This window comes from Heptranchias perlo, chromosome 22 (assembly GCF_035084215.1).
Source record: "Heptranchias perlo isolate sHepPer1 chromosome 22, sHepPer1.hap1, whole genome shotgun sequence".
NCBI classification, from domain to species: Eukaryota; Metazoa; Chordata; class Chondrichthyes; order Hexanchiformes; family Hexanchidae; genus Heptranchias; species Heptranchias perlo.
In genome coordinates, this window is record NC_090346.1 from 30,138,761 (window position 1) to 30,210,849 (window position 72,089).

Genomic DNA, 72,089 nt, shown 5'->3' on the forward strand with positions numbered 1-72,089 from the left:
GACCCTATCATAGTTTTAGGCGGGTAGGGAAGGGGTAAGGGCCGAAGTGCAGGAAATAGGACGGACACGGTCGAGGGCTCTGTCAACTACAGTGGAGGGAAATCCTCGGTTGAGGAAAAAGGAAGACATATCAGAAGTACTGGTGTAGAAGGTGGCATTGTCAGAACAGATGCGACAGAGACGGAGAAACTGGGAGAAGGGAATAGAGTCCTTACAGGAAGAGGGGTGGGAGGAAGTGTAATCAAGGTAGCTGCGGGAGTCGGTGGGCTTATAATCGATATTGTTTGACAGCCTATCCCCTGAAATGGAGATAGAGAAGTCGAGGAAGGGAAGGGAAGAGTTGGAGATGGACCACGTGAAGGCGAGGGAAGGGTGGAAATTGGAAGCAAAGTTGATGAAATTTTCCAGTTCGGGGGTGTTGTCGGAAATGGACGCTGTGAGGCAGAAACTATGTCAACATTCAAGATTAGATTGGATAGGTGGATGAAGGAATGTGGATAAACATGATCAGAACTATTTGCTTGTGCAGATGAAAAACATTGACATTGACTGCTTGGCGGAATGGTTGTGGAAAACTGTCAAAAAAATCAATGATTCATCTTAGAACAACCTAGTCTAAGGCTGGTAAAGTTGCAAACTATTGAGACACGTTTACCCTCAGGGTTCCAGGGCGCGGCAAACAAAGGCAGATCCTAATGAGCCTGGAAACTACCGAGAAGTCTCACTGATAGCGGTAGCCTTTAAGTTAGCTCTTTAGGTTGTCATGGCGCGCATATGAGGAAATCATTAGGCAGATTGTGGATTGATACAAGATCATGTTTTTTAAATGGTGAGAAACTATTAAATGTTGGTGTCCAGAGAGACCTGGGTATCCTGGTACACGAAACACAGAAAGTTAGCATTCAGGTACAGCAAGCAATTAGGAAGGCAAATGGCATGTTGGCCTTTATTGCAAGGGGGGTTGGAGTACAAGAGTAAGGAAGTCTTACTACAATTGTACAGGGCTTCGGTGAGACCTCACCTGGAGTACTGTGTACAGTTGTTGTCTCCTTACCTAAGGAAGGATACACCTGCCTTAGGGACAGTGGAACGAAGGTTCACTAGATTAATTCCTGGGATGAGAGGTTTGTCCTATGAGGAGAGGTTGAGTAGAATGGGCCTTTTAAGACTGAGATGAGGAGGCATTTCTTCACTCAGAGGGTCGTGAATCTTTGGAATTCTCTACCCCAGAGGGCTGTGGATGCTGAGTCGTTGAGTATATTCAAGGCTGAGATGGATACATTTTTGGACTCTAGGGGAATCAAGGGATATGGGGATCAGGCCGGAAAGTGGAGTTGAAGGTGAAGATCAGCCATGACCTGATTGAATGGCAAAGCAGGCTCGAGGGGCTGTATGGCCTACTCCTGCTCCTATTTCTTATGGAACATCATGAGGCAAGGGAACAAACCCCACTTACTTTGCTTTCATCAATTTTACTGTGGCTTTTGTTCTCATGCAGGTGTCTAATCCACAACCTAAGAAGCTGATGTCAAGAAAGAGCTTTGCCTCTGAAAATCCCGTACCCCGATATACCACTGTGACACGCTACAAAGTAAAAAAAAAACTGGCAGGAAATGCTGATAATCTTGGAGAAGCTTGAACAACTCGCTCCTCAAAGGAAAACACTGCTGCACCCTAAATTGAGCGAGAGCTGGGATGGCAAAGACTGGTGACAATATGACTAAGTGGAAGCTGAGAAATGACCCCAGATGTGAATGTGGAGGGGCTAGGTAAAAACTTGACACTGCCTGATTCAGTGCCTCCTGTCAACATCCTGTACTCCAGAGGAAATATTCAAAATAAATGACAATACTAGCTCATACTGCTGGCATGGAAGCTCATACGGTTGCCATCTTGGCTATGGAGGTCACTGTTGAAAGTGACTTCCAGAGTGTCACCTCACTCCTGCACTCTGTTCTCCAGCAGAGCCCCAGGAGTGGCCTTGGCTCCATGGGTGAGGCACTTGGTGTCATCTCTCAGGATGATGGCATGCCTGCTCCCCCACCCACTCCGTCAGTGCCCTTGCTGGTGCCATTCAGCCAGCCGGCCCAGACGGCTGCAGCCTATGCTGAGATGTTGCAGTCTGCAGCCGGCCCCGCGACGACGCCCAGAACTGCTCAAGGTCGTCCTTCAAGGCCATCTGAAGTGTCCTCAATGGAAGCTCAGCAGCCTTCCACATCCCAAGCTGTAGCTACTGGGGAAGCACCATGTAGGAACACCAGGGTAGAAAAATGAGCACACAAGACTGGCACTAAGGGCTTGTACAGGGGTGATTAGTCATTTTGTTGTCAAAGCTGACATGATTTCTCTGATAAATTTGTTTTTTGATCTAAAATTGGTATTGGTATTTATCTTTCTAGTGAATTGTAGGCAAGCCCAAAATGTTTTGGAGTGAAGGAAGGCAATTTGTATGGTGGTTGTAAGAACACCAGTAAGGACTGTGGGACTGTTGGTGAATGGGGATTGGGAGGGCTGACTTAGACAAGCTCATCGAGGAGCGCTTCAACTCTGAGAGCTCGGGCAGATAGGGGCTCTCTTGGTCCCTGTCTCTCTTCCTCCTTTTCCTCCTCCTGTACTTGTTGGTTCCCAGGTGGTGATAAAGGCTGGTCCCTCATGATGAAGATGTGCAGCACGCAGCAGACGATGACAAATCTGGATACCTGCTCAGGGGTACAGTGCAAAGCTCCTCCGGAATGGTCCAGGCAGCAGAAGCGTTGCATGAGCGCTCCGATTGTTTGCTCGATGATGTTCCTTGTGGAATCATACCCGTGTCATCTGTTGAAAATCCAGTGTAAGTTGTGATTTTTATTTTGACGCACTAAAACATCTTCCTTCCACTGCAGAAAAAAAAGTGAATGAGGGCTGAAGATTTGCCTCTAAAAAATGAATGTCAGTCGCAGCTCATATCAAGTCAATAATGTGTCTGACTAGTGAACTGTGAAATTATGCCTCGTGGGAATAAACATCAAAAGAAATAATCTACAAGTTTAGCATTTTACCTTCATATATGTATAAAAATAATTTACTTGGGAAACGCTCTACATTTTAGTCTATGCTTATTAATTTCCATTAGAGTGTGAAATGATCTCGGCTAAAAAATAGGATTCCCTGCTGCAGCCAGTCATGTCTGACCAACAGAAATGGAATCACTGTGGACTAAAATGAACAGTGTTATTCTGGAAAATAATTTTAAACAGGTATGGAGGTAGAGGTTGAAGTCTAATTTATTTTGTTTTCATATCAATTTTCCCTGGTTCTAATTTTGCCATTATCTGTGGCTTTGTGGGGTAAATTACTTTTATAATTAGTAGCTCAGTTTGAAGTTGGCATCCTGAGAAGTAAAGCTTCAGTTTATTCCACTGCCGAGTTATTCACATTTATCTGTGCAGTGCAAACCGCTACTTCTAATCAGCTTTTTTTATTTGATGATTTCTTTGTCCAAGTGGATGAAGTTATTCTATTAGCTGAGGTAACAGTTCTAAAATAAAATTAAGTGACTGATGTTAAGTAAATATAGATAAACCTTTTCTATTGAACCAGAGGTTGGTCATTCAGCTCATCGTGTCTGTACCTGCTCTTTGCTAGAGCAATCGAAAATAATGCTTCTGCTGTGCTCTCCGCCACCAGCAACCCCCCCATCCCATCCTTGTTTGCTCACTCCTGCCTTCCCACTCAACTAAGGGAAATATTATTAAGATGGTGTGAGGATGTGCAGTAGGCAGGAGTCGAGTGAGGAAGGCCTTGGCCAGCAAACAAGAGGTGGCAGGTCCCAGCCAGATGGTTGAACATCATGGGGCAGCAGGGGTGGGAGGGGGTTTGCTGGGAAGTAACTGGGGAAGGAGATGGGCAGTCCTGGGGGGGTGGAAATTTGACCCAAAATGGAAACAGGAGATCTGGAAGCAGCGAACAATCTAACTTTAAAGAAGAAAAATTATTTAAAAAGTTAATTTTTAAAAGTTCAAAACTTAACTTTGCAATTCTCCAGTCCTCCAGCACCATCCCGTATCCATGTTTGGAAGATTATGGCCAGTACCTCTGCAATTTCCACCCTTACTTCCCTCAGCAACCTAGGATGCATCCCATCCGGACCGGGTGACTTATCTACTTTAAGTACAGCTAGCCTTTCAAGTACCTCTATCAATTTTTGGCCCATTCAGTATCTCAACTATATCTTCCTTTACTGAGACTCTGGCAGCATCTTCTTCCTTGGTAAAGACAGATGCAAAGTACTCATTTAGTACCTCAGCCATCCTCTCAATCTCCATGCATAGATCTCCTTTATGGTCCCTAATCAGCCCCACCCCCTCCTCTTACTACCCGTTTACATACCTGTAGAAGACTTTTGGATTCCCTTTTATATTAGCCGCCAGTCTATTCTCATACTCTCTCTCTGCCCCTCTTATTTCCTTTTTCACTTCCCCTCTGAACTTTCTATATTCTGCCTGATTCTCACTTATGTTATTAATCTGACATCTGTCATATGCCCCCTTTTTCTGTTTCATCTTACTCACTATTTCTTTTGTCATCCAGGGAGCTCTGGCTTTAGTTGCCTTACCTTTCTGCCTCGTGGGAATGTGCCTAGACTGTACCCGAATCATCTCCTCCTTCAAGGCCACCCACTGTTCAATTACAGTTTTGCCTGCCAATCTTTGATTCCAATTTACCCGGTCCAGATCTGTTCTCATCCCATTGAAATTGGCCCTCCTCCAATTGAGTATTTTTACTTTAGAATGGTCTGTGTCCTTTTCCATAACTATTTTAAACTTTATGATACTATGATTGCTGCTCCCTAAATGCTCCCCCACTGACACTTGCTCCACTTGACCCACCTCATTCCCTAGAATGAAGTCCAGCAATGCCTCCTTCCTCATTAGGCTGGAAATGTACTGGTTAAGAAAGTTATCCTGAACACATTTCAAAAATTCCTCCCCCTCTATGCCCCTTATATTATTATCCCAGTCTATATTAGGATAGTTGAAGTCCCCAGTTATCACTACTCTATAGCTTTTGCAACTCTTTGTAATTTCCATACAAATTTTCTCCTCCATATCCTTCCCACTAGTTGGTGGCCTATAGAATACACCCACTGGTGTAATGGCACCTCTTACTTTTTAACTCTAACCAAAGAGTTTATGTCCTTGACCCCTCCAGGCCATCCTCTCTCCAGTACTGCAATATTCTCCTTAATCAATACTGCCACCACTCCCCTCCCCTCCCTTTCCTGAACGCCTTGTATCCAGGAATATTTAGTACCCAATCCTGCCCTTTTTTTTTAATGAAAAGTTAACATTTTTAACAAGTTCAAAACTTAACTGCAAGCAGGGAGATGGAGTTGGGAGAAAGAGTATAAAAATTCAGAGAGACACTTAGTGGCTAGAGCCTCCAATAACACCATGACAGCCAAAAGGTTACAGAGGAAAACTGCCATCATGTTTAGATACCATTTTAACATTGTAATTGGTGACATAAATGTGTTACCAAAAATTACAACAGGAAGTACGTGCATAGGCAAGATATACATTATCTATAAAGTGAATCTCCTGTTGCATTGGCAAGTCAGAGGGGAAAGTTAAGGTAAGTTAAAGGATATGGTATTTGGGAGGGATTCATGGTTTTGTGATGGTTTAGGAGGTGGCATTGGAGTAGTTTAGGAGATTGGAGAAATGAGGAGAACAATGTATAGTGATTGGTTGGGAAGGAAAGTATTGAAGATTTGGGGGGGGGAAAACAGTTAATTGAAAGAGTCCCAAGAGTAGGGAGTCCTGCACGTAATGAGTATTTGGGGGCATTCGGGGATGTGCATAATCAAAGTAAATGGTAAATAAATGAATTTGGAGCTGAATGGATGGGGCTGGGTCAACAAACCGGTACGCCAATTAATAAATTAAATATAAATTGTCCTGCGAATGTTAGGCTGGCAGGCACCACGGGATTAATTAATCATGTGAATTTGGAGCAGAGAAGGACAGCCAGAATTTAATTAAATGAAGTCACAGCTCAGTAGGCCAGGCATCATGATGAATGAAGTAAGTTTGCTGCAAATGAATTAATTACAGAAAAATAGGGCTCAAAAAGATATCAGTGAAATTCCAAGTTTAAAAAAAAATCAAAATTATAAGTAAGATGATTTTCTAAAAAAAATTACAAAATAGTTTACAGTAGGTAGCAAGACAGCTGGCTGTGGATGAAGTTTGGAGGTGTAGGCGTGTGACCTAGTGCTGAGTCATAAGTACAGAAAATAATTCTCAGATTAAAACAATGGCTAGGGTTTTGAAAGTATTGATCCGGGTGTGATAAAATCCTTACTTAGCAAGTGTGAAGACATGGAGGGCAAGCTGGATGCAGGATGTTTTAACATATTCTAGAAGGTTGCATTATTTTAACCAATGCCCACTGATTTCTGTTTTTAGATGTTATGTGCTTTTGAAGTTTATACAGACACGCTAACATAACTCCAGTGCTGCTGTAACAGTCTTGACAAAGATTGCCAAAAACCTTAATACCTTCGTTGAAAATGCCCGACAAATTTAAGTAGAGATTTAAAAAAAAACAGACAATGCAGAGATCCGTCACCATCTGAAAGCCAGTCTGAAGCTTTGTTAGGAGTTAACAATCTTCCCAATATTTATTTCACATGCAAGACTTCCCTTTTTATCTGTATAAATGTAAACTGTCGCACCTTGTCTGTCGATCCATCTTGGAACAGGTTATGTTTGCTTGCTGATTGATTGAACTCTCGGCGCCCGCTCACAGAGTCAACACTGGGGGCGCCTCCCCCCGCCCCTGCCCGCAGGTGTTCAAACAAATATCAGGTGCTTCTGCGCGGTGACGTCACGCCCCCCATCGCGTCACACGGCGCTTTTGCGCGGTGACGTCACGCCTCCGATTACGTCACACAGCGCTGCTGCGTCAGGGGAGAGCGGATCTTGGCAGAAGGAAGGGAAGAGAGAGAGAGAGAGAGAGACGGTCAGTCAGTGACCGAGAAATCGGATCGAGAGAACTGAAGAGGGGGCGATCTGGTGAAGCCCGGCCCGGCTCGGCTCGGCTTGGCCCGGCCCGGCCCAAGTGACAGTCCGACAGCAATGGTTCTCCTCCTGCCGCAGGGGCTGTGCTGGTTCCTGAATCTTTTGGTCCTTGTGGTGGAGTGTGGCCGGGCACGAGCCGCTGGTAAGGGACGGAGCAGCTCGCGCCGCTGCTGCGGCAGCCGCTGACCTTTTGTAAAACACGGCAGCTGCGTAACCCGCCGATTGTACTGGAGTTTTAGAGGGGGGGGCTTTGTCCACTCGGTGTTCTCCATTCATCGCTTGTTTTGTTTTCCTTCAAGCCGTTACAAACATTTCTGCTTCAGGTTATTAAAAGTGCCCAGCTGGCCCAAGAATCCCTGGGAGATCTTGAAACATTTGCCTGAGGAAGGAGAAAATCTCCGAAAGCTTGTGAATTTAAAATAAAATTGCTGGACTATAACTTGGTGTTGTAAAATTGTTTACAATTGTCAACCCCAGTCCATCACCGGCATCTCCACATCACATAAACCCTGTTTGACACCACACTGGGGGATTGTACTTCCTGCAATGTCAAGCACTGGCTTTGATGGTAAGATGACTCCCTCGTAGAGCGAGATCTGCCTCCACGGAGTTATACTATCACTTTTGAGGCACTGTGAAGTCGAAATCTGTGACCACCTAAATTTATAAATTAAAATAAGTGGTGGCTGATAAAACCCTCATCCATGCCTTTGTTACTCCTTAGACTAACGAAAATTGTCTCTTTAGGCTAACTGGTTTTCTACCGTTTTCAATTTTGCATTCTGATGGTGGAACACCATATTACAGTAAAGCATACTCAAACATCAGATGTAGCTTTATTGCTATAATAACCACAGTTTAAAAAAAATGCTGATTTACACTAAAATTTAAAGTTTATCTGTTTTTGCTGTATTTTTCTCTCGTTTTCAAAATTAATTTAACTTTAATTGTAATCATTTTCTAATAAATATACCATTTTTTGGGGGTAAATGTGCCAGTTTTTGACCCGCTTTCTAGAAACAGGTTACTGATTGGATGCTCTAGAAGAAGAGCACGTCTGCAGAAGTAAACTTGTTTGCACCTTTCTTTCCTCTCAAACCTTTCAAAAGGGATCTGGATATGTACTTGAAAGGAAAAAATTTACAGGGCTATGGTGATAGGGCAGGGGAATGGGACTAGCTGAATTGCTCTTGCATAGAGCTGGCACGGACTCGATCAAATGGCCTCCTTCCGTACTGTAACCTTTCTATGATTCTAAGTCCTTCAACGTGTTGTCGCCTCCCAAATCTGTGCGCATCTTTCCTGCAACTCCATGTTTGAACCTCTCCAATCTGGTTTCCATCCCTGCCACAGAACTGAAACGGCCCTAATCAAAGTCACAAATTAAATCATCTGTGACTGTGATCATGGTATACTATCTCCTCTCATCCTTCTTGCACAGCATACCATCCTCTGTTGTACACCTGTGTAATATCGCCCGTCTCCGCTCCTGCCTCAGCTCATCTGCTGCTGAAACTGTCATCCATGCTTTTGTTGCTTCCAGACTCGACTATTCCCATGCTATCCTGGCCAGACTCCCATCTTCCACCCTCCGTAAATTCATACAAAACTCTGCTGCCCTTATACTAACTTGCACAGGTCCAGTTGACCCATCACCCATGTGCTCGCTGATCAACGTTGGCTCCCGGTCCACCAATGCCTCTTTTTTAAAAAAAAAATTCTCATGTTCAATTCTTACCCTCCCTATCTCTGCAACCCTCTCCAGCCATACAACCCTCTGAGAACTCTCTACGTTCCTTCAACTCTGGCCTCGTGCATCCTCCACTTCCTTCGTCCCACCACTGGCCTTCAGCCATCTAGGATCTAAATTCTGGAATTCCGTCCCCAAACCTTTTCGGCTTTCCACCTCCTTTTCAAGGCTGTGCTTAAAACTCTTCTCTTCGACCAAGCGTTTGGTCAATTGTCCTAATGTCTCCTTTGGCTTGGTGTCAAACTTTTATCTGATTACGCTCCTGTGAAGCACCTTGGGATGTTTTACTACATTGAAGGTGCTGTATAAATGCAAGTTGTAGTGCATGGTGATGGTTTTTAAAAAGCAAAGCTCTATGCTTTCATAATGTGATACTGTATGCAAGTCACAAAGTCACAGATAAATGTATAATGTAAAAAAAAAGGATCCATAGAATCATGCAGTACAGAAAGAGGCTATTCAGTTCATCATGCCTGTACCGGTTCTTTGGAAGAGCTATCCAATTAGTCCCATAGCCCTGTAAATTTTTCCTTTTCAAGCATATATCCAATCCCCTTTTGAATCTGTTTCCACCACCCTTTCAGGCAGTGCATTCCAGATCATAATAAATGGCTACATAAAACAAAAAAGTTCTTCTCGTCATTCCCCCCCCCAGTTCTTTTGCCAGTTATCTTAAATCTATGCCCACTGGGTATCAACCCTTCTGCCTCTGAAAACAGTTTCTCCTTATTCACTCCATCAATACCCTTCATGAACACCTATTAAATCTCCCCGTAACCTTCTCTGCTGTAAGGAGAACGATCCCAGCTTCTCTAGTCTCTCCATGTAACTGAAGTCCCTCATCCCTGATACCATTCTAGTAAATCTCTTCTGCACCCTCTCCAAGGCCTTGACATCCTTCCTAAAGTGTGGTGCGTAGAATTGTACACCATACTTCAGCTGAGGCCTAACCAGTGATTTCTAAAGGTTTACCTTAACTTTGTTGCTTTTGTACTCTATGCCTCTAGTTATACAGCCAAAGATCCTATATGCTTTTTTAACTGCCTTCTCAACTTGTCCTGCCACCTTCAAAGATTTGTGTACGTGAACCCCATGCTCTCTCTGTTCCTACACCTGCTTTAAAATTGTACCGTTTAGTTTATATTGCCTCTCCTCATCCAAAATGCATCACTTTACACTTCTCTGCATTAAATTTCATTTGTTATATGTCTGTCCATTGGCGTTTATATTTTTTCATCTATTCAGCTGGTGAGGTATGAAGTTTAAAGATAAATTTGAGTGAGTAAATATACAAAGGATAAATGTTGGGGACAAGTAATTTCTGAAAATAATCTGTCTCAGCTGTGTTACGTACGAATATGCGAATTAAGAGCAGGAGTAGGCCATTCGGCCCCTCGAGTCTGCTCTGCCATTTGATAAGATCATGGCTGATCTGATTGTGACCGCAACCCTACTTTCCCGTCTACTTTTTATAACCTTTGACTCCCTTGTTAATCAGGAATCTATCTAACTCAGCCTTAAAAATATTCAATGACCCTGCCTCCACCGCTCTCTGGGGAAGGGGGTTCCACAGACTCACGACCCTCTGAGAGAAAAAAATTCTCCTCATCTGAGTTAAATGGGAGATCCCTTATTTTTAAACTGTGTCCCCTAGTTCTAGTCTCTCTCACAAGGGGAATTATGCAGCCGACACAAGTGTCGGCTGCATAATTCAATAAATGCCACAATGAGTTATATTTATTGCGATGGATGGCTTTTTTGGTAAGCCACCAAACCTTGCTATGCATATTTATAAAGCAATAGCACATCTCCTGTACCATTGCTCCTGGTAAGTTGGAGGATATGCAGTTTTATAATGACAGAAGTATTATACCATGTAATACACTATATATATGATTTATTTTGAGCATTTTCACTTTAATCCTTACCTAATTAGATGTAAAAGAATTGCCTTGAAGAAAGCTGTTTGCTTCTCAAGTGCAGCTGTTTAATTTGGTCTGTCTCTTTAAGGCCACAGTCTAAATGAACAGAGGACAAATCTTCTTTCTGCTCAGCTGTTCCCTGTGGAGTAGTTCTACACATAGGCACATGCTGAGGCTAATTGTTGCTCAGGAAATTTGGTCTATTAAGGTACTACATATTTAATAGGATTCCTACCAGTTCAGTTGCAGATTTATGAATATATTTGAGCCAAACCAGTGCAAATGTGAAGCACACTTTTTGTGATGCTTTAAGTGTGCCGGACATGTTGGACATTTTCTGTACAAAATACTATCTTGTGGGGTACTTACCATTGTGGCAGTGGAGTGATGTACATTGAGGTCAGATTTGGTTCTTTATATATTTTGAGTGTCTTGGGATGGAATTTGGAGGGTAAAGGTCAGTTCAGTGTTTTCTGATTTTTAAGGGAGTTATTTGAGGACTTAGTTTCCAAGTTCATGCCTTCTGAATATTTGGTGCAACTGACCTTCAAATTTTATTGAACAAGATTAACTTAATGTGCTTTAGGATATATGATGCCATTGTCAAAAAAGCTCATAGTGCTCGTGGGAAGCATCAACAACTTGCATTTATAAACAGCTGCCAACGGTGGTTGTTGTTTGCTTACGTAGAGATTCCCCTGCACAGGAAGATGTCTGAGTGCTTTGCATGACAGACAAAAGCAGTGGATGCCAAATAGGAGGGAAAAAAGGAAACATTGAAAATTCACAAGGAGGTGAAAAGGCATTGAAGAGAGAGGTTTTTAGGAGGCCTTTGAAAGAATGGAGGAAGATTGGAAAGCAGAGGGTCTTGAGGAAAGACACAGAGCTAGCAGAATTTGGAAGGATTGAGAGAGTAAGGGAATTTGTTTGAGCAAGGAGATTGCCAACAGCATGCTTATTGAATGGTAATTTGTGGAGGCCAGCTGGGGAGAGAATGAGAGAAGTCAAGTCTTGAGGTGATTAAGGATTCTTTACCACTGGAGAAGGGTAAGGATGGAGGTGGATGATGAAGTGGAGATGGTAGAAACAAAATGAATGTGGGGGCAGAAAAGCTCAGCTTAGGCTTGAGTAATTCTCTAGGTTCCGCATGTCAGGCGTTTGTCTTAGCTGCCATTTGGGGAGCTTCATGCAGTTGTGGCCAGAGGTGCATAGGTGCAGGCAGGAGCTGAAGAGAATGCTTCAGTTTTGCTGATGAGCTAGAGGAAATTTTACCTTATTTGGATCTTGACTTCAGACAGGCAGTTGGAAAGTGTAGGAACTGAATGAAGCATTTCACCGAAAGCCACATGCATAAAGAATATGGTCTAATAGTTCATTTCAAGGGTGTAACTCAACGCTGTTGTGGACACTGAAGCTTGAGTAATTTCTGAACCCCACGACAAAATTACAGCCTTGAACTGAGTTCTTCATTTTTAAATGTAATTGGTTGATCTCCTTGTATTGCTCACAGTGAGCTGGAGAATATGCTATTTTGGAATGTGGGTATTCCAGCTAGCAGTGGGGAAGTCTTAATCATGCTCAGTGGGGGAAAAACACTTGCCAGCAGAGATAGCTGATCTGCTGGTCAGTAATAGAGAGAAAGCTGTTGGCTGTCTTTGTAGCAGCACTCATCCTGTTTGCAGCAGTGCTACTGTGTATGTGAATTGGAGCTGCAGTCTACTGCTTTTAGTAATACAGCAGTGCTGGTAAGTGTAATGGCTACATTTTGTGTTTTTTTTAGTCTTTGCATGTTGCTACTAAGTGGCTAGCAATCAAAGCCAGTGGCAACTCCCGCTTATATTTTTATAGACACTAAAGATTTAATATAGGTAGATGTGTACTGTTAAACATCCTGTGTACTAATGCTGCGATCATGGGAAGGAATTACTCTCCCTCTAGTAAGGTCATTACTTAGCTTGCATTTTGATACAGCTCTTCCGTATCATAATTGTAAGGAGTTGCACAACACCAGGTTATAGTCCAACAGCTTTATTTGAAATCACAAGCTTTCGGAGCTTTGCTCCTTCGTCAAGTGAAGTGAGGAGGATTTGCATAAAGGCACAGCATATATAGTCAGAGAACAATGCCTGGTGATTACAGATAACCTTTCTAACTGCCCTTCATCACACCTCGGCAGACAGATAATCACAACAATCAAAGGAGTGTTCAAACAGGTTAGTCAGGGAAACCTTGCATCCAAGAATACTGAGGTGGAGTCACCAGGGGTCAAATGTAGCAGATGCTGGGGTTTTTTATTAAAAACAGATAACTTTTTTTGCTGGAAATCGCACCAGGTCCGGCCGCATCTGTGTATGGATAATCATAATTGCTTTGGGAACTTTTTTAATGTCTTTGTCAAAAATTTAATGCATCTTGAATAAGTTTCTAAATGTAAAAATACATTTTTAATTCCTTGCATTTCAGTTATTTGTTTAAATAGCCCATTAATGAGTTGCTGGTATGTCTCACTTACATAGATTGCAAATCTAATGATGGAGTGAGCCATTAAACTCATGAGGTCTGAAATTTGGATCCTTGAAATCTGAAGCTCAGATCATAATGGTGAGAAGTGAAATAGGTTCTCCATGTTTCCTAGGAGTTTAAATGTAGTTCTTATTTATGTCCCTTTTGGATAGGTGAAATAACTCTTTTACATAGTTGCTTCACAGTGCACACCAAACAACTTGGTTGGACTGCATACTCGCTTCCCTGAAGACTACCAGGGATCGGATAGGTGAAGCTATCATAAGCCGCCTGCCTGCTTCCTTATTTATTAGAGCACCAGGGATCAGATGGATACATTCACCATAAAGCCACTTTTTGTTTAACTTTCACTCTTCTCTCCCAAAAAGATAGACCTTTCTCTCTCCAAATATTATATGGTAATCATGTTAGACCCTTGTCTTTGCTGGCCTTGAAGAATTTTTGCTAAACAGGCACACACTCTACCATTTAACTGGCTGGATACTTGTGAATTTGGTTAAACTGAGTGATGTACTCCCTAATTAATCCAAAGAATTAAGGAATGGCAATATATATCCAAGTCGGGATGGGGGTGTGTTACTTGGAGGTGTCAGGTGTCATGGTTCATTGGTAGCACTTGTCTGAGTCATAGGGTTGTGGGTTCAAGTTCCACTCCAGAGACTTGAGCACAAAATCTCGGCCGATACTCCGGTACAGTACTAAGGGAATGCTGTACCATTGGAGATGACATCTTTCGGATCAGATGTTAAACCGAGGCCCAGTCTGCCCTCTCAGGTGGACGCAGAAGATCCTATGGCATTATTTTGAAGAAGAGCAGGGGCGTTCTCTCTGGTGTCCTGGCCAATACTTATCCCTCAACCAACGTCACATAAAAGCAGACTATCTGGTCATTATCACATTGCTGTTTGTAGGACCTTGCTATAAGCAAATTGGCTGCCACATTTCCCACATGACCACAGTGACTACACTGCAAAAATACTTCTTTGACTGTAAAACGCCTTGGGATGACCTGAGGTCGTGAAAGACGTTGTGTAAATGCAAGTCTTTTTTCTTCGATGGTGTACCCATGCATCTTCTGCCTTTTGTCCTTCTAGTTGGTGGAGGTTGCGGGTTTGGGAGTTGCTGCCGAAGAAGCAGTGGCAACTTTCTGCAGTGAAGTCCGTACTGTGCTGCAGCCACGTTTAAGGTTCCCTCTAATTTTTTTCAGCCATGTGTGGAATTAATTTGGGTTTGTACACCAAAAAAAAATCACAACTTTAAATAGAACATCTTTTTAGAAAACATTATTCATTAAATAACAACAAACAGAACAAATGTATAAAATAATGGATAATTGTAACAATTTAATGTTATATTAGCTGATAAATTTATGAAATGGATTTCTTAAGTTGCACTAGGATTGAGCAGACCTGTCTTACTATATTTTATTAAAAATTATCTGAAGAGAATGATTCCAATCAGCTTTTTATTGCATCAGCTGAATGACTCTGATTCAAACAGAAATAAATCATGTGCAATCAGAATAATTAAATTGAGTCAGAAATACAAAGTTTTTGTCAAGACAGTCAGTGTGAATTTGGGGATAGGGAACAATTTAATTAAAGCTCCCCCGCCTCCGGTGACTCCTTAGCAGGGTTTAACAAATTATTGCATTCTAATTGTACATCTTGCAGGTCTCATTAGTTTTGGCTGCCTCTATGTATGGGCCCCTCGTCTCTTGATTGATTGGGTGGAGGTGCCTGGTCTCTTGATTGATTGGGTGGAGGTGCCTGGTCTCTTGATTGGCCACTGACAAACGCATCGGTTTCGATTTTACTTCCTAGTCTGGTTTCTGAGCAGCCAATCAGCTTCTCGCTGACTGCATTTTCTAGCAACACGGTAAACAATACAGCGGCTGGGGCCGGAGCTGCGGGATTGGACCTTTGGACATTCCTCAGCACCAGAGGCCGAGCAGCCCGCCTGAGGCTCGAGCACTGGGGACCGGGGAGAAGGGCCTTGGGTCCAGACACTGGTCAATATGGGAGGGGGCTGAGAGCATTGGTTTGGTGCGCGGCCAGAAGTGCGTGGCCCATAACAGACTATTGCGCCATCACGTACGTGCGCAGCTTAGAGGGAGTAGTGGCCACGGTACACTGCTGATGGAGGGAGCAGATGTTTAAGCTGGTGGATGGGGTGCCAATCCAGCGGGCTGCTTTGTCCTGGATAATGTCGAGCTCCTTGAGTGTTGTTGCAGCTGCACCCATCCAGGCAAGTGGAGAGTATTCATCATACTCCTGACTTATACCTTGTAGGTGGTGCAGTGGCTTTGAGGAGTCAGGAGGTGAGCCACTTGCCACAGAATACCCAGCCTCTTGACCTGCTCTGTAGTCCTGCTCACAACTGGATGTGGCAGGACTACAGAGCTTTCACCTGATTGGGATCGCTTAGCTCTGTCTGTAAACTTGGTGTCCACAAGAACTGTGGAGTGATCACTCCTTCCAGTATTGTCATGGACAGATGCCTTTGCGACAGACAGATAGTTGAGGATGAGGTCAACTAGTTTATTTCCTCGTGTTGTCTCACTACCTGTTGCAAACCCAATCTGGCAGCTATGTCCTTCAGGACTCGGCCAGTGGTGGTACTACCATGCCATTCTTGGTGACTGGCAGTGAAGTCCCCCACCCAGCATATTCTATGCCCCTGCTACCCTTGGCATTTCCTCCAAGTGGTGTTTAACAGGGATAAGTACTGATTCATCAGCTGAGGGAATGCGGTAGGTGATAATCAGCAGGCGATTACCTTGCCCATGTTTGACCTGAAGCCATTAGACTTCATGGGGTCTACAGTCGATGTTCAGGACTCCCAGGGCCACCCCCACCTCTGGTGAGTCTGTTCTGCTGGTGGGACAGGACGTAACCAGGGGTGATGATTGAGGAATCTGGGACATTGGGTATGATTCTGTGAATGTGACTGTCAGGCTGTTGGTTTATTAGTCTGTGGGACGGCTCTCCCAGCTTTGGCACCAGTCCCAGATGTTAGTGAGGAGGACTTTGCAGGGTCGACTGGGCTGGGTATGCCTTCGTGTGTCCTAATTCGATGCCTAGATTGCAGCTGAGTGGTCCGTCTTTTTTCTTATTCTTTGCAGTGGTTTGATACAACTGAGTGGCTTGCTCGTCCACTTCAGAGGACAACTAAGAGTCAACCATGTTGTTTGGGGCTGGAATTTTTTGGGATCTGCAAGTGGTCAATCAACAAGGGATCTATGCAGTATGGTAGAGTATGTGTAATCATATGTAATTTACTTTTTGACCATTTGTTAGTGGTCTGCAGAATCTCCTAAGGGTGGAATCCGAACTAGATGGGAACTGCCTTGCACCTAGGAGCATTAATGGGCGTTATGAAGGGAGGGGAGTAGAAAGGTGGATCTGAGATCAATTCCAACCCAAAGATGATGTTATAATCCAAAATGCCAACAGTCTGCTTTTTGTAATATTATGTATACAAATGACCTTTTTTGATGGTATGAAGTTGCTGTTTTCTCTGCTTAGAAGTCTAGTTGGATCCTGCACATCTTGTGACTGATCTGCTTCCAAGTCACCATAAGGAGGTGTGAAATATTGGCTTCACAATGTATCTGTCTTTTTTTTTTAAGAATTGAGAAAATGTTCATAATAGTCCAACTCAGTGAATTGAATGAGAAGTTTAAGGCATCTGTTTCTTCTGACACTTGTCTTATTGCAGATGTCACTGCAGCTATTTTGTGGCAAGATCTTCTGGAATTCTGTGCATATTTAGGATAATATAGTCTGCAGTATATTACAAAGCAGGTGAAGATCTGAAACTGAGAGCAAAGCTTAAGGCTTTGAAAGTTAAAGAAAATGTGCTTTTTACTTTTAGAATGCTCCAGTGATTTTGCCTTCATGCCATCCAGATTATGGTGTAATTTCTGTAAATGTAAAGAAATCCCAAAAGGTTAAAGATGTTTATTTTTAAAAATGGGTTTGTGTTTTCTCGGTGGAAAACTCTGAAGCAATTTGTTCTAAATTATTAAGGAATAAAAGCTTTTTTTTATTTATCTTTCCCATCTCCTCACTGAAAAACCCTTTGTTATTTTATTAATGCTGCCTTGTATATCTGTATATTTAAAATTGTCTAAGTCACCCTAGTACTAGAAAAGTTTAAGTCTAATATGTATATAATCTGTTTGCTTTGTTTTATCAGTTCCAACCTATGTATCTGAATATCACTCTCAAGCTCCTCAAAAACTTTCCTTGTATAGTTGGTATGGAAATGTGCGTTTATTTGTCTTCCGAGTGCCGGAAAATGCTGTGCTGATGAGGTGGATTTTGCAAGCCTCGAAAGGAAAGGGACCAGAGTGCCACAATATTAATATTACTGTGTATGTGGGCTTTTACCAACTTGGATTTTAAAAAAGTTTTAAAATGACAGAATTAAGTATAACGGGCAGACTAAGAAAACAATTCACAATATACCTAATTAGCAATTATATAGGTGTCTAATTTGAGGCAACTGTTTAGAAATTTGTGAATCACTACATTGCCTGTACATCTTAATGTTTTAAAAAAAAATTAAGCTTCCTAATTAGTCAAAATATATTGTCAAATACAAATAGTCTCTAGCTATGACTTGCATAACTTTTTTGATCTAATTTACTATATATTTTTTTCAACAGCCATTTTCGGGCAGGCGCCCCTCCAGTAATTAATCCTTTACAAACCAAGTTTGGAATAAACACAGTTGCTCGTCCTTCGTTCAACCTCACTATGCCACTGATGTCCGCAGTACAGAGTAATACTTTTTTAAATATTTCCAACCCCGTTTCAGGTGACTGGTTTGTAGCTGCACACCTACCAAAAGATGATGGCAAAATTGAAGTAAAGGTATAGTATACAGTGCTAAATGATATAGAACTCTTGTCTGAAAACCATAGTATTAAAATTGGCTCTTGGAATGATGGTCCTTTCAGCATTACTTTAAAAATGCTTTATGCATCACTGCTTGCAGATTTCTCACTAACATTTCTACTAAAATTATTCCCTTCTGCAATGTGTTTTGGCATTAAAATTTGTGGTTTTTTTCTTTTCATCCTGTAGAGAAGTGCATGGTCTTTAGCACATGTCCATAGTGACTGCACCTACAATCCTCAAAACCAGAAGAGTGTGCAAAGACGTGGCCACCAATGTGTGGCGCTACACGTTGATTCATCAACACATTGTACTACTTCAACAATGGCATATTTTAATAACTTGTCATGCTACTATACCTTTTCACTCTGGCTTTTTGTCATTGTTTTGTAATGTTGCTATTTCCTGTTAGTAACAGAATGCTTGTCTAACTTTGAGCACCAAAATATATTTGCTGATCTGTGCAAGACCACTCTTTCTAGTTTTCCTGAAAAAATTGTCATGCTGACCCAAAGCATGTACATTGAATATGGAGAAAATTATTGGCGTATGCAATTTTTTTCATTCTTCGGATGTAGGCATCACTGGCAAGACTAGCATTTGTTGCCCAGAAAAGGTGGTGATGGGCCTACTTCTCTGTAGTTGTTTGATAAAACTGGCTTGCTCAGCCACTTCAGAGGACAATTAAGAGTCAACCACATTGTTGTGGGACTGGAATTGCGTATAGGCCAGACCAGCAGGTTTTCTTCCCTAAAGGACATTGGGTTTTAACGACAGTCTGACAGTTTCTTATTTTCAGATTTTTTTTCAAACTGATTCAAATTCTCAAACTACCACCTGTGAGATTTGAACCAATCTTCTCTGGATTACTAGTCTAGTAGCCTAACCACTACACTACCATACCTGTTAACATGCATGCAATTGAGAACATCAGATTTTCAGGTATATGCATTTGATTTTCCCCACAGGGTTTCTCTGCTAGGTGCTCCTACATATTTCAGCCTCAGATGTTTGTTCAGCGATTGATTAATATGCCTGTACTTGAACCAAACACTTCACTTAGGATGACTATTTCTCCCACTAATAAGGCCGCACACTTGAAGTAAGTCCTAGTTAGCATCCTTAGAAAGATTGTTTAAAACTTATTGAGTTGTACACGAATACAAAATCTGCTTTGGCTCTCCTCAGAATTTTTATTCCTGAACATACTGTGGAACTGGTCATTCAGCTTAAAAACTGCACTACCGACAACCAGGCAGTGGAGGCTTGCCCTGTCCATCTATTAATAGGATCAAATGCATTACCTAACTCTCACTTGAAGATTGTAAATTGCAGTGAAAGTGTAGTATGCAGAAAAATATTGGATTCTCCGCCATGGATGAAATGGTTGCAAGTCACTGTTGAAACTAGGAGCACTAACTGGATCACCTCCTTTGACATTGAAGCTTATTTAACAGGTGTGTTTTGTTTTTAATTCATTCTGTGTTCATCAGGTGCAAAATGCTAGTACTAGGGAGTTGAACACTTTCCAATCTGCACTTCCAGATAATATGTGCCACAATTAATCTTGAGTAAAGGCCCTTTTTACTCTTTCCCAACACCGTGCCTGAGCCCAACCTTGGAGTATCATCTACTTTGTATTGAGACTGCCTAAATTCAAATCACATAGGACTTTTACAGCCATCAGTCAGTTTCGGCTGGATTTGAAATCTAATTACAGATGTGAAAGACAAGTATCTAACCCACTGTATCAATTGGTCCCCAAGAACTGTATTTTGTATATATAACAATGTCCATTCATATAGCGCCTTTTAATGTAGGCATTTCACAGATGTTTAATTGAAGAAAAATTTATGCTTAGCCAAATGAAGAGATTTTAGACAGGGTGACCAAAAAATTGATCAAAGAGGTGGGTTTTAAGGAAGGCCTAAAAAGGAGAGGCAGCAGCGGTTAGGGAGTGTGAGGCCTTCAACCACCAATGGTGGGTTGAGGGGAGGGATGCACGAGGCCAGAATTGGAGAAGTTAAGAGCTCTAGGGGATTGTAGGGCTGGTGAAAGTTGGATATGGAAGGAGCGAAGCCACAAAGGGATCTAAACATAAAGATGAGACTTAAGCATTCGCAAGGGTGTGGAATTTGTGGTGGGGGATGAGAATGATGGCTTGGGTCTTCCTAATATTTAGCAGGAGGAAATTATGGTTCATCAAAGACAGGCAGCTTGTCTGACGTCCATACAGCATAGAAGTCGTGTAGAGATTGAGTGGTGGTGGAGAGGTAGAGCTGGCTATCGTGTGGAAGCTGGCCTCAGCTTTAGATAATGTTGCTAAAGGGCAGCAAAGAAGAAGAGGGGACCGAGGAGAGATCAGTGGCGGACTCCAGAGGTACTGGGAAAGGAAGAGAAGCAATTGCGGGAGATGCTCTGGCTTCAATATGATAGCTGAGTCGAACCAAGCAAGGGTACTGAGCTGAATAGCAGGAGATGGTTTTGTTATCTGGGAGTTCCAGAGTGGGGGTTATGTTTAGTGTTCTCTAATGGGGAGGATGAGCAAGCAACTTGGTCACTAGCTTCTGTCAGCAGTACTCTTGAATCGACTGAAGGAATTTGTGCATGCAGCTGGGTATCACCTTTTGTGAGGAGCTATTTGGTACATCCTGCAATATTACAATTGAGATGAGGAACTTTCGGGAACTGTGGGTGAGAATTGATATTCTACCACTTTGTGGTGCAATATTTTGGAGCAACATCATACCTCTTTACTAACCTTTATTAAAATAAAGTTTGAGCACCTACCAATAACCTACTTGCACTTGAGAGGAATTGATTGAAGGACTGTTTTATCCTTTAATAAACCAGTCGATCCTCACTGCTTTTGCATTATATTATTGTTTAACTAACTGCGGATGTTTTAGTTGTGGGCCATCCTCTTGTGGCTGGTATAAGGAACTCTTTTTGCTATTTTTTTCAAAACTAACTAGATGAAATTTGTTTATAGATTAAATGTTTGCATTATTCAAGAGAGTGAGGTAACATTGTCAATATTTTATCTTAAACAAAAGTCATCCAAATACAAGCTTTGAATGTTTTATCTCTTGCAGTATGTACTCCTGTCGATGCTGGATCCCTTCCTACTATGTTTAATAACTTCACCCTGTTGAGCAATGGTTCAGTTCTGGCGAATGTGGATATGTTGGGAGTAAACATAAAGCCAAATAAAACTGAAGCAGTTAACGATGGAAAATCATGTTTTCGTAATCAACCTGTCCTTCGAGAAGCTATGGATGTTGCTTCTGTGAGATTTTTTGTTTTGAATGGACCAAATGTATCTGTTACCTCTGAATACCCGATAATTTTTCTGCTGAACTTGAATACAGGAAGGGACAATGGTGGAACCATCATGTTAAATTTACAGTTGAATAAGGTAGAGTGTTATAACATCCCGGTTATAGAGAACATTTTTGTATTTGTTGTGCGGTGTCTTCTCCAGATGCCATTCTTGAACTGCTGTATCAGGCTGATTTTAATTTTGGACTCACTGATGGTATTCCATTATGTTCTTCAATTCTCTTGCATGATAGAACAGTTTGGAAACTCTTATCGGATCTGTTCCGCTACAACTTGGGTGACAAATGGTGCAGCTTGTTTCCTTGAAATTAGATGTTCCTAAGTGCAGGTGATGGAGGGGTGGGAGAGACAAATTTTATTAGTTCCATAAACGGTTGCTTTACAATTAAGTAGATTATGAAGAATCTAAATGTTTGTACAAAACCCCTCACCCTTTCTGTTCCCCATAAGCAACATTTGGCTAGTTTTTGTAGTCTGTTTGCTTGGTGTCACATGCACCACCTTCATACTTTGAACCAACTAAGGCTTAAAATTTTAATTATTTAGCATTTCTCTGGTGATGTCATGCACTTTCTTCAGCATGATACAAATCCTCACTGAGTTTTATATTTTTGAGATTGTAAGTTGATTAATTTAGTCATTGGTAACAATTGCTGGAAATCTGAAACAAAAGCAGAAAATGTTTGGAACACTCAGCAGGTCAGTTAGAATCTGTGGAGAGAACAGACAAGTTAATGTTTCTGATGTGGACCCTTCATTAGAACCAGCATTTTCTGTTTCTGTTTCAGATTTCCAGCATCGAGGTTTTTTGCTTTTTGCTGGAGAAAAAGCTAGTTATTGGAAATTCGGGTTTATCGGAACGTGAGTTTTAGCAACTGCTCAAATGAGTGTAGATCTGTCATTACTTGTCACTGTCACAAAAATACAATATGCTTTTAAAATTTTCTCATAGCATACAAATCTAAAATTGGATCTTTATATATTCAGGAAAAAATACCACTAAATTAACAGGATGTGAAATATTCAGTTGTCTATTATAAATTTTGGTGTGGTAGGAAAAAAAGTCACAGATGAGAACACCATTTGACCCATTGAAGCTCAGTCCTCAAATACACTAGCTCTCTGATGGCATTTAATCTCTATGCTTGACTTTATTACCTTGTCTGATAGATTATTCAAGGAGTGATCAAACATTTGGTATAAAGAAGTTTTCTATCCTGGATTTACTTTTCTACTAATCTCTATTTATGATCCCTGGTCCTATTTTCTTCGCAAACTTTGAAGTAATGATCTGAGTTTGCCTTGCCTACCTTTTTTGAATAATTTTATATATATCAGTGAGATCCTTTTATTAACTGCCTTCCTTCTAGATCATAACTCATACCCATTGCACTGGCGATCAGTCTTATTCTGTAGTTAGAATCTGGAAGAACTAGAACACATTCCCAAATGTGTTAGTATTTTGTTTGCTACAAAGGTTTGTTATTAGGGGATGAATAAGAAAATCATTTTTTATCTTTCAGACTTCACTATCCAATGAAAATGCAACTGTGTTTGCCTGCTTAAGTGCAGGGTCTCCTGTGATGTCTCTGGATGTCAATTCCATGAGCTGCAGAGAAGGTACAGTTCACAAATACAGTGAAACTCTAGCGATTATCTACTGCACTTTCATATTTCAGGTTTGAATTTGCAGTAATTTTTCAGAATTATGGTGCATTTGACTTTAATTGAAAATCTATCTTATAAATGGCTGTATGAAAATTCTATAAATATATTGTCAAATTTACATCTGCTTTCAGTTCTTCTATGTTGTATTCATCTGAGTTCTCCTCTAACCTTAGTGCTGCTTGTGCAGAATTTAGGTGTTAAAGACATTTATTTGTTTTTTGAATTTCTTTACAATAATGTTTTCATAATCTTTGGTGTCGCAAATTAAATTGGAATATCTTTTTGTGAATTTTGTTTTCAACAACGTATCACAATGTCCTGCTTCTTTTCAGAGGCAAATTGTGTAACGAACTTCTGCTTCTATGTTAGAAAAACTAGTAGTTTAGCAGTCTGAAGTATGAAACTAACTTTAGGTACATTTGCTGGTCTCTGCAACCTTCTTCTCTGTTGGGTACAGACCTTCAGCATCCTTCTTGTAACCAATATGCTCTACGTTTTTCTGTAGGAACTGACATTTTGAACAATTTACTCAGATACCCTTGCTTTTCTGGGGGCCGAGGGCAGAATCTCACCCTCTGTTTTCAAAGGTTTCTCCTCTTTCTACAATGCTTGTAATGTTATCATGAAATGAATGATCTAATCCAGTTACTGTGGAATCTGATCCATGACTTCCTGTAGGATGGTTTGGGCACAAGAAACACTGTAGGACAAATGGCAGTATTCATAGTACTTTACAGATATTTGCTGATGTGCATTGTTCTGGGTTAGTACTTGACTGCATTGCTCAGTAATCCTGGACAAAGCCAATTTTCTGGAAAAAAATGTTCTGCTAGTATTGCAAACATGGGATACATTTTTATCTTTTTGTTCTTTGCAAATTAATGGACAGAAAATCGTGGAAGTATGCTCCTGAATTCCTGATGTGCATTCCCAGTGCATGTGGCTCTGCACAGGAAGAAAATTTACCCTTCTCTTTGGCTGTAGAAAAACGTCCTCAAAAGATAGGTGGTTTTGTTGAAATTGGTGCCGTGACCCCTCAGATGGCCCAATCTCAATAGATACTGATATTGCCAACAGCCAGAGTTTATTATTGGTTGAAGCAATCATCTTGGGGCCAGTTTTATCTTAGTTTGTATGTTCTGTGTTTTATGTTGCAATTAAATTTAGGGGAATTTGCCCCGTAGGATCTCTGTTAGGTACTGGAAATGGGATTATGTTGCAGACTTTACATGTACCTCCTTTCAATGGGTATGGTGCCTGTTCATCTGAGAATCTAAGTTCTGGAATCTTTTCAGGCTAGCAGACGAGATATATTCCAACAGGCTAGGCAGAAAGTTTTAACTCACTCCTTCAATATGGAAGGCTATAAAATGTGCGTGAAGATTAAAGTTGGGCAGCTTTAGTAGCTTTTTGCCTCGATAGGCTTTGAAGAATCCCCATAACTATGAAACCTCTATCTGACTCCTTTTGACTATGCTCTTTGTATACTTTAACAAGGTTGTTCCCTATTTCTCTCTTCTTTCCGTGATGATCATATTTAAAAGAGGAGGAAAGTGAAGCTTAATCTGTTCATGCAGTGACTATCTGGAGCAGTTTGGATGTTTTCACAAAACATTATCAATTTGATAGCAGAGTGATGAGTGCTTTGGTATAGAAGTGCTCTGAGCCAGCCTACAAATGTAGATCTTCAGGGTCCCAGTTTCTGCATTGCTTTTGTATAATCCTGCTTGAACAAATATGGAAGAATGCTCTTTTTTTTTGGAAAAAATATAATTTTCAACTGCAAAATTCACTGGATGATTTTTGATTATTTAAACCTATATATTTCAGAGTACGTTTTAATGCATTTTATACATTATAATGTATGTTTTTCTTTGCAAAGCTTTATCTTGGGGATACCTGCTTAAAATGAATTCTTCAATATTATCAACATCCCTTCATGTTCCCTACCCAGAGACTGACCGTTGGTACCTCACCTTGCAAATCGTGTGCTCCCATGACACAGGGTGAGGCCATTGTTGATCATGAAATGTTCATTTAAAATCAAATAGTCTTTAATTGACATAAATAGACCAACGCACATAGTAAAATAACCAAATGGTGTGTGTGTTTATTAATGTGTCCAGACTGTTGAAAAATAAAGTGAGGGGAACAATTAATAAAAACAAATTAAATTGCCTGTACAACATTGTGCATAGCATCTGAAACAAAATGGGGGAACTGGAGGCAATGATTCATAGCAAGGAGCCAGATGTAGTAGGGATAACTGAAATGTGGTTACGTAACGAAGATGGGGTTATTTTTCCTCAGTATTTACCAGCGAGACTAACCAGGTAGGCATGACATTAGAAAAGATCAAAAAAAGATATGAAGACATTTAAGATAGAAAGGAGGGAGATAATTGATAAACTATTCAAACTAGAGAGGACAAAACTCCTGGTCCAGATGGATTGCATCTCGCATATTAAAAGAAGTTAGGGAAGAGCTAGCAGAGGCACTATTGCATATATATAAAAATTCACTAGAAAAGAGAATAGTGCCATAGGACTGGCAGTCAGTTAATGTTGTTCCTAAATTTAAAATGTCCAGGGAACTGTAGACCAGTTGGCTTAACGTCTGTTGTGGGAAAGATAATGGAATCGTTTCTCAAAGCTGTAATAGAAAAACATCTAGAAACCAAAAATATAATAGTCAGCACGGATTTCAAAAGGGAAGGTCATGCTTGACCAACCTTATTGAATTCTTTGAAGAAGAAGAAAGAGTGGACAAGGGTAATGTAGTTGATGCAATATATTAAGGTACTGCATAGCAGACACATGACATGTAGTCAGACCTTGTAGAGTCAGGAGAAAGGTAGCAGAATGGATAGCAAGCTGGCTAGAAAACGAGAGAAGGGGTTAAGAGTAGCTACTCAGACGGGCAAAAGATGGGAAGTGGTGTGTCAGAGATTGGTGCTGGGACCACTGTTCACAGTTTACTTTAATGATTTGGACTCTGGAATCAAAAGTATTTTTTTGGGGGGGCACTGTAGTTAATAAAGGAAGAATGTGACAAAATACAACAAGACATTAATAAACTTGCAGAATGGGTGTGTAATTGGCAAATGAATTTCAAATAGATAAGTGTGAGTTGGTGGATTTTGGTAAGAAGAATAAGGAGGCCACATATTCCTTGGAAAATAAGAGTCTAAGTGGAGTAGAGAAGCCAGGGGATCTAGAAGTACAGATACACAAATCCCATTAACTTGCGTCGCTACTTTTAAAGGCTGTTTTTTTTTTTAAAAAGCAAACCAAGCACTGGGGTTCATTTCTAGAGGCATAGAATTGAAAAGCAGAGATGTTAAACATGTGTAGAACCTTGGTTAGATCATACTTGGAGTATTGTGCACAGTTCTGGTCGTCTTATTATAAAAAGGATATAGAGGCATTGGAGAAGGTATAAAAAAAGATTCACAAGGATGATACCAGAACTGAGAGGAAATCCTTATCAGGGAAGGCTGAATAGGCTGGGGCTCTTTTAAGACTGAGGGGTGACCTGATAGAGGTCTTTAAGATTTTGATAGGGTAGACTAAGGGGATCAAGGGAAAGTGGAGTTAAGGTAGAAGATCAGCTATGATCTTATTGAATGGCGGAGCAGGCTTGAGGGGCCGTATGGTCTACTCCCTGCTCCTATTTCTTATGTTCTTATGTAGATGTAGAGAAGATATTTCCACTTGCGGGGGAGACCAGAATTAGGAGCCATAAATATAAGATAGTCACGATAATCCAATAGGGAATTCAGGAGAAACATCTTTACCCAGAGTGGTTAGAATGTGGAACTCGCTACCACAAGGAGTAGTTGAGGCAACTAGCGTAGATGCATTTAAGGGGAAGCCGGAGAAAGGAATAGAAGCATATGTTGATGGGGTTAGATGGAGAGGGTTGGAGGAGGCTTGTGTGGAGCATAAACACCGGCATGGACCTGTTGGGCCGAATGGCCTGTTTCTGTGCTGTACAGTCTATGTAAGTAAAATGCAACAAACGTGCAGGATGAAAGGGTTCCTGTTAGAAATTTTGGGACTACCTTAGATATTCTCTCGGGTTAGCTTCACGAGTCTCTGTTGTAAGCAGACCCACATCCGTCTCAATCACCAGTAAACTTTCACTATCCAGTATCTAGACATACAATTGTTATACCTCCAGGTTGTACTACAAGACCCTCTTATGATAGGAATTGGATATTGTAGTCCTTTGTGTGTACCTTTCCAGCCTTCCGAGAGGTGGACTTATTGACCTTATCTCACTAAAATGTTTATGGAAAACCAAGAAAACTGGTTTATTTGTGACTGAACAGAGTAGCAGATCCAGACTTCTTTAACTTCTGTAACGCTTCTTGTAATATACTAAACAACGAAGCACACTGCATTATTCTAGTTAGTAAGATAAATGCTCCCTTTTTTCCCTTTTATGGTCAGCCCCTAGCTGAGATCTAACCGTCACTATTTTTAATTTCCCTCTTAGTCCCTGGCCTGCTTTTCGCAGAAGCACTTGCCAGTTGACCTTGAACGTGTACTTTTTTTGGTCACCCAGTGAGCAGGAAGCTAAAGGCTTGACTTAAAATTCCTTCTCTGTCCAGTGATTGGCCAGTCAATTAATTCAACTGTCAATTAAACCATTGTTCTCCTGAAAGTGGGCTTCTTGAAACTTGACACCTGCAGAGCTCAAAAGGATAAGAAATTCCAATTCTTAATGTGTCCTTGTTTCCTAGGATTGTTTTATTGAACAACCCCCTCAATTGTCTGAGCCCAGTTGTACTGATGTTTCATCTGACTTCTGATCCACATCCCCAGCATGTGGCTGTGCAGTTAATCTGACCCCTTGAGAACCAAAATTTAACTTAAAGGCCCATTTTATATAACTTACACCAAGTCCCCTTCCATAGTTCAATAGTGAAGAAACACAACGTTAGCCTTTAGCAAGTCTGGAGAAAAAAGATAATTCAAATGTGATTATTCATCATTCACTGTAATTTTCTAAGTAGCATATAACTGATGAAATACTGGATTCAGGAGATCTCCAGGAGATTTGAGTAAGTTGAAAGTAGTTATTCTAACTTTGTGTAGATCACTGGTGAGTCCACATTTTGGAATATTGTTTGCAGTTTTGGGCACCCAGCTTTCAAAATTCATTTGAAGACCAACATGGATAATTTTTAGATTTCAGGCTCTAAATTATGAGGAAAGAGTTACAGGCCTGCACTATTACGTTGGAGGAATGCTCGAAGGGCACATGAACTCGGTATTTGAAACGTTGAGGGCTGTAGATGATCAACTGAATTTGGGAGGCCCATAAGTACAGAACAATAGGATGCAGGTTAATAGTTGAAGGGGTTGAGGAAAAACTGATAAGGATGATTCTGGGACTTTTTTTAAACCAGGACACTGTTGGTATTGTATTATGTTTAACATTTTTATGATCCTGTTCAGTACAGTAACAAGAACCCTACTATTTTTCATGGCTGCTATTTTTGAAATGTTATCACTAATTGCCACTTCTACTGAAAGGGGGAAAAATAATTTTTGTACTTACAGCAGTAAATGAAAATATTAATCAGGGCTTTCTGTCTTTTAGCAATCAGACCCGCAGGAAGGTTTCTGCTCATGTAACTGTATCGGCTGTACTGAGCCCCTGTATTGGGGATTGTGGTGTATACGGAGAATGCAGGCTTCTCCGAACTCATGGATATCTTTATGCTGCATGCGTTTGCAAAGCAGGTATGTACAGCTGTGCAGAAGGAGGGGGTGGGTCACTGGTCTTGCAGTTAAAAGCGGATGTTTTGAGTATCACCTTGGAGCAGTAGTTTCACAGCCATCTTCTGTCTGAAGGACCTCTGGCCCTTAGAACGGAGGTTGTATTGTCCATTACAAAATGCTTACTTTAAACTTTTTACACAATCCAATTTTTATTCCACTTTTGCCCTGTGCATTAGGATCTTAGCTTGTAATGATCTTCTGACTGGGTAGGTAAATAGGATCTGGATTTGTACCTTGTGTTAGAGAGACAATGAAGTTTCCTGTCCAAGATGCTGGTCAAAATGCCTCATTCCAGTAAAACATTAGTCTCTACTTGTAATTCCCTCATCCAGTTCTCTTTTCACTCTCGATTTTCTAAAGTGATACAGACTTTGTTGCTATCAACTACGAATGTAATTGGAGACGGTCAGTATTTTTACTTGTGCAAAATTGTTAATTAAATTTTACTTCTGATTCCCTTCAGAAAATTCAAAAGCACTTTTTGGTGTGTACTCATTATTGCTTTAATAATTATGCTTCAGTTCTTTTGAAAATTGAAACTTGGATTGGAGGTTGGGGAGGGGGGGGGGCTCAATTAAGTTCTGGTGGTGATATTGGATTCTTAACTAGCAGTTTGAATTCAAATTCTAGTGTTGTCTTTTGTTCAAATTCATTGCCCCTGCTTGGATTGTGAAGGTGATCAAAGTGCTTTCAAACTGCAATAGGAAGCTGCAGCAGTACACCGATATACCAGTATTGCTCACCAGAATGACATCCCTGAGTCATCTATAAATCACTCTGCAAGTCTGCCTATCTGTTGCTCTGTCTGTACTATGTATAGTGCATACTACACCAGCAATGTATGAATGTCTGACTATTGTAACTGACCAGCAAAGGCACTTGCGTGTGAGTAGCTATTGATGCTAGAATTAAATGACCTGTAGAGATGAATGGTAATGCAAAAAGATTAAACGGTTCTTGTATACACATTTATAATTGTGCAACTTCAACTGAAGTTATACTATTTTTTTATATTTCTATTAAAATATTATTGTTGACTATCTTCTGATGCAACCCAGACTTTTTTTGAACATGTATGTAAAATTCAACCGTTTGAAAGGTTATAGGTATTTTGTTAGTCGATTGTCCATGCTTTATGCATCCTTAGAGTGAAATAAGTCACTGCCTTTTCTCCTTTTTTAAATTCCTTAGGTTGGAATGGATGGAGCTGTACAGATGATACCAATGCCCAGTCATACAGGCAGCAACTGCTGGCAACACTCTTGTTAACCTTGAGTAATCTCATGTTCATCCCATCGATTATGATTGCTGTACATCGCTGTTACTTTGTGGAGGCTTCTGTGTATCTCTTCACCATGTTTTTCTCAACGGTAAACTGAAGCATTAGAGTTCCTCACTGTTAATAACATAATTCCCATTTGATGGACTTGTTGAATATAATTTGGTTTTAAAGTCACTTTTACTGTGATAAGATTGTAGTAAACCATGCCCAAGGCAATTAGGTGTTACTTTTGGTAACCAGCTTCTGACATTTGCCCTTTGGGGAAATAGCCCTATCAATAAACATATTACCCAAAATAATGACTGGGCTTCCAGATTTAAAGCACAATTTTCAATTCTGAAAATTTCACTTTAGATCATCCTTCTTTTGTCGTATCAAATGGGATATGGGTCAAGCATGAGGTGGCATGAGCTTCCCCACCCCCACAACTATATAGCCAAGTTTATTGGGCTGTTGCAAACTCCTTTTAATGAAGCTGCTCTGAATTCAAAAAACAGTGTAAAGTTAATGAAAAACCATGGTACTAAACTTAGAGATTTGAAAGTGATGTTGATACAGAAAATGGACTTTAGAGGCAGCTTTCTATGTCTGCAGAACAGTGTAATTAAAGCCTCGTTTGATATAATGTCAGATTTTAAAGCGTTATTTTGAAGCTTTAATGCTCTATGTATAAGCAGATAATGCAGGTAATGAACTCAATCCATAATATAATATCCACATACTTTTCAAAAGCTTGAGTTACTGATCTTGTTGCTATAAACTTATTTTCTAACTGTGCCTTTCCATTCCTGATCCCATATCTCATCCCTTGTAGGGTCCCTAATTAAGGAGGATCTTAGAGAACCCTTTCTGATTTAACGTAGAAACCCATGATTTGGTATTTTGTGGATGGGACAATCTTTTGTAGCATTCAGGTAGTGAGCCGGAATCTGTTGCTTTAAGTGTGAAAGAAGGAGGGAGAGAACAACACAGTTAGAGATAAACAAACGGAGGGGGGAGGGAGGGAGGGAGAGGGAAACAAACGGGGGGGAGGGAGGGAGGGAGGGAGGGAGAGGGAGGGAAACACATATGGGGAAGGGAGAGTGATGTGCGCTGTTATTTAATGTGTGTTAGTATGGGAGTCAGGCAGCTTTGGTGCTTCTCCCTGAGGACTGAGCCTCACCTCCCTGAAGCTGGGCTTCAGCAGTGGAGTGTGGGAGTTAGTGAATTGAATTAGGTTTGATTTTGGTTTTATTTATTATTATAACTTGCTGTGCATTGTAAAGTCATAAAATTGTACGAAAACTGTAGTTATAAGTTATTGATTAAGTAAATTCCACTGATTCCACTAAAACATAGTATTTCTCATTGTGGTCGATACTGTAGAAACATCACCGACCTTAGTTTTTATTTAAACATTACTTATTCTTAACTCTTCCTAATCTCTTGTGTTCTTTCTTTGATTTATAAATTATCTTGTAATTCATCTCACTACAAAACAAAAAATCAAATATTATTCGTGGTTTGGTGATACTCAACTAAAGTAAATGGAATAATATTTGCAAATGTTCTGTGATTAAGCATCAAATGTGAGGTCACATAACCGAATGCCAAGTGATCAAATCTCCAGGAATACGTCAAACCAGAGTTGGCCACCCTATAGCATGGGGAGTGTCTGCATTGTGATATGGTATAGGCTAGATGGACCTGTGGGTCTTTTCCTGTCTGTCATTTTCATATGTAGGTCATTAAGAGTCAACTATGCAGTGTGACTGAAGTCACATGTGGGCCAGACCAGGTAGAAATGGCCCGTTCCATTCCCTGAAGGACATTAATGAACCAGTTGAATTTTTATGACAATCCATCAGCTTCTATGGTCATTTTCTAGTGCTAGCCCACAAATTACCACATTTAATTAATTAAGTTTCATACACTTGTGATGGGATTTGAACTCATGACCTCTGGTTTATAGTCTAGTACCGTGCTAACGAGGCTACTATACCTATGTTTTAAAAACATTCGTCTAGTACCGTGCTAACGAGGCTACTATACCTATGTTTTAAAAACATTAGTCTAGTACCGTGCTAACGAGGCTACTATACCTATGTTTTAAAAACATCCATCTCATGAGGAAACTGCCATTTTAATGCTGTTTTTGGTGTGAAAAATTCTCAATTGACAATTTTAAAAATGATTTCTTACAGTTTTATCATGCATGTGATCAACCAGGAATTGCTGTCATGTGCATTATGGAATATGATACACTTCAATACTGTGATTTCCTTGGCTCTGTTCTATCTGTGTGGGTTACAGTTCTCTGTATGGCAAGATTAAAATCTCTCCTTAAATATGTAAGTATTAACAATACTTTTTCAAAGGGGATATTTGGGGATTTTTTTGACAATTTTTCCACAGAAATGTCTTGAAGAGTTACCATTAAATGTTTTAAAGCATAACGCAGTCACACAAGTTTTTTTTAACGAGGCTTCGAGATCATAAGAATTTAAAAGGCTAATGGGGTTTGTTTTCCATCCACTATGGATAACGAGCTGTTCATTAAGAGTGCCTTGATAATTAATAAACTACTCACACCGATTGTGACTGGTCCCAGGTGCTGAGCAAGGGATCTGGTGGCACTTTCCTTTCTGGCTGTGAACAACTAGAGGAATTTATAGAAATTGACACGGGGCTCGATATTAGGAGGGCGGCGGGTTCTGGGCAGGGGGTCTATTGGCCGTGTGGGTCACGCACCCGGTGAAATCAGTCTGCCCCGCACGCATCTCTTTCACGGTCAGCCTCACTCAACCTGCCACTACCTGTACTGCAGCCACAGGGCATGCATCACATATGTGCAGTAGGAAGCGTAAGGCAAACATGTCGTGAGCATGAAGGGGATGCACAAGGGTGTTTGAGGGTTTGTCAAGGTTTTTACTTATATTTAATTTCTGACCAACTCACATCACATATTATATTGGCACCACTACTGCCACGTCTTTGCGAATCTTGTCTGGTTTGTGCAATAATGCCCTTTCCTGAGGATCACAATGAAGACCCACACCTGATGCCACCCATTGTGTCACTGCAGAGTGGGTGTAGGTGTATTTGCAGGGCTCTTTTGTGCAGACAACTGAGAGACGTCGGCGATGTCCCCGGTGGCACCCTGGAAGGATGCGGAGGAGAAGTTGTTGAGGGCAGTGGTGACTTTGACAGCGACAGGTAAGAAGATGGTGCTCGGGCCAGCCAGGAGCAGCTCGGCATGAAGGAGGCTGCAGATGTCCACGACTACATGTCGAGTGACTCTGAGCCTTCATGTGCACTGCTGCTCAGAGAGGTCCAGGAAGCTGAGCCTCGGTCTGTGGACCCTGTGGCGAGGGTAGTGCCCTCTGCGACGCATCTCTGCGGTAGCCCTCCCCCCTGCTGTGCAGGTGGATGTGTCACAGCACTGTGTTGTGGAGCTCCACGTGTCAGAGGTGGCTGGTGATGCTGTTCGTCCTCCGAGGAGGTCATGACAGCCCCCATCCGGAAGATGTACATCTGAGGGGGTCCGCAAGGTAGGTACATGTCTCTGGACCCCGGGGTAAGTGTGCAAGTTGGTGAATTTGATTGTTAGGAGGAGGATGGTGGAGTCCAAACTTTGTCCAAAGTGACAGAGTGGCCTCCTGCAATGAGTGAGGGTCTTCCCCCCGCCCGCCCCCCCCCCCCCCCCAACCTGTCAAATGGACGTTTGCAGCTGCCACAGGCTGATAGCTGCAACACGTCCATTTGAACTGGGAGTGTTTCCCCCAGTACGGGAAACAGTCCCAGTTGTTTGTAAAATCCCACCCCATGTAAAATATTTCCTTTAATCAGGTCTGTTAACGACCTAAAATACTAGTATAAATACTTTTAAGTGGCACCCCGCCGGCTTTAATTGCCTGCGGGAGTCCCACATGCGGGGGCTGCGCGCGCACGTCAGCGCGTCTGTGGGGAACTCGGAAGTGGGCGGGTTGGAGCCGGGCTCCCGACCCGCTCCGGGATTCCCTGATTTTCGGAGCCCCCCCCCCCTGCCAGGAACGCATCCGGTCGTGGGTGCTAATATCGAGCCCAGGCAGTCAGGCTTTTGAAACAGGAAGGCTGCGAAAGCAGTCAGGTTTGTTCAGGAACATTGTGAGGGCTTTCCTTGAGTCCAAGAGGTTAGAAGCCACGTTGTTTAAGTCAAGTAAGACAACCCACTGACTTGGGGGGGCAGATAAGATGTACAGATTGAATGTAATTAGTCTGATTGTAACTACTGTTCTGTATCGTCAGTTTTTTTTAAAAAAGCAACTTGCTGACTTGTGTCTGGCCACATCTCACCAAGAACTTGCTCAGTCTGCCTTCAGAGAGATTGAAGAAGCACAAGGCAAAATACATAAATATCCAGTCCCGATTCCAAGGGGATGCTCTTTTTTTACATGCCTAGGTTTCTCTATCTTACAAGTAGATATAGGATAGTGCGAGTCAACTCCCATAATAGTAAGACACTGGACCTCTTACTGGAGTGACTGATGCCACTGAACCTGAGAAAGTATCTGCCCCAGAAATTAATTTGTAACTGCAAGGGTGTTGGGGGCGAAATGTCCTGAGGTTTTTCAAAACTAAACAAATTAAAAAGAAACTTTAACATGTTTTCTAGAGGGTAGGTCAATCCTTTAGATTAGTTTTAATATCTTAATATTGGTATTAGATATGTTTTGTTGTAGAAAATGGTAAATTTACACTACACTTTTTCTTGTTTTCATTATTGAAGGTACTTTTTATTCTTGGTTCCTTATTGATTGCCATGTCAATGCAACTAGACCGCCGGGGTCTTTGGAACTTAGTGGGTCCGTGCCTTATTGCCCTGTGCATCATGGTAATTGCATGGGTGAGTGTAAACATGCATATTAAAATGTAATAAATGACTAAAACTTCAAGTGTTAACTTGTATTTTGCTCAGTCTCTATATCCATATTTTAAAAATTTCACTAAAGAGAAATTCAAACTATCTACAGACCAAACTCTGTGCTATAAACTACTGCAACTTGAACTCTGTTGATGGGTTAAGAATCACTGCCCCACTCCCATTTCCCATTTCTCTCAAATGTCTGCTAACTCACAAACCAGGATGTTCATTTCCCCCCCCCCCCCATGACTTTATTGTGGATTATCATATTGGCATCCCAGCTTTGAAACTTGGCTTATGGTGGTGACATCTTGCCCTTTACTAAAAGCCCTCTGCCAGCCTATATTTTCCACTGACCAAGCTGCTACGGAGATGGTGTGGCCTTTGTCACCAAGTCACTTGTTGGCATCTTCCCCCTATTCCCTTGACACCTTGCCCTCATTCAAGCACTTCACCCTGTTCTACTTCTCTAATCTCTCCATTAACATGCGTATCTACCACTCCACCCCAGGTTTCTCCCCGAGGTATCGTTCCTTGCTCCCTCAGACTCTGCACCGAGTGACTACTTTATTATCTGGGATTTCAATCTCCATCTCAAATCCCCTTGAATCTCTCTTCTTAATTCAATGCCCTCTTGTCCAACCCAAACCAATCTCTCCCCATAAACTCTCCTGCCCATATTCATGGCCACCCCCTTGCCCTTACCATCTCCTGTGATCTCTCAAATATCATGGTCTTGATCACTGACAAGCCCGTCTTGGACCACTTGTCCTGAAGCAGGAAGTAGATTTGGCAGAGGGGAAGAGAAGCTCAGTGCAGCTAGATGTGGCCAAGCTAGATCTGTGTGTGTTTTGAGCCGCCTAGGCCCCACAAGCTGGAATTCCCTCCACCCCTCCACCTTCCTCTTTTTAAAAAAAAAATCCTCCTTTAAAATCCACTTCTTTGCTTTTGGTCACGCCTTCTAATCTTTCCTCATTTGACTCACCATCTGTTTATCCTTGTACTCTGAAGCACCTTGGGATGTTTCGCTACAATAAAGGCACTATGAATGCAATTTGTTTAAACATCACTTCATATTACAAGTTTGGATTGTGGTACTGAATGGATGTAAGTGACAAATTTCTCTTTGGAATCTTTGAGGGAAGAGAGAGGGCACCTGTTACCACTTTCTGGTATTATTGCGTCTGTGCATTGCTAGCAGATTTTATTTAAAAATGAATCCTAGTAGAAGTTTTATTATGTGGGACAAGAAACAAATCCTTTGCCGGTTTCTAATTTAAAAAATTGTTTGGCAAAATGGGCAAAATAATTTTTTTTTTTTCCCCCTTTCAGGTGTCTCGTGGTGTGAAACGCCGGCATTGCTATCCTCCAACTTGGAAGCGCTGGGTGTTTTTCTTATTGCCAGGAATAGGTGCAGCATTAATTGCCATTGCTGTGTATGGATTTCTGGAAACAAAGGAGAACTATTATTACACGCACAGCATTTGGCATATTCTTGTAGCTGGAAGTGTGGTTTTTTTGTTACCGCCAGGTAAAAAACACATAAGCCCGTGGGTCTGGACTCAGAAATTTACATGTGGATACCAGCTTTGCTCTAATGTAAAAGAAGACTTGTACATTGTTTGCTGAATTGAGCCAATTTATATGGCTTAAGATATTTAGCTAGATTTATTTAATCTGAGTAAACAGATTATTTTTTATATAAATATATCTTGGAGGAATATATTCTTGAATTGTTTTCAGCTATTATGCTTTAATAGCAGTGATAAAAGGTAACCACAAAATATGTTTTAAACATCATCTTCTGTAAAAATGACTAGACAATTTACTTCAACTTTGTTGACTAAGACTTTCTTTTCTGAAAGATGCCATGCAGATTATTATATCTAAAGTAAATGGAACGTTAGACCTTTTTAATAGTAGTTACATGCACTTAGTTGGCCTATAATTATTCTGAACAATACAAGATATCCCAATTTGATCTTAATTTTATTTTCTGTTGCTCAGACTTTAAGTTATTTGTGGCCAAGTAACCAGAATAGCTGCATATTGAACATTTATAATGAATGCAGTTGCCCTTTATACTACTTTCAAGTTATACCTTGTAGTTTATTACTCTAATTAGCTTTTTTTTCTATTCACCCAAGTACTGATGGTGATGATTTTGGGTGGTGGTTTGTACATCAATTGGGACACCAAAGGACCTGATACAATTGAAATTCATTTGCATGGGTTTTTTTTCTGATGGCTCTCTGGCTAAATGTTCTATGTAGTAAGGCTTGGTTCCAAACAGACCAAGAATGTCTCAGGTTAGATCCATGATGTGTGCTGAGTGAGCTGTGCTGGCAGTGGAGTGCTACAACTGACCTCAGTGTTACAAGGCCCCTGCAATGTATGTGTATTGCTGATGAGGATCGGATTGGGCTAGACCTCAGTACCTCCTGTGTCTTGGTTTATATGTAGTCACTTGGCAGAGGTACCAGAGGACTGCTGATGCCCATAGAACTATGTCGCCTGCAGCAGAGGGTGGGAGAAAATTGCAGGTTGAAGAGTCGGGGGTGGGAAGAGTTCAATTGCAGGTACTATATTTTCATTTTTAACAGGAACAATGTATGCAATTCATGCATGAAAAAAGTAACAAAACAATATATTTTGAAAGTTATTCAGAAGTTTCTTGGACACAACTTAACTGCAAATGACACCAACTAATGTGAGAAATTTTCAAGAGATGCTTCAGATTTTGACCACAGTAGATTGTTTACATAAATAAGAAACTCATAACAACTGATCTTTCTGCTTATTCAGATTCTAATTAGGGAGTCACTTTCATACTGTCACTTCACTAATACTAAATCAGTGCTTAATTGCACTGAAAGCTGTAAATTATTTGCTCTTAAATATGCACTTTTTCCTATCCAAAATACCTGCACCCATCATCTATACAATTTTAGAGTATTAGAGATCTATAGAGCAACAAGATTGTTCTTAACAGACAATTGAATGAATTGGGGACATTCACTCCCTTTGTCTCAGGGTAGTTAAGTATGCACGCTTGCATTTTCTTGTGGTTACAATAACTTTTACTCAAAGTTTTAGTCACCAAAATATACAGGTGACTTCTTGACAATTAACTTTGTTTTGAAAAAGTGTGTGACGGGTTCGAAACCAAGACTGCTGCTGAGTAAACCTTATTTTCTTCATAATAGTTTTCATGCAATCTTGAGTATATGGGATTTTCTTTTCGGTTTCTAGTATGTGATCTTACTTTTTTTTAGGAGAAAAAAACCATATTTAACTAATTTGATCCCATGATACAATTGTTACTTACTGAGCTCTCTGTAAGGGAATTGCTTTGTTCTACATCACTCTAGCATCTCTGTTCTTTTGAAATGGGTGTGACCAGTTGAAGATTTACCCTAACTTATCTAGGGGCAAGAACTGAATCCCTACACTATGGTATATTTGCAAATGTTGAATTATATAAACTAAAAGCTTTATAGGGTGCAGCTGGGTCTCTTTGTTAAATATGTCTGCATCTCATTAAGGTGGGAAGAAAGGTTGCTCAAGGTAAGATACATATGTGCTGAAATAATAAAATATTGGAATTGCATAATGTATGTAATCATAGTATAATAAATTTGACAGTTCTTCAGTATAGCCACATCAATGTTTCTTCTAGGGATACCGAACTTGTTTTTTTTCTCCTATTGCAATTACACTCTGAATGCTAAAGAATGTCTGTTTATTCTTTTATACTTGTTCTCCAAAAATGAAGCCTTTCTCTGGTACCATTCTCCTATTTAGCAGTGGAAAATGCCCTACATTCCTTGAAAATACCATGCAACTTTTTTTAAAAAAAACACATCATTGTCTCAATAAAATAGCAAACCTCAAAAAAGGAGGCAGTTTCTAATTCCTGACACATTTGTCTTCATCTCAAATCCTTTTCTATTCATTGGTGAGAAACAATTGTTTTTCTTAAATTTGGTACAGACTGGATCTTTTTAATTAAGTCAAAAAATTCCATCCACACACACCTTAACCCTCTTCACCAGCTTCTATACTCCTGAAGCTTAATTCATGGTTTCGCTTTAGTCACCTTTTTTCCTGAGCCACATTTCATCAAATTGGAATGGCCTAACTGTTTTTGGCTCGAGCTTCTAAATGACATAGTAGTGCTTTGGACAATTTGATTGCATTATCTGTCATATAAATTCACAGTGAGTAACTTTTTATTTTTAAAAAAAAAACTTGAATATGGAGTGTTGCTGTGGTTTTTATATTCGTTTTATTTGTGACAATAAATGGTAGGCTACTTTTAGAATTAAAATAAGACCAATAGGCTGCAATAACTATATGAACTAGCGTATAAAACAAGGATTGCAGAAATTACTTTACTTTTTATAAAGCTGATCTTTGCATGAAGGAAAACCCAGCTTTTTAAAACAAAATCTTAGAGGAAAATCGGGTCATCATGTGTTTTCTGTATGTCACACTGATATTTTCTTGTATGTATATAATGGGAAAGATTCTATGTACTACTAATTAGGAGGAAAAAGGTTTCCTATTAAGCTGTCTGAATTTATTCTGATATACAGCACTGCTACGTATTTTGTTACATAAAAATACATAATATATGTGATACATATTTTGCTGTGCACATTTAGATTGCCTTTAATGGAATTTATATTTTTGGGTAATGTATTTAAATCATAATTGTGTATGAACATGGTTTAATGGTGGATGCTTTGTATCATGTAATTTATAATATGAAATACCAGCTTGTAATAAATCTTATTTTGAAACTTTGTAATATATTTTAATAGATGCCTGTACTAAAATTAAATTTTTAAATATGCTCTTGTTTTGAGGTGGATTAGTAGCTAAAGCATTTGAGAGGTCAACTTCCAACCAGAAGCTCATAGGAACACAAGGTAGGAACAAGAAAGGGTTGGAACAGCCCTTCTGGGAGACATCCAGGCTGTAAGGAAGGGAATGTGCCTATTGATCAGATGGTTAAGATAAAGGTGATTTGACGGTGGGCAAAATATTGAAAATGTTAATCCGTGTAACTTTGATAGATGGATATGTAATTATTAGAAGAGAATGAATTTGCATTTATATAATGTCTTTCATGTCCTCAGGACTTCCTAAAGTGCTTCACAGGCAATTACTTTAGATGTATGGTCACTCTTTTACAGGCAAATGTGGCAGCCATCTTGCACACAAGGTCCCACAAACAAATGATCAGTTAATCTGTTTTGGTAGTGTTGGTTGAGGCAGCAGTGTTGGCCAGGATACTGGGAGAACTCCCTACTCTTCGAATAGTGCCATAAGTCCACCTAAACAGGCAGTAAAGACGTCCGTTTAACGTCTCGTTCAAAAGATAATGGGGGAAGGGGGGGAGTTTTAACCCCCAAGGATGGTTGATTTGGGGGCAGGTAGGAAGATTTAAAAATTTTCGGACCCAATCCCAGCCCGCCACTGACTCACCCACTTCCAGTTTTAGTGGAGGTGTGTGCGAGTAACCTGCTCGCCAGAGGCGGGTTGCTCATCATACGCTAATAAGGCTCATTTAGAATCATAGAAAGTTACGACACAGAAGGAGGCCATTCAGCCCATCGTGTTCGTGCCGGCCGAGAAAGAGTTACCCAGCTTAATCCCGCTTTCCAGCACTTGGTCCGTAGCCCTGTAGGTCATGGCACTTCAAGTGCACGTCCAAGTACTTTTTACGTGAGCTGAGGGTTTCTGCCTCTACCACCCTCTGGGTGGAAAAAAAATTCTCCTCCGCTCCCCTCTAATCCTTCTACCAATTACTTTAAATCTATGCCCCTGCCCCTTGGTTACTGACCTCCTGCTAAGGGAAATAGGTCCTCCCTATCCACTCTATCTAGTCCTGTCATAATTTTATATACCTCAATTAAATCTCCTCTCATCCTGCTTTGTTCCAAAGAAAACAACCCCAGCCTATCCAATCTTTTCTCATAGCTAAAATTCTCCAGTCCTGGCAACATCCTCGTAAATCTCCTTTGTACCCTCTCTAGTGCAATTATATCTTTCCTGTAATGTGGTGACCAGAACTGTACGCAATACTCAAGCTGTGGGCTAACCGATGTTTTATACAGTTCTAGCACAACCTCCTTGCTCTTATATTCTATGCCTTGACTAATAAAAGAAAGTATCCCGTATGCCCTTTTAACTACTTTATCTACCTGTCCTGCTACCTTCAGGGATCTGTGGACATGTACTCCAAGGTCCCTTTTGTTCCTCTACACCTCTCAGTATCCTCTTTTTATTGTGTACTCCCTTGCCTTGTTTGCCCTCCCCAAATGCATTACCTCACACTTCTTCTCTGGATTGAATTCCATTTGCCAATTTTCTGCCCACCTGAGCAGTCCATTAATATCTTCCTACAGTCTACAGCTTTCCTCCTCACTATCAACCACATGGCCAATTTTTGTATCATCTGCAAACTTCTTGATCAAGCCCACCACATTTAAGTCCAAATCATTAATATTAATATATAATATAGACCATAAAAAGCAAGGGACCTAGTACTGAGCCTTGTGGGACCCCAGTGGAAACAGCCTTCCAGTTGCAAAAACACCCATCAACCATTACCCTTTGCTACCTGCCACTGAGCCAATTTTGGATCCATCTAGCCACTTTCCCTTGGATCTCATGGGCTTTTATTTTTTTGACCAGTCTGCCATGTGAGACCTTGTCAAAAGCCTTGCTAAAATCCATGTACACTACATCAAACAGGTTACCCTCATCGACCCTCCTTGTTACTTGCTCAATGAATTCAATCAAGTTAGTCAGACATGACCTTCCCTTAACAAATCTATGCTGACTGTCCTTGATTAACCCGTGCCTTTCTAAATGACTATTTATGCTGTCCCTCAGAATTGATTCCAATAATTTGCCCACCACCGAGGTTAGACAAACTGGCCTATAATTACTCAGTCTATCTCTTTCTCCCTTTTTAAACAATGGTACAATGTTAGCAGTCCTCCAATCCTCTGGCACTGCACCTGTAGCCAGGGGGGGATTGGAAAATAATGGTCAGAGCCTCCGCTATTTCCTCCCCTGCTTCTCTTAACAGCCTGGGATACATTTCATCCGGGCCTGGTGATTTATCTACTTTCAAAGAGGCTGAACCCCTTAATACTTCCTCTTTCACTCTGTTTATCCCATCCAATATTTCACTCCTCCTCCTCCTTAACTACAATCTCTGCACGTCCCCCTCTTTTGTGAAGACAGACGCAAAGTATTCAATAAGAACCATACCCACATCTTTTGCCTCCACATATAGCATACCTTTTTGGTCTCTAATAGGCCCTACTCTTAGTTATCCACTTGCACTTTATGTATTTATAAAACATCTTTGGGTTTTCCTTGACTTTACTTGCCAATATTTTTTCATGCTCTCTCTGCTTTCCTAATTTCCTTTTTAATTTCACCCCTGCACTTTCTATACTTTTAGGCTTTCTGTAGTATTGAGCTCTTGGGGCTCAATTTTCAAATGGTGTGTGTGGGGGTTAATGGGCGCGAGGCAAACCCGGATAATAAAATCTTACCTTTCCCCACGTGATCGTGAGCTAATTGATGCTCATTAATCTTGTTTCCGGGTTTCGCACCCGGCAGCCAGCCTGATTGACAGGCTGGCTGCCGACAGGAGCTGCAACGTCGAGTGGAGGGGAGGAGAAAGAGAGAGAGACGCCATCCAGCGCTGGAACAGATTGGGGAGTGGGCTGGGGAGGAGAAAATCGGACATCGTCTTGTGGGGGGGGTGGGGGGCGGTGGTGTGGCATCGGAGAAGAGAGATCGGAGCGTGAGACATCGGAGCAGGGGCTGCAGGTGAGCTCGTGTGAAAGGTAGGTTTATTTATTTTTTTAACTTTTTGTGAAATGTTATTTTTAGTTTATTTTTGTCTGATCCGGCTGCCCAGATAAGTTGAAAATTGTTTTAACTACCTACTATGTAACAAATAAAGTACCTCGGTTCGTTTGCTTCTTTAAATATCATCCCGCCAGCTTTAATTGCCGGCAGGACTTCCGGATTCCAGAATCCCGCGCGCACACATGCATCTGTGTGAGACGCGGAAGTCGGCGGATTGGAGCCGGGTTCCTTACCCGTTCCGGATTTTACCGTTTTTTTTCGCTGCCCCCAACGCACCTGGAGTTTCATTTGAAAATCGAGCCCTTGGTGTCTGACATAAGCTTCCCTTTTTTGCCTTTTCTAACCCTGTATGCTCTTGAAGAGATTTCAACAGGGATTTAAAATTAACAGCTCCAGCACGTGTTTCTCGGAGCTCGGGAAACTCGTCTGTGAATGAGCAGCACTTCATGGGGATTTTTAAACTTCTCATTCCCCAATATAAGTAAAGGCTCAGTGCTTATAGCTGCTTTCTAAGTTCCGTCTGGCAAACATTTTGTTGAGAGTTCTTATGTTGAGACACGTGTTGCAGAAGTTTGGAGGCTTTCAAACAGATAAAATCAGGATTGGGGGCTGGTCGCCAGGGGTGCTTTCGATTTGGAATTTGAATGAGGCAGAGAATAATCATCCATGGCAACAAGGTCATGCTGTAATGGGAGCTGCAGATGAACAGCAGAGGAGCCGAGGTCACAGGAGGCACTATCTACGTAACGGTGTATAGACAGAGGGTCAGCTTCCTTGACCTATCTGCAGGCTCAGATTAACAAGTTAGGTGGTCACAGACATCTGCAGCTTGCTAGAAGAAGAGGTACTCCCTGGTGGCATGCATTGCCAGTTGCTGTCAAAGTCGCTACTGCCCTCAATTTCTTTGCCTCTGGCTCCTCCCAGGATGCCACCGGAGACGTGTTGAGGGTCTCATTCGGCTGCACGTAAGTGTATACGGCAGGTCACGGATAAGTTGTTTTCCAGGGCATCGACTTATGTCAACTTCCCCTGCAATGACAATAGCCAGATTGAGTGAGTGGGCAGTTGCGTCTCCGGCTAGCTTCCAACAGGTGCAGGGAGCTGTCAGTTGTGCACACGTGGCAATCAGAGGGCCACCTGAGCAATCAGGAGTATTTATCAACCACAAGGGATTTAATTCCAGCTGGTGTGCATCCACAAGAAGAGGTTCATGCAGGTGTGTGCCAGATTCCCTGGAATCTGCCACAATGCTTTTATACCGTGGTAGTCCAACATCCTAGGCCTCTTCGTACCAGGAAACATTTAAGGGGTGCCTCGTAGGAGACATGGATATCCCCTTTAAACTGGGCTCATAACACCTGTAAGGAACATCACCAATGAGGCGCCAGAGCACTATAACAAGAGCCACATAACCATCAGATGTGTCATTGAGCAAGCATGTTGAAAATGCACTTCAGGTGCTTAGACAGAGGTGCCCTTCAGTACTCGCCAGCGAGGGTCTCCAGAATCATAGTGGTGTGCTGCACTCCGCACAACATTGCACAGCAGCGAGGATTAGAAGTGGAGGACGACCAAGACGCCCATCAATCATCTCCTGATGACGAGACCATTTGAGGAGGAGGAAGAGGACAAGGAGCAAAGTGAAGATGGGGCACCCATCGCCAGACCAGACATGTACATTGCTGCCAGGGATGCCCTCATAGCTCGAAGCTTCAGTTCGTTTGTCAGACTGGAAACAAAAAATGAAATTCTCCCCCTACCCCCAACCCCCATTGCACAAAACAGTCCTTCAACCAAGCATACCCCCGTTGCACATCCCCCAATGGGTCCCATCATGTATTTACATTCCTCATGAAACGACTGAAAGGGTGAGCTGGCACTTGGCATGCAATGATGGGCAAGACAGGTAAGTGTTGCAAATCATTACATTTTATGTGCTGTTATGTGGTGAAGTTTCCTTTTATAACATTTTGTCAAACACCCATGTGCATACCCTTGGTGAATTACAGTAGCTTTCTCTTACACTTCCTTCCACTTGCATCCCCTGTGGCTTCAGCAGAGGTATAGGTAGGCTGCTCAGATCCCTGCTCAAACTGCTGAGATGCTTTTTGCTTACGACCTCTGGGTTTTGGAACCTGGGGGTCCCACAAAAGACTGCTCCACTTATGCAGGGGGGAGTTTTCGGCCATCGGGAGACAAGGCAGCATAGCTGGTACTGGTGGGGGGGAAACTAATGAGATCTGGGTACGCTTTGGAGTTCCCCTTTCGCCATCATCCCTTTCTTGGGCCTTCACCACGTCACTCCTACCACTCAGCTGGGGAGCAGCTTGGTGCAGATCAGTGATGTGTTGGTCAGCATAAGGAATCTGTCATCCTGTTTAAGGTGGCAGACATCTCCTGCATAGACTCATTTGAGAGCCGCGCTTGAAGCTTCACGGAGGTGGCCACTCTCTCCATGGCAGACATTCTTGCAATGGCCTGCGACACCAATCCACTAACTTTCGAGCTGGACTTCTCCATCCTCTCCGCTATTGTGGAGGAAAAAGCTGGGGTGTGGGACGAAATTGGACAGCTCTTTCAAAGAACTGGCATAGGTACAATAGGCCAAAATTAGCTCCTTCTGTGCTGTAAGATTCTATGATTCTACCTGAAACACAAAAAAACGTAAAAATGTTCTGACACTAATTGGTCTGGAGTTTCCTCCTTGGGCGCAGCCTGGAAGTTGGACCTGAAAATGCGTCCAATGTTCCCCTCATTTTACCGATTTCAAGTTACACCCAAGTATCCTCCCAATCTAATTAGAATGCCTCCAAACTTAAAATGGTTGTAAATAGGCACAAATTAGCGTAAACAATCAGGGCCCAAGGAAACACTCAGCTCACAACCGTATTTCGTCTTTTGAGTGTTTAAAATTTAAGTTTCAACTCATTTAACCATTATACACACAGCATGTTTAGGAACCTGCAATTGGGAAAGCTTTTCAGTTTTTAATATGACTTATGACATAAAATGGATTTTTAAAAAAAAACAGAAAATACAGTGCAGGACTTAAGTCAGGATAATTTTTCTTCCTTAAAACGCTCAAAAAAAAATTAAATGAAAAGACCAGAAAAATGACTTTGTTTTCTGCTGCTCCTGAAAATCTGGTTGCAATATTGAGACCCCTCCCCCCAAAACAAGCGTAATTGATTCATTTAAGAGCCAGGAGTGTGGCCAGTTTTGTGTTGGAGATTTGTTTGAATGGAGGATTTGATGGATTGACGTAAAAGATCGAGGAAACTTGGGCGTATTGTCGTTGCAAGGGTAACTCATGTACGACCAAAATTCCACGTAATTGGTTTGTGCCCAAATGATAGATGTGCGCCCAAAAAATGGGGCGGTAACTCCAGGACATTGTTTTGTTGTGCTTAGTTGAGGTGAGGAGTGCTCCTGTTGGGGAATGGCAAACTTGCCCAGCTAAATCACTACGGCAGCAACAAGCAGTACAGTTCCCACCACTTAATGCGTCTATTTTTAAAACGGGCAGTCACTTATATTGGTCACAAAGTAATAACCATTATCTATTTGCATTAACGTCAATTTCAAAGTTACCGGTTGAGTGCTCCATTTATTTCGGACAGAAACAGCTGTGTTTACTTACTAGTTCGTTCAACCAAGCAATAATCAGGCCACTATACCAGCACTAGCTACTGCTACCACATTAGATCAAACTAGAACAGGAGTGTTAGCTGCTCAGTGTTTGTTTGTTTCCTTCAACCAATATTAAAGCACTGCTTGAAATTGGAGTTAATGCAAATGGATAGCATGCATGAAATACAGAGCCTCCAAGATACTGACTGTTTTGTGAGATCAAAAATATGGTACAATATTAAGACCAATAGCCAAATGACTGCTTGAGCTAATGAAATTAAACTGTTTGTTTAATTGTGTTCACCTTTTGGTCAGACAGCTACTCCAGAAAATAACCAGCTATATCAATGGTCTAAATTCGGTAGCTTTTTTAAATGAAATACAGTCTCAGATGCAATGTTACGTTGCAGTCACAGGGCACATTTGTTTGAATTAATGTAAAATTCTTTGGTAGAAAATGTCTTTTGGAAATCTGTCAAACCTACATTTAAAAATGGGAAATGCATGCCCAGGGACACATTAATTATGACCAGAAGTATTGAGACAAATGTAAAGACAGGATTGACATTTTAAATATAGTTGGTTCAAATGCTGTCATTATCACATGATATTATGTAGACAGTGTTCGTTCTTTTGAAATTGTTATAAATATATGAGTGTTTTAATTTTATGGCTAGTCGGTATGTGACGATAATGCTCACCATAAAGTCTGGCGAATGTTATACCGGCCATCGCGAATAGCGGGCAAATCGTGATCTCACAAATGCGCCCACTATAAGCAGTGTGGACTATACCAGAATACCAATTAACTGTTAGAGCAGAGTTGAAAATTTTGCTCTACAATGTACTTTAGTATCAGAACAGCAGCCTCTATTACACCAGATGTAATGTGCTCTGAACCTGCATCCAATGGGAATTGGGTTGAGGCTACCAGTTTCCCAGTTCATTTCACATAGAATCTTTGCTAAAAGATCAGATAACAAAACATCTAGAGACGGAGAATATAATAATTTTTTTAAATAGTCTGCCTAAAACACTGATTCGGCCACAACTGGAGTATTGTGTCCAGCTCTGGGCACCACACTTCAGGAAAGATGTGAAGGCCTTAGAGAGGGTGCAGAAGAGATTTACTAGAATGATTCGAGGGAAGAGGGACTTTAGTTATGTGGATAGACTGGAGAAGCTGGGGTTGTTCTCCTTGGAACAGGGAAGGTTGAGAGGAGATTTGATAGAGGTATTCAAAATCATGAAGGGTCTAGACTGAGTAGATGGAGAGAAACTGTTCCCATTGGCAGAAGGGTCAGAACCAGAGGACATAGATTTAAGGTGATTGGCAAAAGAACCAAAGGGAAAAACTTTTTTACGCAGCGAGTGGTTAGGATCTGGCATACACTGCCCGAGGGGGTGGTGGAGGCAGATTCAATCATGGCCTTCAAAAGGGAACTGGATAAGTACTTGAAAGGACAAAATTTGCAGGGCTACTGGGAAAAGGCGGGGGAGTGGGACTAGCTGGATTGCTCTTGCATAGAGCCGGCATTTACTCGATGGGCCGAATAGCCTCCTGTGCTGTAACCTTTCTATGATTCTATGTTTAACCAACCATATTGAGTTCTTTGAAGAAGTAACAAAGAGTAGACAAGCACAATGCAGTGGATGTGGTATTAAGACTTTGATCAGGCCTTTGAAAAGGTGCCACGCAAGAGGCTCATGACCTAGGTCAGGGTGTGTAGTCAGGTAGCAGAATGGATTGAAGGATGGCTACAAAACAGAAAACAAGAGTTTAAGGGAAGTGTCTCAGATTGGCAGAAAGTGGGAAGAGGTGTCCAGTGGGGATTCATGATGGGACCACTGTTATTCACCATATACGTAAATGATTTGGACTCAGAAATTTGGAGGTATGGTGTCGAAATTGGCAGATGATACCAAATTGGGGGCTATAGCTAATAATGTGGAGGTCTGCAGCAAAATACATGAAGTCTTAAACAGACTTGTAGAATGGGCAGATAAATGGCAAATAAAATTCAATATTGCAGAGTGTGAGGTGGTTCATTTTGGTAGGAGGATTAAGGAGGTCACTTATTCCTTGGGGTAGAGAGCTGGGAATGCATAAATCACTAAAAGTAGCAACACAGGTTGATAAAGCCACATAGAGTGAAAGCAAGTTATTGGGGTTCATTTTTAGAAGAATAGAACACAAGAGCAGGGAGGTCTTGTTCAATTTATATCAAACCTTAGTTAGACCACACTTGGAGTACTGTGTGTAGTTCTGGTCTCCATAAAGGATATTGAAGTGCTGGAGAAAGTGCCAAAATATTTACAGGGATGTTACCAGAATTGAGAGGATGCAACTATCAGGAAAGATTGAGCAGGCTGAGCTCTTTTCTCTGGAGACCTGATCGGGATCTTTAAAATTATAAAGGGGTTCGATAGGGTGGATGTGGAGAAAGTGCTTCCATTTGAGTTGAGTCCAGAACAAGGGAGCATAAAAATGATAGCCACTAACAGATCAAATAAAAAATTTAGGAGGAATTTCTTCTCGCACAGGTGAGAATGTGGAACTCGCTACCACATGGAGTAGATAGCATTGAAGCATTTAAGGGGATGCTTGATGCACACCAAGGAGAGGGATATGAGGATAGGGTGAGACGAGGTCATTGGAGAGGGAGGAGGCTCCTATGGTGTATAAACAGCGGCATAGGCCAGTTGGATTGAATAACTTGTTTCTGTGCTGTTGATTCTACGTAAATCTAGAACCTTTAGTTGGCAGAGATGACACTTAGCAAAAACAGTTTGGGTTGGATTCAAGCTCAGATACCATAGGTAAATGAATTATGGGAATAATTTGCACCCTAGGCCGATTTTTAACTGGCAGAGAGATCACCCGCCTGTTATAGAACCTATTATTGATGTCAGTGGAAATGAAAATCGGGCGGGCGATCCACTCCACCAATTTACAGACCAGGTGGAGTGAAGGTGACAACTACCCCCAGCTGGGTATGTTCACACAATTTCATGCACCAGTCAGGCTAATTACATTTAAGTTGCTAATGAGCTCTAGATCAGCCTTAATGCCATCATTAAATTTTCTGTATTTTCAGAAGTGCTATATAATCTCTTCCTAAACTCTGTTTTGCTTCTCTCTCTTCTAAACTCCAGAAGTCTCTGCAAAGCATCTCCTTTGACTTGGGCCACATCCCTTAACTACTCGTTTACTTCCTACTTTCTCTTGTTGCTTACTACAATGCCTGTAAAATATTTTGGGCATTTTGTTAATTGAACAACAAAATATAGAAAGAAAGAACTTGCACTTATATAGTGCCTTTCATGACCTCTGGACCTCCCAAAGGGCTTTACAGCCAATGAAGTACTTTTGAAGTGTAGCCATTGTTATAATGTAGGAAATGTGGCAGCCAGCTCCCACAAACAGCAATGTGATAATGACCAGATAATCTGTTTGTGATGTTGGTTGAGGGGTAAATAGCCTGGACACTTGGGAGAGCTCCCCTGCTTTTCTTTGAATAATATATATGTAGGTTCTACAGGTAAAGTCATTGTTAACCAAGATTGGTAGAATGTTTCTTTAATTAGTTAATCTGTACTTTGGTCACTTTGTGGGCCAGCAGACGGAGGTTGTAGTCGAGACTATCTGCAAGGTAATGTGCATGCTTTCACAAAGTATTATTGCCTTGATATAATAGTAAAGGATGATGAGCATTTTGGCATTGTGCCATTCTGTACTAGAGATATAGATCCTCAAAATCTAACTTAAAATATAAAAGTATACCCTTATTTGCATATTGATTGAATGAGGAAGAATGTTAGTTATCGTTAGGTTTTGTTTTCATGATTTGAATTTCAAATTCCACATGCATAGCTCCTTTCCGGTCAGCTTCTCAATATCTTGTAGCTCCTATAAAGTTTGGTTATCTGTTTTTGTGTTTGTGTATCAGTGCTGCCTGGACAATGAATCTGAAGGTTCTTCAAAGTCCTTGCAAGTGTTGTCACCTAGAATCATAGAAAGGTTAATGCATGGAAGGAGGCCATTCGGCCCATCGAGTCCATGCCGACTCTGCAAAAGCAATCCAGCTAGTCCCATTCCCCCGCCCTATCCCCGTACCCCTACACATTTTTTCCTTTCGAGTACTTATCCAGTTCCCTTTTGAAAGCCATGATTGAATCTGCCTCCGCCACCCCCTCTGGCAGTCCGTTCCAGATCCTAACCACTCGCTGTGTGAAAAAGTTTTTCCTTATGTCACCTTTTGGTTCTTTTGCCAAGCACCTGAAATCTCTGTCCTCTGGTTCTTGACCCTTCTGCCAGTGGGAACAGTTTCTCTCTATTTACTCTGTCCAGACCCTTCATGATTTTGTATACTTCTATCAAATCTACTCTCAACCTTCTCTGTTCCAAGGAGAACAACCCCAGCTTCTCCAGTCTATCCACATAACTGAAGTCCTTCATCCCTGGTATCATTCTAGTAAATCTCTACTACATGCTCGAAGGTTTCACATCTTTCCTAAAGTGCGGTGCCTGGATCTGGACACCATACTCCAGTTGTGGCCGAACCAGTGTTTTATAAAGGTTCATCATGACTTCCTTGCTTTTGTACTCTATGCCCCTATTTATAAAGCCCAGGATCCTGTATGCTTTTTTAATCGCTTTCTCAACCTGCCCTGCCACCTTCAATGATTTGTGTACCTATGCCCCAGATCTCTCTGTTCCTGTACCCCTTTTAGAATTGTGCCCCTTTGTTTATATTGCCTCTCCTCATTCTTCCTACCGAAATGTATCACTTCGCATTTTTCTGCATTAAATTTCATTTGCCACGTGTCTGCCCATGCCACCAGCTTGTCTATATCCTCTTGAAGTCTATCACTATCCTCCTCACTGTTCACTGCACTTCCAAGTTTTGTGTCACCTGCATATTTGGAAATTGTGTCCTGTACACCCAAGTCCAAGTCATTACTATAGATCAAGAAAAGCAGTGGTCCTAGTACCAACCACTGTACGCCTCCGTCCAGGCCGAAAAACAGCCATTCACCACTACTCTCCGTTTCCTGTCACTTAGCCAATTCTGTATCCACGCTGCTACTGCCTCTTTTATTCCATGGGCTTCAATCTTGATGACAAGCCTATTATGTAGCACTTTATCAAACGCATCTTGAAAGTCCATATACACCACATCAACTGCGTTGCTCTCATCGACCCTCTCTGTTACCTCATCAAAAAACTCAAGTTAGTTAAACACGATGTGCCTTTAACAAATCCGTGCTGGCTTTCCCTAATCAATCCACACTTGTTCAAGTGACTGCTAATTCTCTCCCGGATTATCATTTCTAAAAGTTTCCCTACCACTGAGGTTAAACCTCCCAAATCCATGCCCGTCTTTCCTACAACTCTACATTTGATTGGCTCTATTTAGGTTTCCACTCCTGCCACAGCACTGAATGGCCCTAACTAAAGTCACAGATGACATTCTCTGTGACCAAGATGCACTATCCCTCTTCGTCTTTCTCAACCTTCTGCCACTTTTGGCATGGTCAGCCAAACCATTCTCCTTCAATGCCTTTCCTTGTCCAGCTCAGTGGAATTGCCCTTGCTTGGTTCCACTCTTGGCTATGTGTTTGTAGCCACAGCATCTTCAGAAAAGGCTTCTTTTCCCACTTTCACACCGTAAACTCCAGAATCCTTGGCCCCTCTCCTTTTTCTACATCTACATGCTGCCCTTTGGTGATATCATCTAAGACGTGGGGTCAGCTTCCACGTGTATGCTGACAACGCCCAGTTGTAACTCTCCATTACCTCTCTTGATCCCTCCACTGTCTTGGTGTCCTATCTGACCCTGAGCTGAGCTTCTGACCCCATATACTTTCCATCACAATGACCACCTAATTCTACTGCGTAACATCGGCTGCCTCCACCCCTGCCTCAGCCCAACTGCTGAAATCCTCATCCATGCCTTTGTCACCTCCAGACTTAACTACTTCAGTGCTCTTCTGGATAGCCTCCCATCTTCCACCCTCTAAACATCAGCTCATTCAAAACTACTTCCCATATCCTGTCCTGCTCATCCATGACTGCTGCCCTTGCTGATCTGCATTGTCCACCAATGCCTCCAATATAAAATTCTCATCCTTGTGTTCAGTTTCCTTCATGGCCCCACCTCTTCCCTATCTCCAACCTTCTCTAGCCCTACAACGTCCTCCTTATCGCCCCCCCCCATCAAGAGCTCTGTGTTCTTCCGACTATGGACTCTGATGCATTCGCCCCATTGCCCCACTATTGCTTGCTGTGCCTTTTAGCCGTCTACGCCCTACACTCTGGAAATCCCTCCCTTCCCTAAACATTTCTTCCCCTCCACCTCCTTAAGGCCCTCCTTAAAACCCAGCTTTTTGACCAAGCTTTTGGTCACTTCTCTTAATATCTACTTTTGTCTCGGTGTCCTTTTTATTTCTGATTACATCTTTGTGAAACACCTTGGGATTTTTTTTATGTTCAAGGCAAGTTGTTCTTATATGTATTAGTATTTACTTTTCCTTATTTGATTACAAAAAGGTCGTCTTTACTGTTGCATCACATTTTACGAGGACCTTAAATCAATTATCTCTTGTTATTTATGGATCAGGGAGAATAATCTCATTACCTACAAGGGACCAATAGGAAACTGTGGGATGATGTAGGGACCTAAAACTTTTCACCATGGAAATTAGAAGTCATGCACATTCACGCTACAAATTAAATATGTAAACTGTTGCAATCTGAAGTAGAAGTTGAACAAATCATAGAACACAGAAGGAGGCCATTTGGCCCATTGTGCCTGTGCCGGGTCTTTGAGCTATCCAATTATTCCCACTCCCCTGCTGTTTCCCCATAGCCCTGAATTTTTTTCCTTTTCCACTACATATCCAATTCCCTTTTTGAAAGTCGCTATTGAATCTGTTTCCAATCCCCTTTCAGGCAGTGGATTCTACATCATAACAACGTGCTGCCTAAAAAAAAAATCCTCATCTCCCCTGTGGTTCTTTTACCAATCACCTTAAATCCGTGTCCTCTGGTTACCAACTCTCCTGCCAGTGGAAACAGTGATATCCACTCTATCAAAACCCTTCATAATTTTAAACACTTTTGTTAAATTTCCCCTTAACCTTCTCTGCTCTAAGGAGAACAATCCCAGCTTCTCTAGTCTCTCCACATAACTGAAGCCCTTCATCCATGGTGTCATTTTCGTAAATCTCCTCTGCATTCTCTTCAATTCTTTGACATCCTTCCTAAAGTGTGGTGTCCAGAAATGGACACAATATTCCAGCTGAGGCCTAACCAGTGATTTATAAAGGTTTAGCATAACGTCCTTGCTTTTGTACTCTATGCCTCTGTTTATAAAGTCCAGAATCACTTGTACTTTTTTAAGTCTTATCAATGCCCTGCAGCCTTCAAAAATTTGTGTCCCCCACCCCCCAAGGTGTCTCTGTTCCTGCACCATTTTAAAATTATGCCATTTAGTTGATATTGCCGTTGCAGATTCTTCCTTCCAAAATGCTTCACACTTCTATCATTTATTTAAAGCACTTATTAAAATATTGATTATGTTCAGCATTTTGTATTGTGAAATATGCAAGTGGCTTCTAACCATTTATGCTTTCTCCTGCTCATTTGCTTATCCCATAACTAGTGAATTAATTCTCATCTGTGCCTGTCCCTGGAAAGTTATCTCCAAACCTGTGGGAGAAAGCAAACTATTAATATTTTTCTGACTAGTAATGTATTCAGAAATAAACTATATAGCTTCTGGATCTATAATGAAATTCATAAGACTAAAAACTTTGATTTCTTATAAGCACTCAAAATGGGCAAGAAATATTTTTAAATCTCACTGTGTAATTGTAAGCTGTTCTTTCAAGAATAGAAATTTGCCATTTTTTTTTAAAAAGCACGGTATGAGTGAATGGACTTGTTAAATGAGTAGACTTGTTAAATTAATACTTTGTATCTGTGAAAACAGTGGAGAAAAAGGACAAAATACCTTGGCAGAAGGGAGCCTAAAAATTGGTTCTCAGGGAGAGGAACTTAGTAGATGCAATATGTGCGAAAATGATGGAATTTAAGATAGACAAATTTTCAAGACCTGATGGTTTCTACTCCAGAGTTTTAAAACAAATAGGGGAAGAAATTGCAGATGCGTTGGTCATAATTTTCCAAAACGTTCTAGATTCAGAAATTGTGTCTATTGGAAAATTGTAAATGTCATTCCATTGTTTATGAAGGGTTGGGCGACAAAAAACAGAAAACTTTGGAATCTATCATGAGAAACGGAGTGGTTAGCACTTGGACAAGTATCAACTGATCAAAGCAAGTCAGCATGGATTTGTGATAGGTAGGTCATGTCTGACTAATTTAGTTAAATTTTTGAGGAGCTCACTGGCATAGTGAATAGGGGAGTGTCTGGATGTTGTCCACATGGAGTTTCAAAAGTCATTTGATGTTCTGCACAAGATACTGTGAAAAATTAAATCACATAGAATTGAAGGTAACCTTATGACATGGGTTGATAATTGGTTGGGAGGTAGGAGACAGAGTTGGGGTAAAGGTAATGTTCTCTGGTGGGATATGATAAGCGGTGTTCCCCAGGGATCTGTACTGGGGCCTCAGCTTTTCATCATACGTATTAGTGACTTGGATGAAGGAGTAGAGATCTGTATATCCAAATTTGCAGGTGATGCTACAGTAAGAGGCATAGTAAGTTGTATGGATGGAAGAAGGAAGTTACAAAGGGACATACAGATTAAATGAGTGGGCAGAACTATGGCAGATGGAGTTCAATATGGGAAGTGTGATCTGTGGAAGATACATCAGAATATTGTCTTGTTAGGGAGATACTAGGAGCTTTGGGGAGCAAAATGATTTTGGCATCCACGTTTACAAATCACTAAAAGCTAGTGCACAGGTACAAAAAGGAATCAGAAAGGCTAATGAAATGTTGGCCATTATCTCAAGTGTGTTGGAATACAAAAGTGAGGAAATTTATGCTTCAGTTGTGCAGAGCCTTGGTCAGGCCCCAACTGGAATACTGTGTTCAATTTTGGGCACTGCACCTCAGGAAATAAATATTGGCTTTGGAGGGAGTATAGTTAAATTCATCAGAATTCTACCAGGGCTTAAAGGATTTAAATTATGAGGACAAGCTGCATAAATTTGGTTTGTATTCCCTTGAGTTTAGAAGGTTGAGGGATGATCTAATCGAGGTGTTTAATTTACAAGTGGATTCAATAGGGTCGATACAAAGAAACTATTTCATCTGGTGGTGGAATCCAGAAAAAGGGAACACAATCTTAAAATTAGAGCTAGGCCTTCTACGGATGAAATCAGGAAACACCTTTTCACACAAATGGTAGTGAAATCTGAAACTTGTTTTCCCCATAAGATCTGGATGCTGGGTCAATTGAAATCTGCAAGACTGAAATTGACAGTTTTTTGCTAGGTAATGGTATCAAGGGATATGGCGCAAACGAGGATAAATGGAGTTGAGGTACAGATCAGTGATAATCTAATTGAATGGCAGAGTAGGCTTGAGGGGCTGTTCCTATGAAACTATAGCCTTGTACTTTCAGATGTAAAATAAGTACACTTTAAGAAATGTGCTTTTTCTTTACTTTCTTTCGAGGCTTGCTGTCTTTCCGCCTTTGTTTAATCCTGGGTTGTCCTTTTTTTTCCAAGTCCGCCAGCTACTTTTTTGCTGCAATATTTGTTGCAGTTGCTTAAACAAGTGCTGTTTTCTGTATGCTGATCTTTAATTTCATAAAAGGAGCTTCCTGCATGTACTACAAATCAAAACTTGCTGTTGCCTGTTGATGAGTACAGCTATTGATCAATTTAATTTTCCTTTTGAATTAGTTGAGTCCTTTTACATCATTACAGGATTGCTTTTAGTTTTAGAGAATAAAGAGTTACAGCATAATGAGGCAGAAAAGAATTAAACCTTTTTGTAGATGAAATTCATCTTCTTTTAAATTGGAATATCATTTTCACAATTTTGAACCAAATTTCAACTAATGCATTCTATACTATTTCCAAATATTGACATGTTTAACTGCAAGAAAGGTTCATTTTGTTCCCATTTCATACAATTGATAACTACTTTGCTAGGAGACACATAAACACTCTTGAAAAATGATGATCATCCCATCATAGTAATTGGAAGCATGGACGCTTGCATATGCAGGCAGGCTACTTGCTGTTTAGTGAGCCTTGTATACTATTTCTGGGTGGGTTCTATGATTTTTTTTGCACTGTGCTGCTAATTGATAGGAAATGTTAGGTACAGCCACACTTCTTAAAATAAATAAACTTTTAAAGTAGTAACAAAGTGTTACAACTGAAATAACCTCTTGACTGCTAAAGCCATTAGAGTCTTAAATCTGTGTATGGCCATATTCTTGATGCAAATATAGATGGTTTCAGAACACCAAAATGGACAGAAAATATTTATTGCATCTTTCTGAAATCTGTACAGGTGCTAAATGTTATTGACCTAAACCAGGGGTGCCAAGATCTTGCAACAAGCGCTCAGTTTTAGGTTCTGGAAACCCTGGACCACTTACTTTCAATACAAGTTTCTTCACTTGGTTGTAGTACTCCTCCGTTGATCGATTTAGACCAACGTTGGGCAGCTTTTTACCAGGATCAAGAAATTCAAATCCAATAGGGTAGACCAAACGTGGCGACAGCGATGGGCTGAAGCACATCAAGACAGGAAAATAGGGGAAATATGTTATAGCACAGAAAGAGGCCATTTGGCTCGTTAAGTCTGTAACAAGAGTTTTTCTCTACATAAACTATACTGTTTAATCCTACTCTCTCCCAATACCTGATAATAAGGTAGTGTACTGGTTATGTTACTGGGCTAATCATTCAGAAATCTGGACTAATAATCCTGAGAACGTGAGATCAAATCCAACCATGGCAGTTTGAGAATTTGACTTCAGTTTTTAAAAGAAAATATCTGGAAATAAAAAAACTTGAAGCTGTCAGATCATCGTAAAAACCCAACTCGTTCACTAATATCCTTTAGGGAAGGAAACCTGCCATCCTTATCTGGTTTAGTCTATTTGTGATTCCAGCCCGACACCAACTGGTTGACTCTTAACTGCCCTCCTAAGTGGCCTAGCAAGTTAGGTCAACTAGGAATAAATGCCGGCCTTGCCAGCAATGCCCACATCCCAAGGATGAATTAAAAGAAATCCTCTTTTTCTTTAAAACACAAATTCCCTTTTTAAACAATTTTATGGACTGTGCTTCAACAGTAGTTTGTGGCAAACAATTCCAATTTGAAGTGTTTTTTTTCTAACTTTATTTTCTTTGTATCTAAAAAAAAAAATTTGTGTCTGTTTGTAAATCTCACCAGTGAACAGAAGCAACCTTTCATTACTTACCTTTTCATGATTCTTCATGCTCTGGAAGACTGCTATTAGATTATGCACTACCAAAGGAGGGAGCACCAGCTAGCCAATTTTAGTGTGAGATTTGATTTTTAATGCATTGGTGCCCTAATTTCTTAAGCGTGTCAGTTAGAAGCAATGTACATGGTGTTGCTAACACTCATCAAATCCTGTGATGTTTGGAGTGATTTAGAATGCTTCTGCAATAAATGTAGAAAGGTTTTAGAAAAGAGGGATTATGTTGGACATGGTATTTACTTGTAATTGTACCTGACCCATTTAATCACAGGCAGCTTTATCTCCAGTTGTAGTACATGGATGTAGCCATCTGCTCCAAAAGGTTGGCCATCCAGACCTAAATCAGCATGTTTGCTATGTAATGATGCTCACAGTATTATGCTAGTATGTTTGTCAAATGTTAACTACAGTTTTTAAAAATTACATTTAAACCTGACAGCAATTAACATTTAAGCAGCATTAGAATGAGAAGATAAGGGTTGATTTCTTGGTAGTAAAAACTTAGTTGTAAAAGTTTTCCTTTGTCACTCTACAGCAACCGCATAAACTATAGCACCAATGTGGTTAAAAATGCATTTCGTCTCAGGCGGGATGGTGAGGTATGTATACCAACATCCCGATTGCTTTTAATGGAGAATTTAAAGAACCATCCAACTATCTCTGAAATATAACAAAAACCTCACTAAATTCACAAATTTAACATCTGCACCATATTATTGATTCAACATGTAGTTTAAGAACATTGAACAGGGTATGGAGTGATATGGCTGACTATCTCATTATCTAACTTTGATTGCTAAACTATGTATCTAGGCTGGCAGTCCAGTACAGTGAGTGCTGCATTGTTGGAGGTGACGTCCTTTGGTTGAGTGCACGTTAAAGATCCCATGACACTTTTTGAAGAGCAACATAGAGATTACTAAGTGTCCTGGCCAATATTTCTCCCATAATGAACGCCACCAAAATAACATTCATCTCATTTGGTGTTCGTGGGATTTGCTATGTGAAAAATTGGCTGCTGCATTTGCCTATGTAACAAGTCACAGTAATTCAAAAGTTAATTAAATGAAGTACTTTAAGACATTTCTGAATGACGTGATGAGGCACTATATAAATGCAAGTCTTATTTCACATTTTTGAAAATTCAAATTTCTACATTTGTAATAGATGAAACTATTGAGGTTGGAGATCATTTTATGGTGTTCAAAAATAAAACCTGCTTTACATTAATTATCTAAAAGACAGCTTTAAACTTAATACAAATGAGTGGCAAGATATATTGCCTTGGCCCTAAAATGCTGTCATCGTAAAAGACCCTAGATAGGTATTGCCTTTTTTTTTGCAGAAAGCATACTGTCAACAGCAACTTACATTTATATAGTGACTTTAACATAGAAAAATGTCCCACAGTGCCGTCACAGGCGTGTACTCAAATGCATGGGTGCCAAGACCGATAAGGAGATATTGGGAGGGGTAACCAAAAACAAGGTGCTTAAAGGAGGAGATGGAGGTGAAGCAGAAGGGATTAGGCAGGGAATCCCAGAGGGTGAGGTCTAGGCGACTGAATGTGCGTCTGACAATAGTGAGGCAAAGGGAGCAGGGGGAATGTACAAAAGGCCAGAGTCAGAGGAATGGAGAGTTTGTGGGGGGTGCGGTTATAGGGTTAGAGGAGGTTAAAGATAGGGAGGGGTGGGGCCATGAAGGAATTTAAACACGTGGAATAGAATTTTAATTTGGAGGTGTTAGGGGACCAGGAGCCAATGCAGGTCTACGAGGATGGGGGTGATGGGTGAGCAGAACTTGGTGTGGAATTGTTTTCAATGATCTGATTTACAGAGGGTAGAAGATGGGTGGCCATCCAGGAGAGCATTAATGTGGTTGAGTTTGAAGGTGACACAGGCGTGGATGAGGGTTTCAGCAGCAGATGACCTGAGGCAGGGGTGGAGGCGAGCGATGTTGCCTAGGTGGAAGTAGGCCGTCTTTGTGATGGAGAGAATATGGAGGTCAAGCTCAGCTCGAGGTTGCAAATAGTCTGGTTCAATCGGAGACAGAATTGGGAAGGGAGATGGAATCGATAGCAAGGCTACAGAGATTGTGGCAAGGGCAAAGATGATGGCTTCAGTCTTTCCATTGTTTAACTGGAAGAAATAGTTGCTCATTCAAAACAGTATGTCAGCAAAGCAGTCTGGCCACACAGAAAGGTGGTGGGGACATAGAGCTCAGTGTTATTGGCGTACACATGGAAGCTGACTACATCTGCGGATGATGTTGCCAGGGGTTAACATGTACATGAGAGGGCCAAGGACCGATCTTTGATGAACTCTGGAGGTAACCGTATGAGGGCAGGAAGAGAAGACATTGTTGGAGATGCTCTGGTTATGATTGGAGAGTTGAACCAAGTGAGGGCAGTCCCACGGAGCTGGACAACAGTGGAAAGAAGTTGCAGAAGAATGGTGTTGTTGACTGTGTCAAAGGCTGCTGAGAGGTTGAGGAGGGATAATGTACCAGGCTCCCACAGAATGTAATTTGTGACTTTTGATGAGGGCTATTTCATGTAGCAGGGATGCAAATCTGATTGGAGTGATTCAAACAGAGTTGTGGCAAAGATGGGCACAGATTTGGGAGGTGAAAACACGTTCAAGGACATTGGAGAGGAAAGGAAGGTTAAAGATGGAATGACAGGTTGCAAGGACACATGGGTCAGTGATGGATTTTTTTTTAAAAGAGGGGTGATGATGGTGGTTTTGATAGGCAGTGGGGTCAGGGAACCCTTTACAATGTCAGCTCAAATGGGAGGCCAGGAAGGGAAGTTGGAAGGTCAGCAGTTTGGTGGAAATGGGGTCAAGGGAGCAGGAGATGGTCTCCTGGACAAGATCAGCTCTGAGAAGACATGACGAGAAATAGAGAAAGACAAAGGGTCAGGGCTGGAGTGGGGGTGCATAGGGGAGGTTTAGCTTGGTGGGCAAGGGGAAGAAGAGGAGGCAGCAGAGACAGCTGAACAGAGATGGTCTCGATCTTAGTGACAAAGTCCATGAGCTCCCCGGACTTGTTGGAGAGGTGGAAGGGAGCAGGGAAGAGAGGGTCCAAGGATATGGTTGGTAGTGGAGAAAAGAAGCCGGGGATTATCTTTGCTTTCCAGGTTGATGCTGGAATAGTGGATGGTTTTGCAGAAGAGAATGAGGCCAGATAGCTTTTGATGTAGTCTGGCCCAATCTGGTAATGTATAGCTAAACCAGTTGTGCGACAGTTTGAACTTGAGGGAGCGAAGATGGGACTGAGGGAATGACCAGGATGGGAGAGAATAAAGGTTTTGCCAGGGACAATCGCATCAAAGGTGGAGATGAGGGAGTGGTTAAGCAGGTTGGTGACTGCAGAAGTATCGTGCCAAATGGAGGGCCAAAGGCTAGACAATTGGGAATTTGAAAGTACAGTTGTAAGTGACTTGAGAGTTTTTTTTCCAGGAGTGGATGCAGAGAAAGTGAGATTGGAAGGGGGTAGGAGGATTTGGGTGGTGAGGGACAAAAAGAAGTGCTTGGAAATATCCTTGGGAGTGATTAAGCCCATGGGAGTAGAGAGACTACGTTGGCCACATATATGGGTTGGAGAGTTTATAGGGAGGGAAAGGATCAGAGAGAGCAGTGAATTCAGGAGAGAGGGCAAGGGGAATTGAGATAGAGATTGACATCACTGGGGCTGAGTTGTTACTCAGTACAGATGTTAGGAATATGTTTGTTTCAGTATGTAGACAAGGGCTGCAGCCTTGTGCCTGTATTAATAATGAGAGAGAGAGAAAAGGAGAGAGGATATTTTGGGGAGAAACCTGGGGTGAGGCTTGAAGGGGTGGGAGACAACAAGGATTTTAAGGGAGAGCCAAAAGGGTGAAAAAAAAAGTGAGGTGCTTGAAAAATGAGAAGGTGCCAGAAGAGTAGTTGAATATAGAAAGAAAGAAAGACTTGATTTTATATAGTGCCTTTCATGATCTGAGGACGCTCCAAAGCGGTTTACAGCCATTGAAGTACTTTTGAAGTGTAGTCACTGTTGTAATATAGGAAAGGTGTGATTTGGTGATTGGGGCCACACCACCACCATGCTGGTTTGTGTGGGGCAGATGGTAGACAGTATAGCCAGGTGGAGAGGCTTTAATAAGGGGCATAGTGTTGCCAGCATGCACCAAGTTTTAGTTAAAGCCAGGATGTTGATGCAGTTGTCCACAATTAGGGTATGGATGGCAAGGGTCTTATTCATAAGTGTGCATTTCTCTCCAGAATGTCCAGAGGGGCATTATTGATCCACTGGCATTGTCTAAGGGGGCAGTGGTAAGTGGGGTGAGCAGGATGGGAAGGATGTTGGTGGGGTTAGCTCCCAGCTGGTAGGCAAGAGAGGAGGATGAGGCAGTTGGGGTTTCTGCTCATAAGAAGGCAGCAACCAATGCTTGGATGGGCCCTTCGGACATTGCTAAGAGAGGGTAACTATGGGGACAATGGTAACTATTCAAGGGGAATTCAAGCCTGGAACAGTGGCAGGAGAATAAGAAGGCAGAGGATTAGTGAGGGGTTGGGATAGGGATTGGCCGGAGAGGGATAAAATGAAAGGTGGCATGATTGGGTAACAAGAGGAGGAGGAGACAGGAGAGAGAGAGAGAGAGACAAAGCAAAAAAAAACTATCCTATGTAACAAAAGTAAATATAGCAAGTGGAATGTGAAGAGAGAGAGAGATTGGTGGGGAAGATATTCTCCACTAATTCAATGCTCTGTTTGGGCAGGCAAGCCAACTATTGAATATTAGCAGATCTCCTGTGGCATTGCTAATGGATAAAATCCAAAAATGAAAAAGCATTTGTTGCTCTCAATGTAACTACATGCAACTGCAATATTCCATAACCTGTAAGTACAGTGTTAAAGGAGCTGTTCACATAGGCAAATCCCATTAAAATGTTGACATTGGCAATTTCAAGGTTAATTGGTGACATAAAAAGGAACAAATTATAACAGGAAATAGTTTAATGAACAGGAAGTGTGCACATACACAAGATATAGATGCCAATGATGTGTTCTTAAATATTAAGGTAATAACTTCATAATGCATTTGGTTGTTTTCATAAATCATATGCAAGAGCAATCTAGCTAGTCCCACTCCCCTGCCCTTTCCCAGTAGCCCTACAATTTTTTTCCTTTCAAGTACTTATCCAGTTCCCTTTTGAAGGCCATGATTGAATCTGCCTCCACCACCCCCTCGGGCAGTGTATTCCAGATCCTAACCACTCGCTGTGTTTAAAAAAAAAAAGCACTTTTCCTCATGTCACCTTTTGGTCCTTTTGCCAATCACCATAAGTCTATGTCCTCTGGTTCTTGACCCTTGTGCCAATGGGAACAGTTTCTCTCTATCTACTCTGTCTAGACCCTTCATGATTTTGAATACCTCGATCAAATCACCTCGCAACCTTCTGTGTTCTAAGGAAAACAACTCCAGCTTCTCCAGTCTATCCACGTAATTTAAGTCCCTCATCCCTGGAATCATTCCAGTGAATCTCCTCTGCACCCTCTCGAAGGCCTTCACATCTTTCCTAAAGTGCGGTGCCCAGAACTGGACACAATACTCTAGTTGTGGCCGAACCAGTGTTTTATAAAATTTCATCATGACTTCCATACTTTTGTACGCTATACCTCTATTTGTTTATAAAGCCCTGGATCCCGTATGATTTTTTTTAAACCGCTTTCTCAACCTGCCCTGCCACCTTTAACGATTGGTCTATATATACCCCTAGATCTCTCTGTTCCTGTACTCCTTTTAGAATTGTGCCCTCTAGTTTATATTGCTTCTCCTCATTCTTCCTACCGAAATGTATCACTTCGCATTTTTCTACGTTAAATTTCATCTGCCACGTGTCTGCCCATCCCACCAGCCTGTCTATATCCTCTTGAAGTCTCTTACTATCCTCCTCACTATTTACTACCCTTCCAAGTTTTGTCATCTGCACATTTTGAAATTGTGCCCTGTACACCCAAGTCCAAGTCATTAATATATATCAAGAAAAGCAGTGGTCCCAGCACCGACCCCTGGGGATCACCACTGTACATCTCCCTCCAATCCGAAAAAAACCCCTCTGTTTCCTGTCCCTTAGCCAATTCTGTATCCATGTTGCTACTGCCGCCTTTATTCCATGGGCCGCAATCTTGATGATAAGCCTACCATGCAGCACTTTATCAAACTCCTTTTGAAAGTCCACATATACCACATCAACTGCATTGCCCTCATCTACCATCTGTAACCCCATCAAAAAAAAACTCTATCAAGTTAGTTAAACATGATTTGCCTTTAACAAATCCGTGCTGGCTTTCCCTAATCAATTCATCCTTGTCCAAGTGATTGTTAATTCTGTCCCAGATTATCGTTTCTAAAAGTTCCCCCAGCACTGAGGTTAAACTGATTGGCCTATAGTTGCTGGGTTTATCCTTACACCCTTTTTTGAACAAGGGTGTAACATTTGCAGTTCTCCAGTCCTCTGGCACCACCCCGGTATCTATAGATGTTTGGAGGATTATGGGCAGTACCTCTGCAATTTCCACCCTAAGTTCCTTCAGCAACCTCGGATGCATCCCATCTGGACCAGGTGACTTATCTACTTTAATTACAGCCAGCCTTTCTAGTACCTCTTCATCAAATTTTAGTTTTGCATGAGTAGGACCCTCACATTTGTTTTACAGCTCTAACGATCTCCATTTTTATGTCTTCATTGCAGTTGATCATAATTACCTGCATGATAATAGAGTCTGGCCTTTTAAGTCATCATCTGGGTACGGTAGCATAGTGATTATGTTACTGGACTAGTAATCCAGAGGCCTGGACTAAAATCCAGAGTCATGAGTTCAAATCCCGCCATGGCAGCTGGGGAATTTAAATTCAATTAATTAATTAAATTCAATTAATTAAATAAAAATCTGGAATTAAAATACTAGTATCAGTAATGATGGCCATGAAACTACCAGATTGTCGTAAAAACCCATCTGGTTCACTAATTCCTTTTAGGGAAGGAAACCTGCCGTCCTTACCCGGTTTGGCCTATATGTGACTCCAGACCCACAGCAATGTGGTTGATTCTTAATTGCCCTCTGAAATGGCCTAGCAAGCCACTCAGTTGTAAAATTTCGCTACGAAAAGTCATAATAAGAAGAAAACCGGACGGACCACCAGGCACCGGACATGACAACGGCAAAACACCAAGCCCAGTCGACCCTGCAAGGTCCTCCTTACTAACATCTGGGGACTTGTGCCAAAATTGGGAGAGCTGTCCCACAGACTAGTCAAGCAACAGCCTGACATAGCCATACTCACAGAATCATATCTTTCAGCCAACGTCCCAGACTCTTCCATCACCATCCCTGGGTATGTCCTGTCCCACCGGCAGGACAGACCCACCAGAGGTGGCGGTACAGTGATATACAGTCAGGAGGGAGTGGCCCTGGGAGTCCTCAACATTGACTCTGGACCCCATGAAATCTCATGGCATCAGGTCAAACGTGGGCAAGGAAACCTCCTGCTGATTACCAGCTACCGTCCTCCCTCAGCTGATGAATCAGTCCTCCTCCATGTTGAGCACCACTTGGAGGAAGCACTGAGGGTAGCAAGGGCACAAAATGTACTCTGGGTGGGGGACTTCAATGTCCATCACCAAGAGTGGCTCGGTAGCACCACTACTGGCCGAGCTGGCCGAGTCCTGAAGCACATAGCTGCTAGACTGGGCCTGCGGCAGGTGGTGAGCGAACCAACACGAGGGAAAAACTTACTTGACCTCGTCCTCACCAATCTACCTGTCGCAAATGCATCTGTCCATGACAGTATTGGTAGGAGTGACCACCGCACAGTCCTCGTGGAGATGAAGTCCCGTCTTCGCACTGAGGACACCATCCAACGTGTTGTGTGGCACTACCACCGTGCTAAATGGGATAGATTCAGAACAGATCTGGCAGCTCAAAACTGGGCATCCATGAGGCGCTGTGGGCCATCAGCAGCAGCAGAATTGTATTCCAGCACAATCTGTAACCTCATGGCCCAGCATATTCCTCACTCTACCATTACCAACAAGCCAGGGGATCAACCCTGGTTTAATGAGGAGTGTAGAAGAGCATGCCAGGAGCAGCACCAGGCGTACCTAAAAATGAGGTGCCAACCTGGTGAAGCTACAACTCAGGACTACATGTATGCTAAACAGCGGAAGCAACATGCTATAGACAGAGCTAAGCGATTCCACAACCAACGGATCAGATCAAAGCTCTGCAGTCCTGCCACATCCAGTCGTGAATGGTGGTGGACAATTAAACAACTAACGGGAGGAGGAGGCTCTGCAAACATCCCCATCCTCAATGATGGCGGAGTCCAGCACGTGAGTGCAAAAGACAAGGCTGAAGAGTTTGCAACCATCTTCAGCCAGAAGTGCCGAGTGGATGATCCATCTCGGCCTCCTCCCGATATCCCCACCACCACGGAAGCCAGTCTTCGGCGAACTCGATTCACTCCACGTGATATCAAGAAACGGCTGAGTGCACTGGATACAGCAAAGGCTATGGGCCCCGACAACATCCCAGCTGTAGTGCTGAAGACTTGTGCTCCAGAACTAGCTGCGCCTCTAGCCAAGCTGTTTCAGTACAGCTACAACACTGGCATCTACCCGACAATGTGGAAAATTGCCCAGGTATGTCCTGTCCACAAAAAGCAGGACAAATCCAATCCGGCCAATTACCGCCCCATCAGTCTACTCTCAATCATCAGCAAAGTGATGGAAGGTGTCGTCGACAGTGCTATCAAGCGGCACTTACTCACCAATAACCTGCTCACCGATGCTCAGTTTGGGTTCCGCCAGGACCACTCGGCTCCAGACCTCATTACAGCGTTGGTCCAAACATGGACAAAAGAGCTGAATTCCAGAGGTGAGGTGAGAGTGACTGCCCTTGACATCAAGGCAGCATTTGACCGAGTGTGGCACCAAGGAGCCCTAGTAAAATTGAAGTCCATGGGAATCGGGGAAAACTCTCCAGTGGCTGGAGTCATACCTAGCACAAAGGAAGATGGTAGTGGTTGTTGGAGGCCAATCATCTCAGTCCCAGGACATTGCTGCAGGAGTTCCTCAGGGCAGTGTCCTAGGCCCAACCATCTTCAGCTGCTTCATCAATGACCTTCCCTCCATCATAAGGTCAAAAATGGGGATGTTCGCTGATGACTGCACAGTGTTCAGTTCCATTCGCAACCCCTCAAATAACGAAGCAGTCCGAGCCCGCATGCAGCAAGACCTGGACAACATCCAGGCTTGGGCTCATAAGTGGCAAGTAACATTCGTGCCAGGCAATGACCATCTCCAACAAGAGAGAGTCTAACCACCTCCCCTTGACATTCAACGGCATTACCATCGCCGAATCCCCCACCATCAACATCCTGGGGGTCACCATTGACCAGAAACTTAACTGGACCAGCCATATAAATACTGTGGCTACGAGAGCAGGTCAGAGGCTGGGTATTCTGCGGCGAGTGACTCACCTCCTGACTCCCCAAAGCCTTTCCACCATCTACAAGGCACAAGTCAGGAGTGTGATGGAATACTCTCCACTTGCTTGGATGAGTGCAGCTCCAACAACACTCGAGAAGCTCAACACCATCCAAGATAAAGCAGCCCGCTTGATTGGCACCCCATCCACCACCCTAAACATTCACTCCCTTCACCACCGGCGCACTGTGGCTGCAGTGTGTACCATCTACAGGATGCACTGCAGCAACTCGCCAAGGCTTCTTCGGCAGCACCTCCCAAACCCGTGACCTCTACCACCTAGAAGGACAAGAGCAGCAGGCACATGGGAACAACACCACCTGCGCATTCCCCTCCAAGTCACACACCATCCCGACTTGGAAATATATCGCCGTTCCTTCATCGTCGCTGGGTCAAAATCCTGGAACTCCTTTCCTAACAGCACTGTGGGAGAACCGTCACCACACGGACTGCAGCGATTCAAGAAGGCGGCTCACCACCACCTTCTCAAGGGCAATTAGGGATGGGCAATAAATGCTGGCCTCGCCAGTGACGCCCACATCCTGTGAATGAATAAAACAAAAAATTAAAAAAAATCTGGTTAATGCTGTGAGTATTTGAGCCATGTGGATTAGGAAGGTCCCAGGTTTGTTTCCTGGATGGTAGTGGGAATTCTGCAAGTGGTTTCTGGTTCCAGATTATTAGCCAGTATACCTACTCTTAATAGGTATTCGGTGATCTCTGCTGGAAGTAGATATGTATGGACATCAGGTGAGGACAGGCTTGGGTTTATCTGAGACATTTCAAGGATTGAATAGCCTGCCAATACTCACTATCTAAGATCAACGTGGAGAATAGTCACGTAGGCAAGGTACTTGAGGAGAGTGACTGGTAGTAATGGCACCTTTTACCAGAAGGAAGACATCAATACTTTCAGGAGATGGAGAAATGTTCTGTTTTACAATGTACAAACATTACTTTGTAGTAGAACAGCACTTTGTTCTTTTATAAAACAAAAGGATAACTGCCTGAAAATCTGATGGTAAACATTCCATAGTATACATTTGCTCAAATATGTAAAAACCCAAATTTTAAGGTTTGGTAGTTTTTTTTTAAACATACTTTTTGGGTATTCTCCATGCCTCTTTTTGTGTCGTGCACCATTTCCGAGCTGAGAGGGTGGGTAAGCAATGTTACATGCTAAACTGATTCAACGAGGTTTTGAAGTGGCACATGTCGACTCCCTTTCTGAATTTTCTCTTTCTTTTGGGAAGCATCTTGTATCTATTCAAAGTTTGCACAGATTGCATAAACCCTCCCCAGATTGCATAAACCAATATCTCCCATACCATGGTGAAACACATTGGTAGATAATGTGATGTTCCATTTCATTAAACATAATACTGCATAACAGTTATGAAAGGGCCCTTATTATAGTAATTCCATTTCCATTGTGTATCTCCATTTAATTTTTTGCTTCATTGTTTAGATCAGATGTTCCCAAACTTTTTTCCTGAGCTCCTCGTCAAAGTATTATGTGCCACGAGTCACTCTCTTTCTAAGAAACTGTATTTTTGCATAATTAATATTAGTTTAGATCTAGGCAGTGGCCCAGAATACTTCTGCAGTTTTGTCACTTTTTTAGCTTTTTAAATTCAGCTCCCTTGCACTTTTGGATTTTAAAATGAAGTCCCACTCATCATTAGAACTCATTGGCTGGGAAATCCCTCTAATCTGCTCCCGCTTTGTTGGTGTTGCTTTGCTGGAAGTGTGGCAGAAACCCCGTTTATCAATGTTCACTGAGAGAAAAACTGCGATCCGCTCCTCTCTTCAGGTTGGGATGCAAGCTGATTGCAGGAACAATCCTCTGCAGGTGGAACTAGAATAGGAACATAGGAGTAGGCCATTCAGCCCCTTGAGCCTGTTCTGCCATTCACTTAGATCATGGCTGATCTGTATCTCAACTCCACCTACCCGCTTTGGTTCCATAACCCTTAATACCCTCTCCTAATTAAAATCCATCAATCTCAGTGTTGAGACTAGGTCAATTGAAAATTTCAACAGCTTTGTAGGGGAGAGTTTTACAGATTTTTACTACCTGTGTGTGAAGTAGTGCTTCCTGACATCACCCCTGAATGGCCTAGCTCTAATTTTAAGGTTATGCCCCCTTGTTCTGGACTCTCCCACCAGAGGAAATAGTTTCATCGTACATACCTCAATTAGATCACCTCTTAATCTTCTATACTCAAGGGAATATAAGCCTAGTCTATGCAATCTGTATTCATAATTTAACTCTTTTAGCCCCGGTATCATTCTGGTGAATCTGTGCTGCGCCCCCTTCAAAGCCAATATATCCTTCCTGAGGTGCGGTGCACAGAACTGAATGCAGTACTCCAGATGAAAATTTTTAAAAAGCAGAATTTTTCATTCCTTTTGAGGGTTCTTATTTTGTAAATGTTTTAAATTCCATCAATCCAGCTGCACTATCTTGTCTACAGCCCATGTATATAATAAAGGTGTTTACACTGCAAAAATTCTTATTATACTTAGACGTTTCCAAAATGCCAAATATTTTCCCTAATATGTTTCTCATGGGCTTTCCTGTGTCAAAAGATGGGAATTCTAAAGCTGCTTCACTTAATTTTACCAAAATAACTTTAAATGTAAAGCTGTAGTGAAAATGGTGCTTCAATTTTAAGAATCATGCACTTCAGTTCCTTATATTTAAGGTCAAAATGGGGGTTTATGTAAATAAGATGCAGATCAGTGTTTTATTTTGGGATTATTTAACCATTTTTTCCACAGAAAGGAAAGAGTGGAAGAGAGTTGCATTTAAATGTTGGGTTTTTAATGTAAAATGTATTTACACAAGTTTTTTTAAAAATGTGGCAAAAGCTGATTAAAATGCTACTGGTCTAAGACTTAAAAAAAAGTAAGCAATTCATTAGTCCGTCTTGGTAATCTATAAGTATCTCACACCCACTGTGTTTGGAGGACCCTGGTCCATGCCATTGGGCAAGGGTTGTCTGGTATAAGCCATCTGGTTGTAAAATAAAAATAGGGATAAATACTTACTGAGAGTTAGGTTTTTAAACAGAAAGCTGCGAGGGCTCCCAAAAGGCTAGTTCAAAGTTATTTTGTTTAAGTCAAGCAAGATGACCCACTGATGTGGGGAAGTGTACCATCTCGGTTATTTTGTACTATGCAATGCCAACTTGTACTTATTCAACTAAGTAAGTCTGATCATAACTGTTACTCTGTACGTTTATTTACTGTGAAATAATGCAGCTTAAAGATTTGTATCTGGTCTTGTCTTACTAATAATTTTCTTGGTCTGCCTCGGAAAAGGTTGGAGAGGTGCACATGGGGACCTGTGTGAAAGACATGAAGATCCTGGTCAGGTCAGGTCACAAGGGGTTACTATTGTTACACCCTGGGTTATGCTGCCATATAGTTGTTGGGCAGAATGAGCACACCCCTAAATATCAAAGTACGTACAGCACAGGAGGAGGCTATTCGACCCATCGTGCCTGTGCCGGAAAATAAAATGCTCAGACAACTTATGGACGTGCTGAGCACTGTTGTACCTGAGAGAATATCTAAGGCAAGGCTCCAAACTTGCAAAATCATTATTCTACTGATCAATATAGAACTTTATTAAATAATTGAGAACATTCAGCTGCACTTTACACTACAAATGTGAGGGAAAGATACAAAAACTACAGGTTTTTATAGATTAAGCTTTAGTAACTATTCAACATAATCAGAATACGACTAAGGTCTCTACAGTTTTCTTGACATAAGAGGCTGTGCTATTAAAACTAGTAGGCAGGATCTTTAGAAATCCATAAGTTGAGAGTTCTATGGATTCTGAAGAATTTATAACATTTAATTGAAATTTACAAATCCTAAATTTTCAAATAGAAATCTGTTTACAGTTTAAAGTTCTCTGATTCTGTCGCTTATCTGTCACATTGGGTTGACAAACTTATAATATCTACCTGGTGCGTATTGGCCAATAGCTTAATCACCAATAATTTGCCGGAAAGCTCGTCAGCCACTTCCCCAATTGGGTGACTCACATTAGAATCACAGAATGATACAATGCAGAAGGCAGCCGTGCAGCCATCGTGCCTGTGCTGGCCACTCTTGAGGATGTTCTGGTCCAGGAAACAGTTTCAAAAGTCAGTAAATTATAGAATCATAGAAGTTTACAACATGGAAACAGGCCCTTCGGCCCAACATGTCCATGTCGCCCAGTTTATACCACTAAGCTAGTCCCAATTGCCTGTACTTGGCCCATATCCCTCTATACCCATCTTACCCATGTAACTGTCCAAATGCTTTTTAAAAGACAAAATTGTACCCGCCTCTACTACTGCCTCTGGCAGCTCGTTCCAGACACTCACCACCCTTTGAGTGAAAAAATTGCCCCTCTGGACCCTTTTGTATCTCTCCCCTCTCA

The 72,089-nt window shown here is 41.6% G+C and overlaps 1 protein-coding gene across 2 annotated transcripts; it reads left to right on the forward strand.

The window, feature by feature from the left end:
- The first annotated feature begins 6,898 nt into the window (after positions 1–6,898).
- pgap6 (post-glycosylphosphatidylinositol attachment to proteins 6) lies at positions 6,899–39,152 on the forward strand. 2 transcript variants are annotated; one of them, XM_068003187.1, is made up of 13 exons: positions 6,899–7,206; positions 17,460–17,637; positions 17,932–18,139; positions 19,132–19,265; positions 19,352–19,620; positions 21,259–21,581; positions 23,029–23,125; positions 25,056–25,179; positions 28,784–28,926; positions 30,157–30,335; positions 32,431–32,577; positions 34,995–35,111; positions 36,462–39,152. In XM_068003187.1, the coding sequence occupies exons 1-13, from the start codon at positions 7,122–7,124 to the stop codon at positions 36,756–36,758; spliced, it is 2,301 nt and encodes a 766-aa protein (XP_067859288.1). In that variant the 5' UTR covers positions 6,899–7,121; the 3' UTR covers positions 36,759–39,152. The 2 variants fall into 2 exon arrangements, with proteins under 2 accessions (XP_067859288.1, XP_067859289.1); XM_068003188.1 differs by having other exon boundaries at positions 25,128–25,179.
- The last annotated feature ends 32,937 nt before the right edge of the window (positions 39,153–72,089 follow it).

Coding starts and splice junctions, on each gene's coding strand:
- pgap6 (XM_068003187.1), top strand. CDS start 7,122: ATGGTTCTCCTCCTGCCGCAGGGGCTGTGCTGGTTCCTGAATCTTTTG. Junction 19,266..19,351: donor AATAAGGCCGCACACTTGAA/GTAAGTCCTAGT, acceptor GGCTCTCCTCAG/AATTTTTATTCCTGAACATA. Junction 23,126..25,055: donor TTCCATGAGCTGCAGAGAAG/GTACAGTTCACA, acceptor TTCTTTGCAAAG/CTTTATCTTGGGGATACCTG.